Below are 72,089 nucleotides of genomic sequence, written 5' to 3'. Positions count from 1 at the left end.
TTTGATTCACTGAAAACTACCAGAGAACCTAAAGGTTAGTGGTATCCTCCTGATCTTTACTCTTCCAGCTCTTCCAATAATTTTTAAGTTGCTTTCACACTGTACTAAGGACCTTCTTCCTTTCAACATTTAAAGTACTTTCAATTTTCCTGTCGAATCCTGAGAGAGATTAGCTGCCCTTTGAATGATGATACAGCTAATCAAACTCTTATTCCATAAAACAGACATATAACCACCAAGCAAAATACCAAATAATATACCCAGTTTCAGTAACATGCTTGGAGTGAAAAAGACTGTTTTATCAGAAAAGAGGGCAAAAGGAGGCAGAAGCAAAAATTGCTACGCTTTCTGGACACAGTGGCACAAATCTATAACCTCACCAACTCAGGAGCTGAGGTAGGAGGATCACAAGTTCAAAGCCAGCCTCAGCAAATTAGCTAGACCTTAAGCAATTTAGGAAGATCCTGTCTCAAAATAAAAAAAATAAAAAAATAAAAAGGGCTGGAATGTGGCTCAGAGGTAGAGCACCCCTGGGTCAAATCCCTGATGCCAAGAGGGTAGGGAACTCTGCTACCCTCTCCCTAAAAGGGGGCTGAAAGTCAAAGCCTGGGAACAAGCAAGGAGACAATGAGTTAGTTAGTTCTCAGGAAATATTGGAAAATGCAGAGAGTTACATCAAAAATGAGTAAAAAAAATTGAATAATAATTTGCTAAAAGAATTTTGTTTTCTGAGAGTCTTGGTCTGAGGTTCACATATGGGTCATTTGTTCCCATCAAAATTGAATCACTTTCTCTATAAAATTCCATGGTTGTTCACCCCACTGGTGTCTTTTCCATGCTCTTTGGAAAGCAGAGTGGGTAGTCAAGAGACAATGTATGAATTATATCGCTGGCTATTTAGTTGAGTTTTCTAGTGTGATTAATGTAGCTACAGATTTAGAAGAAAATGGTAAAGTATGTGTGTCAGTTTTGTATCACTGTGACAGAAATACCTGAGGAGAACAACTTAGAGGAAAGAAAGTTGATTTTGTCCCATGGTTTTAGAGGTTTAGTCCATGATTGGCAAAGTTCATTGCTTTGGGCCCAAGTTGGGGAAGAACATCATGGCAGAAGGGCATGGTGAAGGAATGCTAATAAACTCATGTTGGCCAGAAAGCAGGGAGAGAGAAGGGGCAGAGGGATCAAAGAGAAGATGAACTCTTGCAAGTCACATACCCAGTGACCCCCTCCTCTAGCCACACCCCAATGTGTACAGTTTCACACGAGAATAGACTGATTGGGTTACAGCCTTCACAATCCAATCATTTCATGTTTGAACATTCCTGCATTAATATAGCAGCATTTATAGACATCTCATAGCAGTCTTATGGTAGTTTCCTTGTTTTTTTTTTTTTCCATTGGCTTGTTTTTCTTTAAGGAAAATTAGAGATCACATTGATGTAATTGAAGTTCAGTGATAGTTTTTTCCCTAGAAATGCATCTGTCAAGAAGAATGTGTCATATTTCTAATATTATTTTGCATAACTAAGTAAGTTGAAGGAATTGAATAAATTAGATCCTTATTCTTCTAAATCAGGACTCTCAAGTAATTGAAGCTGTAAGAGATGAGTCTTCATTTCCGTATCTGATAATTAGCCTTGGAGGGAAGGAGCAATTTACAAAAGTTTTGTGTCTCATACACAGGTGTTGGAAATTGGGAAACCCAAGGGAAAGGGGAAATGCTATTAGCTGTAGGAATTCCTGTTAAAGAACAGGTGGCTACCATGAACATTTAGAAGATGCTTTGAGAGCCAACTTCAGCCATGCTCAATTTATCCAAAGAACAAAAACAAAGTACAGCACAGGGACCCTATTCAACCAAGTCATATCACAGTTATTGGCAGTGTATGTATCCTAGGAAGAAAGGTAGAAAGCCTGTATAGTGAAAGTCAACTCCCTTTAACCCAAGAGCAGAAGAATCAGGGATGGAGTAATAATATTCTTATTTTTCCTTTTTTTTTTTTTTTTTTTTTTTGGTCATTCAAGTAAAAAGGCCTCCTAACATTTCTGGTGTGTGGTTTTAAGATTGTTTAATTCAGTGAAAATATGATGGAAAATTAGAGAGTACAAAATTAGCTGTTAAAAGTAGACCAGCCCAGGAGTTATTCTGCTCCAGTGCACATGTAGATTTCCCTCCTTTGGAGGTCTCTCTCTTCTACAGTTACCCTATTCTATCAAGATTTTAAAACAGTGTATAAGGAACAGTAAATTCCCAGTAATTCCATTTCACAAGGAAGTGATTAAACCACTCTTTCTGGCAATGTAATGAGAAAGCTGGTTCTGGAGTTAGCAGAAACAGAGACCACAGATTGCTTTTACTCTAGCAAAGTCTCTGCAGGCTGAACTATTTGTTGTGGCATATTCAGAGAAGACTGAGGGACTGACACTTTTCTTGCAGAGATAATTTTTGTATGCCCTATGTTGCAAGACGGTTTTGCAGAAGCCAACACTGAGAAGGAGCTGGGCATGCAGTATAACTACTAGACTGTGTGGAAGGAGAGGGAAACAGCACTAGATTAAGTAAGCAGTTGAACAGCAATGCAGTCCCAATTAATTTGTTTTGGCCCAAAATCATAAATGATACTAGAATATATATACTAGAATATATAGACAGTTTAAGTTTTTGGTGTTATCCTCTTTCCAAATTGGGTATATAAAATAGTTACTGTACTATTAATTTCCAAAAAAAAGTGGGGTTTATAAGCCTTCCTATGACATTTGAAAACCAGTTTGATTTTACTACATAATTTCTCTGAACCAACTGTTGGCTTTGGATGGTTTGTACTGAATCTACTCTTGGCTTTGAAACATGTATTTGATTTATCAGGTCTGTCAAGTCCAAAATAGATCTCTCTTTTAAAAAATGGTGCCATGTTTAGTGATATGTGAAGCATGATTTACTGAGCAATGCCATTAGCCACTGCCACTGCTGATGTGAAGTCTGCAAAATCCTGCACACTGAATGTTCAGTGAATGGAGCTTATACAGTTCAAAATGCTGGCAGAACACAAAGAGCCTGTGCTCATTTATGCAGCCAACGGTGCACTGTAAGGTCACCACTGAAAAGAGCCCAAGGGCTTGAACAGCATTCTTTTAGTGGCCTTTTTATTAACTTTATATTGTCTAGTGCTTTCAACATGAAATAACATAAAATGTGTTTGTGTGAGAGTTTAAAACTATGACTAGGTCTCCTCCCTTATTAAGGTTATATACTCGGAAAATTTACATTGTGTTGATTATTGTCTCCTTTTGATAAAAATTCAAAACAGTTCACTTTGAAACTTTCACATTGGAAGGGAAGTTATTTCAGACTTTTCCAAATATCTTGCCAGTGCTCAGCAATGTTCTGCTGGTTATGATTTCATGAGTTGATTTTTTTCTTTTTCCTTTTTTTGACCATTCCATTATAATTATCCCTTCATGTTTAGATCTTTAAAAAGATTAACACTTGGGCTGGGGAGGTAGCTCAGTTAGTAGAGTGCTTGCCTTGCAGGCACATAGCAAAGGGTTCGATCCCTAGCACCACCACCAAAAAAATTATATATATATATATATATATATACACACACACACACACATATATATATATATATATATATATATATATATATAATGTAATGAGAAAGTTGGTTCTAGGGTTAGCAGAAAAAGAGACCACTAATTGCTATCTTTTACTCTAACAAAGTCTCTGCAGGCTGAACTGAAATATATATATATATATATATATATATATATATATATATATATATATATATACTTTTATAACCCAGGGTCTAATTTCTATCCTATTGTTTATATTATACCTGTTCTGTTCTTGAAATTTTCTCAATTAATTCATAATATCTGTATAAAAATGGGACATTTCATTTCAGAAATGAAGACTCTTTATATCATTTGCTCCTCTTACAAATGGATGGAAGCAGATTTCTAAAATATCTGGCCCAATTCAATCATTGTATTTTGGACATAGAATGCCTGAGACCAGTAAAGGACTGGTAGACAATACCATTTTTTATCAGATCTAAGATGCCATCGACTAAAACACGAAAACTAATTTCAGAGATATGAAATTCTGTAACACACTGATGAAATATAGCAAAGTATTTTGATACACTTATTGCCCCAGAGTATTATTTTTCCTCAATAGTTATAATTAAAGGAAGTTTTTATGATAAGTTTTATATGCATAATCTCTTACTTATTGTTGCAGATATCAAACTCTATGAAGGGTAGAGTGAATTATTAGTGGCTTTGCAGTTGTATGGGTATGAGCAGATAATACATTGTCAGTGACAAAACCAATAAAAATTTCAATAGAATCCAGAATCAGCACACTTACAATAATAATGTTTATTAAAACATCTTTTTCAACTTCATAATATTGGGGAACGCTAAGTAGAATTCGGAGTCATTAGTCAAATATGAAGCAACTCTAATGATTGTAATGACTGTAACAGAGCCAAGTTACACTGTGGGTCTGAACACTCAAGTATTAAAAAGATGTAGGAAAGGTGGACGTACTTGTAAAAGGGTCCTTTTTGTGCTTGGAGTGTGAACCTCACTACTCAATTGCTGATAGCTTATTTTAAAAACTGACAGGTGCTCCCCCCACACACACACCTCTATCTCTTCTTCTCCTTCTTCCCCTCCCTAACTGCAGGAGAAGTAAGATTAACCTTCTGCCTATTCCAGACTGGGTTATCATGCCCTTCAACTCGCTGACTGAAAGAATGAGGGAATCTACCTGTCAAAGTGGCGCACACCTATAATCCGGGTAGCTTGGGAGGCTGAGGCAGGAGGATCACAAGTCCAAAGACAGCCTTAGCCACGTCCCAGAGCAATTCACCAAGACTCGGTCTCTAAATAAAATATATTTTAAAAGACTGTGGATGTGGTTCACTGGTTAAGCACCACTGGGTTCAGTCCCTGGTACTAAAAACAACAACAAACAAAAAGAAAAAAAAAAGGAATCTATGTCAGCAAGACATGCAGATCTGGAAACTGGTGCCAACAGGTCTGAGCAATGACTGCTCAAGGCCACCATCTAGACAGGAACCAGTCTCCTGACCAGCACATCAGGAGCCTAGTCCCTGAATTTCCCCAGTAAAATTTATTTGTTCCCCCTTGTGAGATAATAGCTTTTTCAGCACTACTCTGTCCATCTCATTTGCTGGCAAATGAATAAAACTTCTTTTTCCTTTTTCTCAGTACCTTAATCTTATTACTTAGATGAGCACCAGATATGAGGACAGAGCTTTTGGTGACATACTGACTCTTAGTACTAAGGAGAGCTCCAAAGAAGTTACTGCTTTTGTTAAAACATCAACTCGCTTTCTCATAAACAGAGAGAGAAATTAAAAAGAGAGAGGGAGATTTTATGTGGAGTATTTAATGCATCCGTGGTGGAATCTTGATGTTCTGAATAGAGTATATCCTTTCAATAAAATGTCAGTTTTCTAAGGAATAGAAATGTCTCTTCTTTTTCCACATAGGAATATTTGGAACATATGCCTAGAGAAAATCCACTTTGTCTATTCAGCAATTCTTTCATAAAAGTGAAGGAGTCTCAGAGATGCAATTGGATTGGACTCAGGTAAAAAAAAAATGGGTTTTGGCTTCTCAGAATGAATCCTTGTCTCCTCGGTATCAGACAGACTCACGGGTCATTATCATAGGAACCCTCAGAGTCATTTTGCTGGAGTATGCATGTCCCAAGACCTGCCACTGTTCAGGGGTTATTACTGAGTCAGTCCATAGTTTAAAATTGTGGACAAAGGTAAAGAAAATTAAATATTGTCATCATATATACCTTGAATAACACCGAGTCACAGAAACATCTATGTATCCAATTAGTAAAGACCGTCTATGCAAAAATAATTTGGCCTTATGACAATTAAAGGGAAGCATAAAATTTTGTAATGATAAACCATATTCCAATACCTCTCACAATCAATTATATTCATATATCACTATCCAAGAAAAAGGAGATACTTAGGGTTAATTGCACAAAGTGTGTCATTATTCTTAAAATAAGACTGGAGGTGAAAAAGATGAAAAGATAACATAACAAGAAAGATAGAAGAGGTTACAATGTAAGACAGGTAGGAAAATTCTATGTCATGGATAACTGAAACACTGTGAAAAGAATTCATGCCTCAAAATCATTCTGGAGAGCAGTGAAAAGAATAAATTAGGGAGCAAAATCAATGAAGTAATGTGTGTATTAAATAAATGAGAAACAAAGACTTTAGAAAATCACTTTCTGCCACATCTACAGCACTAATTCTGATTTAATACTACCTTCTAGAAGTGCTACGCCATGGAGATAGGTTAACCAACTCTAAGAAAATATGGTATTTAAAATAAAATTTAAGTGGCACAAGATTTATTTGTTCTTTTTAGATATACATGACAATAGAGTGTCTTTTGTCATGTTATATATACATGGAGTATAACTTATTCTAATTAGGCTCCAATTCTTGCAGTTTTACATAATGTGGACTATCACTGGTTGTGTATTCATATATGAACATAGGAAAGTTATATCTGATTCATTCTACTGTCTTTCCTACTTCTATCCTCCTCCCTTCCCTTTGTCTGATCCAGTGAATTTCTATTCTCCCCCAACCACTTTATTGTACGCTAGCATCCACATATTAGAGAGAACATTCAGTCTGTGGTTTGGGGAGACTGGCTAATTTCACTTAGCATTATAATATACAGTTCCATCCATTTACCAGTAAATGCCTTAGTTTCATTATTATTTATGGTTGAGTAATATTCCACAGTGTATATACACCACATTTTCTTAATACATTCATCTGCTGAAGGGCATCTACATTGGTTTCATAGCTTAGCCATTGTGAACTGAGCTGCTATAAACATTGATGTGGCGGCATCTCTATAGTATGTAATTTAAATTCTCTTAGGTATATACCAAGGAGTGGGACAACTGTGTCAAATAGTGGTTCTATTCCAAGCTTCCTGAGGAATCTCCAAGAAAAGGTAGTCATGAAATTCATTTGGAAAAACAAGAAGCCCAGAATAGACAAAGCAATTCTTAGAAAAATGAAGTTGGAGACATCATAGTACCAAACATTAAATTTTCCTACAGGACTATAGTAATAAAAATGGCTTGGTATTGGCACCAAAATAGACATGTAGACCAATGGTACAAAATAGAAGTCACAGAGACAAATACAGTTAACTCATCCTAGACAAAGGCACCATAAACATACATTGGAGAAAAGATAGCCTCGTCAACAAATGGTACTGGGAAAACTGGACATCCATATGTAATAGAATGAAATTTAATTATGATCTCTCACCCTACACAAAAGTCAACTCAAACTGGATCAAGAACCCAGGCATTAGAGCAGAGACTCTGAGCCTCCATCATGTTGGCTTAGAACCCACTTCCTCAACAAGACTCCTAAGTGCAGGAAGTAAAATCAAGAATCAATAAATGGGATGGTATCAAACTAAAAAGATTCTTCATAGCAAAGGAAACAACCAAGAATGTGAAGAAAGCCTGCAGAATGAGAGAAAATCTTTGCCACGTGCATCTCAGATAGAGCATTAATCTCCAGAATATATAAAGAACTAAAGAAATGTAACACCAAAAAAATCACTCAAACAAACAAATGACCCAATTCATAAATGGGCAAAGGAACTGAACAGGCACCTCACAGAAGAAGAAATATGAATGGGCAATAAAAACAAAAAATAACATCTCCAGCAGTTAGAAAAATGCAAATTAAAACTACATTAAGATTCAATCACACTCCAGCCAGAATGGCAATTATCAAGAATACAAATAACAATAAATGTTGGTGAGGATGTGGAGAAAAAACTTCAGTCATACATCAGTTGGCACTTTCTAAATTTCTCATCTCACAAAATTCCCCCTTCTGTTTGGTTTTCCAATATTCCTATGTATATAGGAAAAGTGAATAGTATTTTCCATCACAGTACTCTTTCCATCAATATATTTTCTGTAGCATTTACCACTGCGATATTGTTACTTTATCCCTGAGTATATGAAGGAACAAATAAAATATGGCAACACATTGTTTTAAAGGCAACATTTAAAGGGCTATAATTGGAACATATCTCTTGTGGTAAAGAGGAAAAGTTGCCATAAAACTGCTTACATTTACTTTGTTGCATTTTTCTTTTAAGTATGTCTGAAAAAAATATTTGTAAAAGTTAAAATGGTTTCTTGTAGGATTTTCATAATAAACCATCTTCATTATTTAATATTTGCTCTGGGTGCTAAATTGATGCCAGTTATGACAAGTTGATGCATTTTCCAAAGTTACTAAAAGATAATTAGATACACTAGGCTGTAAATCTTCCTATAACAGAGTTTCTATTTAATTTAAATTTTATAAACTTTGCATTCACTAGATAAGGATAAATTCTAGCCAAAAGAAGAAGATATTGTTCAAACATAATGATAGTTACCCTAGTGTCATTATTCAAAACTAGTACAGCACCTTATATTTAGCTATTTTCTAAATAAGTCTATTATATTTAAAATACAGCACATGATTTAATGTGCGTTCTTCCCCTTTCTATTCCAGAACTTATTCACCTTAAGTTTAAAGAAATCTGCTGCTATCTAATCACCTTCTGTAAACATGATCAAATAATTAAATATCATTAGAAGTTTGACAACCTCTTTATGGTGAAAAATAAATACCAATCTGAGCTAACACCATACAGAGCTCAAACTATAAGAGATGATTTTGAAGGATAAGTCAATATCAAATATTTTTGAGAGAATTACCTCAAACCTTGACTTCTTTTTATGATCACTAGGATTCTTTGTCTTGACCAGTCTGATTACTCTTCAAGCTTGAAGTCATTTCCCGACATTCATTTACACCTCAGTCAGCAGGAGGCCCAGACAGCAAACTGATGGCCAGGAGTTCAGGGAACACAACATCAAGGCGAGAAACAGGACTACTGCTGTGTAGAGGGGTAACTTTGCCACCATCCTCAATGAGAGAAGTGACAAGGAAGTATATGTCTTCGTCTTATTTATTTATTTATTTATTTATTTATTTATTTTCTGAATGCTAATGGTTGAACCAGGGACACAAGCATGCTCTGCAAGGACTCTGCCACTGAGCTACATGCACAGCCCCAAGGAAGCATGTCCTCAAAGCAATGTTTGAAGAAGTCTTGAACCCACATTTTCAGTGAAGTTTGTATTGAGACTTAACACTGGCTTTTCCCAAGCAGCACATCACTATGGAGAAGATGCTACCAAGAACAAATTACCTCTTTTCTTTCTTATAAAATGTCACACCCATAGAACTTCAGTCTTCACAATAATAAAGAGTCAATAATGATCTATCGAGTAAGCCTCTTCACTGTCACCAGCAATCATGTTGGAATTTCTCCATACATGTGCCTGTATAATTTTACTTTGTATCTCTGAAATTAAAAGTTTTTGTAAGAAAAAGATTCAATTAACAAACTCAGCACTACTGAAACCATAGAATTAGTAGAGGCCATAATAAAGAAAAAAAAACAGAAGAAAAAATACATTTTAACACTAAGAATGTGATAACCATAACTTAAAATTCTCTAGAAGAAAAATTAATTACTTAGAGATGATGATAAAATTATTTTTCCCAAGCTAGAGCTGAGGAAATCGGTCAGAACATACAAATTAGAGTATATTTAATGAAGACTTTTGCCTGATTTCTGTTATATTTACAGAGCCTAGAGTGCAATATTTACTTAGGATATAGTAAAAAATATATTTTATATATTTATAAATTAATGAAAAATTGTAAAGCAAAAAGATAAAATACGTGTCAATTAAGAAGACAGATTTGATGTAAGAGTGATAGACAGTATCTAAGAGGAATTCTAGAAATTAAGAATGGGGGAAAGAAAACATTTTTAATAATATACATTTCTTGTGAGGATTGGAAGTGCAATTTCCAGACTAAAAGACTCCTAATTTGTGCCAAAGCACAAATAAAAATGACTTCATTAGATGACTATCCTAGTGGAATTACAATACCAAACTAACAGAAATATGCTTACAATCTGTAGGAAATAAATCCAGATTACCAAGGAAAAGCATCTAACTGGTACCAAACTTCTCATTAACCAAATAGAGGGCTAAAAGTTAGTGGACAGATGCCTTTGGGATTTCTGAGATAAAATTACTTTAAACCTGGCATTATATACCCAGTAAAAAACACCAATCAAATTTGAGGAAAAATTAGAAGTATTTTCAGATGAAGAATTATCTTCTTGCAGACATTCTTAGAAGAAGAAGGAGGAGGAGTAAGAGGAGAAAGAGGAGGAGGAGGAGGAGGAGGAGGAGGAGGAGGAGGAGAAGTGGTCACTTGAATTTTTATTTCTGAAAGAGAAAAAGAAAGAAAAGCATATTTGGATTCTTTGGAAGCATGCAATGGTGTCTCTGTGCAATCAATGAAATTAAAAATAAGAACTCTGGGATATCTATAGAGATGCCTAAAGGGGAAAATGGATTCTACTCAACAATTGGTATGATTAATACTTTGAATATCTTACTAATATGAGTAAGTCCATGTGGTGTCAGTATAGAAATGAATAGAATTATAAACTCTTTGAAGACCAAAAAGCTGAATAAGAAACCCACAGGCCACATATCAAGCACTCTAAAATACAGTATGATTTTGAATATTAAGAACTTGGAATGTTTTCTTTTGTTTCCAACAGTTTTAATTATGAAGGATTCTATACCCTTTTCAGTGGATCCCCTTACAATGCTTTGACTGAAATGATGCTTACATGTTTTAATATTGTTTGTACATAATATTCCTCAGATTTACATAATGCCTCAAGTTTTATGAAGTTGATTTGTTTTTAATTTTTAAAGTCAACCTCTAATGAAAACACAGAAGACAGCATTAAGCTTGGAGAAGTGAAACAGAACATAAGTTGACAACATCAAACAATTGGCATGGTTGATAGAATTGAGGACAGGACAAGAGCATGAATAGTAAAGAAATATGTAATGTTTTTCTTGCTTTGTATAAGGTGAGTGCAGTGGGCTCTCTGAATGTCATGGATCAAGAAACATTTGTAGAGGAATATTATGTAAAGTCAAATATGATATTAAATGAATGTTAAAGGTATAAAATTTGACCACTAGAAATGGAGAAATTAAAGTTACTGTGATGAGTTAACTCAACTTTCGTAACAAACTAGTAGATTTGTCAAAAGTTGATCAATCCAGAAATAGAAATAAAAAATATAGAAAGCCAGTGATAAACACACATTAACTAAAAACATAAACTAAAAACTTAAGGTGTTTACAACTTCACATTGCAGCTGGAGTGACAACAGAGCAAGAAAGAAAATTTCATTTTTAAAAATTTTCCTATTAAACTATCTGAAGATATAGATATGTAAATACACACATAATTTTCTCATTATTTTCTTTCTCCAATAAGATGTAATAATTTCTTTTAACATTATCTTAGCACCCACTTGACTATCAATTCTTCTCTATTGACCTAATAAATTACAACAGCAATTCCTTTTAGTTATTACTATAATTGTAGTTACTGTCTTATATTTTATAGCATTCTGCAAACTCTTATGCACATTCTCTCAGTTAATCTAATAAGGAACTTCTTATCCCCATTCTCTAAGTGGCAAAACTGTGTTTCAGATCAGTTAAATAATTTTCTTGAATCATTCAAAGTTTCAAAAATATGTGTACTAGAAGCTGTGATAGGCCTTGGGGAACCAACAGTCAAGGACACAAATTTGTGCTCTCAGGGAGTTAACAAAGAGGTCCAGTGGCCAAGGTTAATCATGCAAATGAACATTTAATTAAAAAACAGAGACAAGTTACCCAAAGGAAAACATGGCTTCACAAAACTTAGGTAAATTACTCTGTTCTCAGTGGGAGTCGTAGAAGTTTAAAAAGCAAGGAAAGGAGAGGTGTTTGGGGAGAAAAATAGCAAGTGCAGGGGTCCTGAGGAATGGAGCACTGTCCAGCATATCCAGATACGTAGGCTGGAGCAAAGTGCACCAGGAATCCACACTGACAGATGGATCTGGGCCCTGCAGGATTGTGGCCATGTCAAAGATTTTTCTCTGAAAGGGTGCAGTGGTGCTCCCTGGAATCCCGGCAGCTCCAGAGGCTGAGGAAGGGGGATTATGAGTTCAAAGCCAACCTCAGAAACTTAATGAGGTACTGAGCAATTTAGTGAGACCCTGTCTCTAAATAAAATGTTTAAAAAGGCTGGGGGTGTGGCTCAGTGATTAAGTGCCCCTGGGTTCAATTCCCCAGTACCAAAACAAAAGACTCTTCTCTTAGGCCTATGAACAATCAGAAACCACTAAAGAAGAAGGAGATGTAATATGATCAGATTTTCATTTTAAAAAATGATTGTGACTATAGTATGGAGGAGCCTGTAGTTGGAGGGCTGGGGTTTCAAAGCAGATACTAGGGCTCCAGGTCCAGTACTCTATACTACAACTATCTTTGTGGGTGAGCACCTTCTATTAGACAATTTATTAACTTTCAGATTTTCTTCTGTTAGCAAAATTTCCAGTAAGATGTGAAGAGCTGAACACTATCATCCTTGTTAAATATTGACCAGAACAGAACCTTGCTCAGAGAAGAAGACAAATTCCAGATGAAGAAATGAATCTGTTGGGTTTTTGTAACTTTCAAAATAACTATGCCAAAGATGGCATCCATATGTCTCTTTTCTTTCCAGGGAGTATCATTATTTCTCTTTGCTCTTCTATTCTCCCAGGTAAAACAAAATGTGTGTTGGATATTGTGAACTCACAATAGTAAAAAAGTACAGAAGAACAAGTTAAAATGAAGGGAAGCAGGAAACAAAAAGAACTCTGAATTATGAAATTGTTATCTAAGATAGGCTTACATCATTGAAAATGGTGAACCTGTATTTGGGAGCTGAAATGAAAAGAAAGAGAAACAAAACAAGAAATAGAATCATGTAGAAGTAGCAATTAGCAGGCATGGAGTGCCATGTAAGATACACAAATGCAAACACATGCAAGGCCCATACAAATCCTCAAAACATGCAATGCATGGACATGTGTGTTTATACAAACCTGCACACATACAAGTCTTATCATCAAACAAAGCTGGTATTGCCTACAAAAGTTCATTTGTGTACCTACGTGTACAGAGATATTTAAAGTGACTATCCATACCTACAACAAAACTCAGAATGCAAACACATGGTAAAAGGCAGCAGTTTTTTCTGCTTATAATATACTGAGACTCCATCTCCAAATGAAATTTGGTCCAGTCTTTTATCTTATTAAGCCTGATTCATCTTGTGACATGTAATGCATTTTCATGAACTATCCCACAAAAGTAATCATTTCAACAAAAGACTGACACATTAATTTGGTGGAAAAATGTTTAGGAAGCACCTTGTATGAATATTCTTACATTTGCTTCTCAGCTGATGGTGTCTTGAACACCCACACATGCACTTTCAGTTAACAATGTGCCAGAAACTATTATCCTTGCTTTTACCTGCCCACGCATAATTGTATCCCTTCTTCCCCTAAGCTTGTTTTTCAAGTTGCAAAAGATTAGAACACAATGTCTATTTCTATTAGCATTGAAGACAAAAAAAAAACTAATAACATATACTTCCAGCTGAGAAAGTACATTTTAGAAGTTGGTGTTCATGGTTTATAACAATGAAATCAGGAACACTAAATCATTTGAAATGGATTTAAATTAAAGAAACTTTTTTTTGCAAAAGAAGTTTTTGTATACACTATGTAAGAATCTTTCAGTATATGTCACAGTGAGATATTTATCAAAGACCTGGATTTCTGAGGATATTTATTAGAATGTTGACAGTTCATAATACTGCATAAGATTTCGAGACATATTTTTGGCCTTCACATTTAAAGAACTAAATTATGATTTTAGTACATTAAACAAATTGACAAATCTTCTATGATTCAGTCTAGTTGTAATTGGTCCAGATTTGTAACAGGGGTATTTTTTTTTTGAGTACTAAATGTATAATAGCAGAAGGGGTATTTTTTTTTAAGTACTAAATGTATAATAGCAGAAACTAATAAAAAAAAAAAAAAGGAGAACTTGGCTCTAAGGAAGGCCTCCAACATTTATCTGAAGGATCTCCTCACTCCCTGAGGTCAGTGATCCAACTTCCTGAAAAATTAAAAATAAATAAAATTAAATAAAAAATAAACAGGCTTCCGATTCATTTGTTTATTTAATACATGTTGTGTATTTCATCCATACATTTACCTAAGAAACAGAGAAGATCAGAAAGAACTGACCAACAACACCGTAAAACAACACTTGGAAGAAACAGAAATTTATACATGAGCCTTGTAAGATACTGAGACTCCATCTTCTAGTAAAATTTGGTCTAGTCCTTTATCTTATTAACCGTGGGTCATCTTGTGATATATAATACATTTACACGGACAATCACACACAACTAACAAGCATCCTTTCAACAAAAGACTGATTCAGGGTTAACAATGGAAACTTATAGAGACAGCGACAGAAATTTATAGATGATCCAATGGAACTAATGAGATCATACAAATACATTTTTTTAAATCTGTATACATATTTTCATGTGAGAGTAAAATTCCCGATCCCTGGTTTAGTCACCTTCTGTGTTAGTCAACTTTTATTGCTGTGACCAAAATACCTGGTATAAATAACTTAAAGAAGGAACAGTGTGTCTGGGGTCATGATTTAAGAGGGAGGTTCAACAGGAGTATTGCTCATCAGTGAGATAAGTGACAAGGCAATTCAATGAAATTCAATATTACAGAGTAAAATAATCATAGAGACACAAATTCAACATCTCTGTACACAGAACAAGAAATAGTACTTTAGAAAAGGGCTAGTTTTGCTGGTGGTGGCATCAGTACCTCAGTTCACCCAGAGGGGTGAGGTAACACAGGCAGAAAGAGAGAAAAGCACTGTGAATACATTTGGCACAGGAGAACCTGTGGAATGCAGCGGGAGAGTGATCTTAAGTGACCTGAGATGCTGGGGCAAGCTGATGAAGGAAAAGTGCTCCAAATCTCTTAGTGAAAAGTGGAGAGTTGAGGTAGGAAGTGCCCACATGGCAACTTCAGCAGCAGGAGCTTGGGAGTTTGTGGAAATCACTGCCAGCCTGCCCCAGAAAATGTCTGAAGTGGGATCCAGAGGGTTCTTGGTTCAGCACAACTGGAACAGGCACAGAAAAGATTGTAGCCTGGGGGATCCAAGCTGGGGATACAAAAGGGAGGGAGGCTTGCCTTCCTTGTTTCTGTTGGGTCATGCTATCATTTGGAGGAGAGGCCAGAAACTGAACAGGAAGACCATCATTACAGCTCTGATCTTGGAAAACCCACATTCATGGTGGTAGAATATCTGAGACCTGTGGAGGGCTAGTTCTCCCAATCTAAGGGGAATTTTCAGAATGAATTTTCAGGAGGTCCTTAAGCCTCAGGTGCCCAGTAGAGATGATTATCTGCCCAGCAAGAGGGGCCATGGATCCACCTCTCTGGAGGAAATGCCTCTAGACAAAGTTCCAAAGGATGGTCAGAACTAAACATCAGCTGGTGGAACTTCCCATTCAGAACTCTGCATCAGTCCCACACTGGCAGGTCATCAACCAGCTCTGTCACAGCAAAACTCCGGTTGTCAGCACTCCCTGTCCGTCCTACCTTATACTGTGAGATGAGAAGCTGAGAGCTACTACAAACAGCTTTGCTTCCAGGCCATACCAGCTGGAAGTTTGGTGAGAATCACAAAGTGTTTGGATTTACCAACCCCAGCCTTTGATGCAAGGGATGGCTTAAAAAGAAATACAAAGAAGGGCTCAATAGCCCAGGCAGAGAATTCATCCTTGCCAACCATTTTGACCACCTCAGCAGAGTGGATCCTCTGTTATTCATTAAGAGGTTTTTTTTTCCCCCATTTTTCCTTTTTTCCATTGTGTGTGTATTTATGTGTGTGTTCTCACTACACTGATTATCTTGAGAATCTATAATTTGTCTTTCATTTTTATCATTTTCTGACATGTCTTATATTTAACTTTTTTTTCACTTTGAAGGGATAGAATTTTTTGTGAGTTTGTTTTGGTTTAATATTTTGGTTGTTCTTACCATTGGTTTTGCTTCTCTTATTACTCCTTCTTCAATATTCTCCCCCTTTAGTGGTTAAATTATCCTTTTCCCTATTCCTTTCTCTTTTTATTGTTTTATTACTTTTAGTTAGCTTTTACTTCTCCTTCTTTATAGCCATCACCAGCTGCCTATCTCCTGCTTTCATTCTCTTCATTTTTTAAACATTTCAAACTTTCTCTTATCTTTTTAATTTATTTTTTAATACATGACAGCAAAATGCATTACAATTCATATTACATATAAAGAGCACAATTTTTCATATCTCTGGTTGTATACAAAGCCTATTCACACCAATTTATATCTTCATATATGTAGTTCGGATAATGATGTCCATCACATTCCACCATCATTGCTAATCCCCTACCCCCTCTCTTCCCCTCCCACCCCTCTGCCCTGTCTAGAGTTCACCTATTCCTCCCATGCTCCCCCTCCCTACCCCACTATGAGTCAGCCTGCTTATATCAGAGAAAAAATTCGGCATTTGTTTTTTTTGAGACTGGCTAACTTCACTTAGCATTATCTTCTCTAACTCCATCCATTTACCTGCAAATGCCATGATTTTATTCTCTTTTATTGCTTTTATTCCATTGTGTATATATGCCACATTTTTTTTATCCATTCATCTACTGAAGGGCATCAAAGTTGGTTCCACAGTTTAGCTATTGTGAATTGTGCTGCTATAAACATTGATGTGGCTGTGTCCATTTAACATGCTGTTTTTAAGTCCTGTGGGTATAGACCAAGGAGTGGGATAGCTGGGTCAAATGGTGGTTCCATTCCCAGTTTTCCAAGGAATCTCTATATTGCTTTCCTTATTGCCCTCACCAATTTGCAGTCCCACCAGCAATGTATGTGTGTGTCTTTTCCCCCACATCCTCACCAACACTTATTCTTTTTTGTCTTTATAATAGCTGCCATTCTGACAGGTGTGAGATGAAATCTTAGAGTAGTTTTTATTTGCATTTCTCTAATTGCTAGTAAAGATGAACATTTTTATATATTTGTTAATTGATTATATATCCTCTTCTGAGAAGTGTCTATTCAGGTCCTTGGCCAATTTATTAATTGGCTATTTGGGTTTTTTTAGTATTTAGCTTTTTGAGTTCTTTATATACCCTAGAGTTTAGTGCTGTATCTGATGTGTGAGGGGTAAAGATTTGCTCCCAAGATGTAGGCTCTCTCTTAACCTCATTGATTATTTCTTTTGCTGAGAAAAAAATTTTTAGTTTGAATTCATCCCATTTATTGATTCTTCATTTTAATTCTTGAGCTATATTATTAAGGATGTTGGGATCTAATCTGACATGATGAAGATTAGGGCCTACTTTTTCTTCTATTAGACTCAGGGTCTCTGGTTTAATTCCTAGGTTCTTGACCTACTTTGAGTTGAGTCGAACTTTCTCTTATCTTCCTGGCTCATTTTCTCTTCATTTAAGGAAATATAATTTTACCATATTTAAACTATTTAGTTTATATAATTCTATTATATAAACTATTTAGTTTATATAATAGAATTATTCCTGTTGTGGTGGTTATTAATATGGTGAACATAGCTGACATTTGCTATTTAGTGCTAGATCTAGTTTGTGTCTATTGTTGTTGCTAATTTTAAATATTGACCCCACCATTCCTCTTTGTGAAGAAATTTGTGTTACAGATGTCATAGTAGGTATAAAGATGTATTTTAAAGCTATCTACTGGTCTCCACCATTCTTGCTACTGCTTGATTTCCCTTTTCCTAAGAAGAGCTGAAAAATGATTGGGATACTACAAGTTCACAAGGCAGAGATACTGTTCCTAAGCTATACTCGCAACGCATTTAAGTAACAGTGAACTCACTCTACCCATAGGCTGTCTCCACTTGAGCTCTAACCATATTTCTATACATAGAATAAAGGAGAGAAAAAACCTCAAAACAATGACCAGGCCTCAACTAGAAACAGCTACAGGGAGACTTCAAGACCAACTCCTAGACATATACAAGTACAGCAAAAGCAGAAAGATGTCACAAGACAATAACTCAAAGGAATTCATACTATAGCAGAGATATCAAAGAATTTATGCAATTCTACAGCTGCAAACTAAGCATAATTGAAAGTTGAAATTATTGAGTTCACTGAGCCTCGGTGGTGAAACTAAAAGATACCAACTACACAGTATTAACTATAAAAAAGATAACATATGAATGAAAGGCCAAACACACAACAGAGAAAGAGGAATTCATCAACAGATGGGCAAGTCCACAAACTCTGAAAAACATCAGAAGAAAAGCAAAAAGTCTTCTCTAAAATTTACAGTCCCCCAACAAAGCAACCCAAAAATATGGAAATAGATAAAAGTTCAGAGAAGTCTTTAAAAATTTGATTGAAATTGTTGAATGAGTTGAATGGTATAAGAAATGAATTAATAGAGCACACACAGAAAGTGAAAGAACATTTCAGTAAAAACAGGGACACTGAAAAGAAACCAAATAGAATTCCTGGAAATGAAAAATGATGGATCAAATTCAAAAATTCACTTGAAAGTATCACCAACAGACTAGATTATGTAGAAAATGGAGTTTCAGGCTTTGAAGACAGAACTTCAGGCCTTGAAAACAGGGTGTGTGAATGTGAATAATGAATATGTAATAAAGGAAAAGAAATAAACAACCATAATCAGAAAATACAATAATAATGGGACAACATCAAAAAAAACACAAATTTAAAGTCTTTGAAATAGAATAGAACATAGAGATACAGGGTAATGACATTAATTAATGTACTTTTTAGTAAAATAATAACAGAAAATTTTGTGACCCTAAAAATGAAATGGATATTCGCATACAGGATACATGTGGAACCCCAAATAGATAAGATCAAAAGAGGACCTCTGTGAGACACATTATATTCAGAATGCTGTAGTTGATATCTTTTAGTTTCACCACCTAGTTTGAATCCATCCCATTTATTGATTCTTGATTTTAATTCTTGCGCTATAGGAGCCTTATTAAGGAAGTTAGGATCTAATCTGACATGATGAAGATTAAGGCCTAATGTTTAGTTGATATCTTTTAGTTTCACCACATAAAAAATAAGGAAAGAATATTAAAAGTCGAAAGAGAAAAGCATCAGGTCATATTTTAAAAGAAACCAATATATCTCACTTTCAACTTCTCAATTCAGATCCTAAAATCAAGGAGGGCTTGGAATGATATATTTCAAATTCTGAAAGAAAACAATTGCTAGAAAAGCTATTATTCACAATTGAAGAAGAACTTGAAAGTTTCCAAGAAAAGAATAAACTAAAAAGAACCCACAACCACTAAGCCAGCACTACAAAAAATACTTAAGGACATGTCACACACAGAAGAACTGAAAAAGAAACCCTTGAGCTCTCTAATAAATGAAAGTCTCTAGAAGAGCAATTTAACATAATGAAAGACTGAATTAAATATAGAAAATAAACCGAAATTTCAGGAAATATCAAAGATCTGTTCATGATAACACTTAATATAAATGGTCTGGACTCTCCAGTTAAGACATACATTGGCAGAATGGATTTAAAAACAAGATCTAACTATATGCTGTTTGCAAGAGTCTCATCTCAGAGGAAAAAAAAACATAGGCTGAAAGTAAAATGATGAAATTGATTCATAGAAATGAAGTCTGAAAACAAGTAAGAGTAACTATTCTGATATTTGACAAAGCAGACTTCAAGCAAAAATGAATGATAGTCAAAAAAGGTGACTACTTTCTGATAAAGGGAACAAGCCAACATAAAGGCATAAAGATAGCAAATATTTGTGTCCCAAATTTTGGTGCACCTAATTACAAAAAAAAAAAAAGGCAGACAACTTCTTGATATTCTAAACATAGTAATATTGAATTATTTTAATATACCACTATCACCGATGGAACGGTCATCCAGACACAAAATTAATAAAGATACTTCTGAACCAAGTAATACTATAAGTCAAAAGAATGTTAACAGACATCTACAGAATATTTCACCCCAAAACAGCTGAATTCATTTTCTTCTTGACAACTTATGGAATCTTTTCCAAAATAGACAGCAAAAAGGTAACATTTATGAACCAGAATATGGGCCCTCACTAAATATTTGAATTTGCTGGAGTCTTGATCTTGGCTAGCCTCTAGAAGTGTGAAAAAATAAATTTTGTTGTTTATAAGCAACATTGTGGGATTTTGTTAAAACCCTATAGAAAACCACATGTGGGGAAGAAAAAACATTTATTGTGAATCCCTTTAATCATTAGTATGAAATTGCTAGCCTTAGAAATATTTCATCCAGGGCCAGTGAAGCCTTCAGATAATTCCACCTCAGCACACATCTGACTGCAATTTCATAAGAGGCATGTTTTAGTCATCTTCCGATTGCCATGATTGAAATACTTGCCAAGAACGACTTAGAGGAGGAAAAGCTTATTTTGGCTCATGGTTTCAGAGGTTTAATCCATGGTTGGCCAACTCCATAACTCTGGGAACAAGGTAAAGCAGAACATCACAGAAGAAGCGCATTGCAGAGGGAAGCAGCTCAGGACATGACAACCAGGAAGCAGAGAGACAGCTCCACTCACCAGGAACAAAATATTAAACCCGAAGTCACAACCCTATTGACCTACTACTTCCCACAGCCACTCCCTACCTGTCTATAGTTAGTGCCCAATTAATCCATATTAGTGGATTAATTCACTGATTATGCTTTAACTCTCATATTCTAATCACTTCACCTTTGAGAATTCTTGCATTATCTCACACATGAGCTTTGTGGGGGACACCTCATCTAAACCATAAAGGGCCTGAGCCAGAAACTGCCCAGTTAGGCTATTTCAATTGCCTGACTCATAGAACTGGTGAAAATCCTAAACAGTTATTGTTGTTTTAAATAATAATTAATCCACTGGGATTTAAGCTAATTAGTTAAATAGTAATAGATAATTCATACACTGACTTATAGCCACCAATGGAAAACAAAAATATGAGAGGTTTATGAATAAGTCAGATAAGCAGGAATTAGGGAGTAGACATATTTAACCAACAAGTACCTATTAAATAGTGAGTTGGTATCATACATTAATTACAAAAATGGTTTTCCTAGATAGACCATCTGAGTTAGTTACTCTATCAGGCTAAATTCAGCCAATTACTTGTCTCTTTAAAGGATTTTTTTCTCTAATTTTGAGTGTAATACATATAATGCATGTTCTATGTAACATATGAGTGCATGCACGCACATGTACAGGCACTGACATACATCTGTATACTCATTTAATCCTTAAAACCACCAAATGAAATATGTACTAATATACTTTCCATTTTACATATGAAGAAACTAAAGCACAGCTTATAAGATATACAGCCAGGCTTCAAATCCAGTTGTTTTTAGTGTTAGCACTTTCAAAGATTATAACACAGTGTCTACTAATTAATTATGACTTGTTTCATAAATACTTGAAACTATTGAGGAGTCATGGTGGCTGAGGTTATTTTAATCTAATCTTGACTAATCTTAGTCTAATCATTGATCACAATTTTGGAGACTGAGAAATCCAAGATCAATAAATAGACAGATTCAATGTTTTATGTTTTGAATATTAAGTATACCTCAAAAAAGTCATGTTAGGCAATGAAACAATGTTCAGAGGTGAAATGATTAGATGATGAGAGTTGTAACATCGTCATTCCTAATTTGAATGGATTACTGAGTGGTAACTGTAAGCCGATGGGGAATGGCTTGAGGAAGTAGGTCTCTAGGGTTATGCCACTGGGAATATAATTATATTATGTCCCAGGCTTTTCTCTCTCTCTCTCTTTCTCACACACACACACACAGTAACTTTCCTTACCATGATGATTATGATGATTTCCTTCACCTTGGGCCCAAAGAAATAGAATCAGCTGACTATGACTAAGCCTCTGAAACTATGTGCCCAAAATAAACTTTTTCCCCAAGTTCTTATTAGGTGTTCTTCTGGTCACAGCAATGAAAACACACAAGGTTGAGTAAGACCTCACTCTCCGCTTCCAAGATGGTGCCTTCTTGCAATGTCCTCAAAAGGCAGAAGGGTTGTCAGACTGTTCTTCATATTGAAAAGGAACTAGAGGTTCCCGCAACCTTTTATAAGGGCAAGACTCTCATTTATAAGGACTTTTTGAGACACTTCCCAAAAGACCCTACCTCTAGACACCACCACATTTGGGGTTTAGATTTCAACACATAAATTTTGGAGAGACACAAATATTTGGATCACAGTAATGTGTATCATTTTTTTTTCTCAAGGAAATTACATTTTAAGTGAAATATTAAATTTGATTCTAAGAAAACCAAATTTTATTAGGAATATTTTGCTTTATATGAAAGAAATGTATGTTCATTGTAGAGAATTTTTAAAATACAGATAAGCAAATGGCACAAAAGTTATTCATGAATTCATTATCCAGAGTTAACTACTGCCAAAATTTCATTGTATTCACCTGGTTTGTGTCTGTCATGTGTTGTGTGTATGTGTATGTATATATGTGTATCTTCTATTTTTATTAATTCAATCACAAACAAAATTTTGTGAAATGTATTTCTCAATTTTAGATATAATTTATCTAAAACATTCTCAAAATATTGGATATATAAATCGAGCCAGTTTTCTACTATTTTATACAATGCTTTTCTACTATTTTATACAAGTAATATAACTTGCTCACCAATTGGAAAAGTTGACTTTGTACAATGTTGATAATCAGAGTTGACCCTAACTTTTTTTATTATTGCTGTATGGTTCCACCTGTATTTTTTGGTATTTTTCAGCCTTATATTTTGATATGAAATAATGTCTATATTTGGCTTTTTCAAACTTCTCCTGTCTTTATTAAGCAACCTCATACTCCAAGTCAATGTTTGCTGCCATATTAACAGTGAAATATCATTATGAGCCCAGGACAGTTCATGAGGAAAAGGCTCCATTAAAGTGAACAAATTTAAGGAAAAACTTCCCGAGAGGATACGAGTTGAAGAGGCAGTGTACTTTAGGTGAACTGGCATGAGAAGTAACATGGATTACCAGAACAAAGAATATAGATTTTATGTTAGATATAATGGGGTGACATCAAAGACATTTGATTATGACCGAATATGCTCAAACTAGAGATTCAGAAAGGTTAATCTGTCAATGTTGTGTAAAAACTTTCATTAAAGACTGAAGGCTTTAATAATGAAGGGCTAATTGGGAAGATATATAATTGGGAAGATTGAAATACAGTCCATATATCCTCTAGTTCATAGCACACTTAGGTGACTAAGTGCATTGCAACTTAATAGTGGCAGACAAAAGGATTTCTTGGTCATCAGATTTCAGTTATCACAGTGTCCTTGCAAAGTGATTCCTTTTCAAAGTTTTCCATGTATTCTATATAGGGGAAGTCAAGGAGGTTGCTCTTTGGATCAGGAAAAAGGTTGTTTGATTAATGGACTCCTAACCTAATCCTGATGCCCTAAAGATAGAGGAGAAATTTATGGAGTATATTTGTAATCTATTCAAAGCTGACTGAAAGCCTCTACATGACAAGAGCAAACTACCTCAGACTCTTGTAGCTTAAATTCTATCAGTAGCCTCTAAGTTCCTTTTTCCTTTCCTCTATGTTGACTGTCTATATTTTTATAATTTAATTTACCTCTGTAATCATGTACAAAGTATTCCATTACCTATAAAATTATTTTTTGTTTTATATTAACACATTTGCATTCTCTTCAATGCTATTTTTACTCTTTTATTATATCTCATTGTGTATGTGTTTTTTAAACCTTAACCAGAGACAATTTCTGGAAATTTTAACAGATATCTGGACCTTGAAATTATCCACAAAATCTAATACAGTATGCTCCCTCCAGCTCTAGTCAATATTTCTTTGAACAATGCTATAGGTTTTTTTATGTATAAATTAGTTGAACCGACTAGAATGGACTAGCTAAATGATATTTCAAATCATACTGCTAAAAATGAAGATGTCAACTTTATAGAAATTGTATTTAAAGAATCATTAAAATGCAGGAGGATATTTCTTTCTCAAAATGTAGGTTAAATGCACCTACATTTAAATATAGGCTAAAGCAGCCTTTCTAGGGAAAGCCTTCAGAAAGTTTTAAAGATATTTCAGGAGCCCAGGAACTTCGGGGTGATTATTCTGGGCTCAAGTTGGAAGCAAGAAGCTGCAATGGTTAAGTTATCAGGGAAAGCATGGGAGGTCTGAAAACCAAGGATCCCTGCCTTGCCTGGTAATAACATAAGCAGTCACTGCCGTCTCCTAAATCTTAAGAGAAAACAAGTGTGTGATTCCACCTGAAAATCTCATTACTTGAACCAAATACAGGTGTTAATCCAAGGTCAGAGCCACAGCAGAGAAAATAGATTGGTCCCTGTTGGAGTCCCCAAGCATCGTGCATCACACATGAGTCAGAAGACCATGGCACCACTCTATTGAATTGTGTTTACAGGTGACTGCAGATTAGGTAATAAATGTGCTCTTGGTAAATGAAGAGAAAAGGACACTTAACAATTAAAATATTTGGAACAAACTGTACTCTACATCTTATTCTTCATTGCTTGTTATCTGACATTTATAAAAGGGAGGAGCAGAGGAACAAGGAGGTCATGACTATAGAATTTAGACATAATTTGATTTTTTTTCTATAAAAATAACTAAAGTTTTTTGATTCCTGAAAATTCTTCAGTTGGCCTGTGATGAGTCACAGAACCACAGTGCAGCATTACAAGAGATTATTAAATTTATTCCCTTGCCTTTGAATAAAGAAAATTTGAGAAAGATGTCTATTTTTTTCAGTTATATAACATAAGCAAAGTGCTAGGAGTATCTCATAAGCCCTCACTAAAAATTTGTTACTTCTACAGTCAATATAGAAACTTTCCCCTTTCTTTTTCCTCCTTCTTCCTTATTTACTGTAACTATTGGGAAGAAATTGTTTTGACAGTTCTAGAGTTTCACAATCTATGCATTAAAAAATAATTCCTATGTTCTTGTCCATTTCCCTTTGTCCTGGGCTTGGTGATACTAGTTCTAATAACTAGGTAGAACACATCATATTAAGGCATTATTTCCTCAATTCTTCTTTCCATAGAACATGAAGACACATCCTTTAGGATTTCTTTATGTCCTTATGTTATTATTTTTCTTGTTCTCTGTTATGGACTAAAGGTCTCTGTCCTACCAAAATTCTAGATGTTGAGATCCCTTCCTATAAGTTGAGGGCTTTTGGAGATGGGGCATTTTGGGAAGGAGATTAAAGTCATGAAGGCACAGTCTTCCTGGGGTTGGTGACCTTATCAAAGAGACCCCAGAAATCTGCCATACCCTTCAGCCACATGAGGACACATTGAGAAGTCACCATCTATAAGCCAAGAAGCAGGCATTCACCAGACCCCAAACATGCCTACACCTTGATCTTGGGACTTCCCATCTTCTGCAGTGGAGAAAAATAAATTTCTGTTTTCTGTAAACAGTCCATTCTGTCATACCTTGTTATAGCAAATTCAATGAGTAAAGACATTTTCATTAGAGACTCCATGAATTAAAAGAAAAAAAAAAACCTACATTATGGCAGCATGTCAGACATGAGAGCTGACCAAATGAGCTCCTAACGGCCAGAGATGGAACAGATTTGAACAATAAAATTTATAAATCAGTGTAGTATGACAACACAAGGAAAAAGATAAATATCCATGAGTTCATACTGCTGTAAGTAAATAATTGAATAAATACATAGGAAAGAAGAAACAAAACTCCCCTGCATAAATATTTCAAATTATGTATGTAGATACTGTGATCTCAAAGAGATGGGCCATAATTCCCACTCTTCAAGTATGCTCATAGTGATTTCCTTCTAAACAACACAATGTGGAAAAGGGAGTGGGCACTAACTTTACAATGGAGAAAACGGAAAACACTATCCAGCCAGGTGAACAAGGTTAACATCAACAATGAGAAGTTATGCTCATAGAATGTGCCCTTGATATGATATGGTGAGATTGATATCTTACCTCTGTAGTCTTCCCTCACATATTTATAACCCCAGTCCAAACATGAGAAAAAAAAATTAGTGAAGCTCAAATTGAGACACTCCCCATAAAATAGCTGACCAGTACTCCACAATAGTGTCAAAATCATCCAAAGCAAGAAAAGGATGAAAAAATGTCACAGCCTAGAGTAGCCTCAAGAGACAAGACATGTAAATGTAGCATGGTATATTGGATGGAATCTAGGAAGACAGAAAAAACATGAATATTAGCTAAAAACAAAGAAAAGCTGAACATGGACTGTACTTAATGATAATGTATATATGTACATATATTAACTTAGTAATAGACATATGTGCCTATTATTAATTTTTAGAAACATATTAATATGATATTAATACTAGAAATTAATTTAAAGTATGTAGGGAAAAAAGAAAATTTTCCTGAAATAATTGGATAAAATTATCTTAAAAATGTACCCTACTTTATGTCATATATATCCAAACTAAGTGTAAATGTATATAAACGTAAAAGACAAGCCTATTTATTTTCAAAATATAATATAAGACAATATCTTCAAGATCTTAGGAAAGGTCTTGAAATAGGAAAAATATTTTTTTAAACAGAGCATAAAAAAGGAATAAATTTAAAGATTTTAAGACAAAGAAAACTTTTTTCTTTTTTTTCTATTTTCTTTTTTGTCGTGCTGAGGATTGAAAAATTTAAAGATTCAAAAACTAGACTATGTAAAAATTAAAAATTTATATCTTTCAAAATATATCACCAAGGGAGAAAAAGGCAAATCTCATACAGAAGAAAATTGCCCACACATCTGAAAATATGAAGAACTCCTATAAGAATAAAACCTGGTTAATCCAAAAGCAAAATAAGCAAAATAAGCTTCATAAATAGAATTCTATTGGCCAATAAATATATAAAATTATTTTCAATCTGAGAAGTGATCAGGGAAATGCAAATTAAAAGTCAAAAGAGATGCCATGAAAACCCCAGGAATATCTAAAACTAAGACTTACAACCAAGTGTTAGCAAAGATGGAAAGCAGAACTAGCATACAATGCTGGTAAAATTTTAAACTGGGACAACCGTTTTGGGAACAGTTTGGAACATGCTATAAGAATTGAGCATATGCACCCACTATAACAGGAATTCCACTCCTACATATATATCCAAAAAAAAATTGTGCACATGTGCATCAAAAGACGTATAAAATTATGTGTATTATTTATAAACACCTCAAATTGGAAAATGTCCAAATACCTACCAACATTAAAAGGGAAAATGCAAACAACCAAGTAGCACACATCAAGAAAGGTGAGCAAACTATAGCATCATGCAATAACGCAGATAAGTCACACAAACATAACTTTGAGCAAAAGAAACCAGATAAAATGAATTCTTTATTATATTATTTGATCTATATAGAATTCAACAACAGAAAAACTATAGTATAATGATTAGAAATTTGTGCTTCAATAAAAAAATTCAAGGAAAAGAGAGTATTATAAAGTTTAAAAGCGGGCTTACTGGGTAATGATGCAGTGTTAAATGATTTGTATTAGACAAGCCAGAGAATCTGTGGTGTTGGTGATTTTCCGGTCCTTAACCCCCATGGGGATTTCATGGTTGTTCATTTTGTATTTCATAATTCATTGAGTTGCAATTTTTTGTGCATGCTTAAATAGAATATTTTTTAAATTTGAAAATACAAACTATTTTGCATTTACAAATGTCTTTTCACATATTAAAAGTTTTATAATAAGTTACTATGCAATGTTATTTTCTTATTCATTTTGTTTCAGGCCATAGAACAAGATTCCAGAATCCCTTCCCCAGATATACCTAACTTGCAAAATGTTTAATCAAAATGGAAGTGAAATAGAATTTTATGCTAGAAGGAAGATATATTTACCAAGGATGATTGGAACATCTTCTTTAATTACAAACTGCTCATGGTTTCCAATAAAGTATCTTTCTGCAGAAGGCAAGACTATAATCACTCTCAGTACCATGCAGTGTCCCCATTGTGCTCTTAGACAGGATGGTAATTAAGATGGTCACAACTATAACTGTCAAACACAAAAGCAATGCTGAGTGTATTTCTGACCCAGCTGCTGTCAGCTTGAAGTACAAGGATTGAAAATATTGCCAAGAAATCAATCTCCTCCATCAAAACTGAACTGACTCTGAGCAGTAGTTCAGTAGCTTCATTGTAATAAACACAAGTACAACTGATTGCCACCTAGAAATTAATAAAGAAGCCTCAATTCTCTATTTCGCCTATGGTTTATATAAAGGCATTGTACATGCCTGCCAAGAAAGTCATTCTCTAGAAGAAAGAAAGATGTAAATGGCATCTTTCTGAATACACAAAGGAAAACATCAATTGGCAAAATAAATTACAATCAGGGTCATTGCTTTATTTTCAATACTATTTTGTTAGATAAAGTTTCTCTTTTTCTAGAAATTAATAATGAATGTTATCACCAAAACCAATTTGGCAATGATGGATTATTGGTATGGGAGAAAGAATAAGATGCCAGCAATCCCCAGATGAATTGCATGTAGAGTAAGAAGACTCTGCTGCTCTCAGTAAATGAGTCCCAAGACCTTTTATAAAATTTATTTTTGGCAAGTTTTCTTTCTATAAAGACAGTTTGATTAAAAATGCATCACTAAAATGCATGGGTCTGTGAAATATGTTATAAGAAGAAAGACTGGATCAGGAAGAATTTTAAATGCAATGCAGGCCTGACAAAATCTTGGCCAATCTGATGGAAAATTCAAAAAAGAGCATTGGTTTCCAGAGTGCTCTGTGTCAGGCCAAAGTGGCCAGGTTTCGGGTGCCCCATCTTCAGTCATCAGTTGTAGGCTTTCCTGGAAAAGTGTGAACTGCTATAGAATACGATTGGGCAACTGAGGAAAGTCTAGAAGGAAATGGAAGCTGGAGGTTATCACTGACTCCAGGCCTATAGCCAACCAGCAAGCTGTCCTGAAGGAGAATCTGCAGGCTTCATCTCCATGACAACAATCGCCTGCTCTTGGTGCTCCTTATACTTACTTCTTTATAAACATTCAGAAGGTGTCCTCTTCTGAACTACTGCAGGCTTCTTTTCTTGAAGAAAAATTAAGAGAGGAGTGCAAAGTTTAGTCCTAGGATTGCAACTGATACTTATTGTCTTTCTCCTCTGCTGTTCCCTCTAATTCCCTCCTCCACAGCTTCCAAATCCACTTGGAAACTTCCCTTAAAAGAAACACTTATCTGAAGTCCCCAAATTATTGTCACTATGCTCTTCAAATAACTGTTCGATTATAGTCACAAAAAAGAAACAAGAGTCACTGTGTTAGTCTGGGCTGCTATTAAAAAAATAACTGAAGCCACACAGCTAAAACAACACATATTTATTTGTCATAGTACTGGATGCCTGTAAATCTGACATCTAATGAGAACCTGCTTCCTGGATTTCAGACAGCTCTCTTCATGTTACGTATTCACCCTGCTTAGATTAGACAGAGAGAGGGAACAAGCTCAATGCTGTTTCTTATATCCCATTATAAGGACCTCCATTCCCATGACATTATTGCCTTCTGAAGGTCACATGTCCAAATACACCATTTTGGGAACAGGGTTTCAATGTATAAATTTCTGGGTGATACAAAACATCATACCAGGCACTCATGATATCATTATATTTTACATCTGTTTTTCTCTGTCCCTATTGCAAGTTAAAATTTCTTAAAGATTGCCCAATAGATCCCATTATTTCCTGCTAGTTCCTGGAGGGACAGAGCTCAAAGTGTCCAGACAGCACTGGTAGTTTATAATTCAATCTTGCTGTTACTGTGCCTCTGATGGAAAAGTTCTTCCTTTTGAAAACCAGTACTTCTAACTCTAAAGAACTAGAGATGTGAAAACAAATTCCTTCAGTCAGTCATTGAAAGTGGTGGTGTAAGATACTATTCTTTCTGCTCCATGTTTCCTGGATTCGTGCATTCCTTCCACAGAATATAGCACAATTTTTACTTAACAGAGATAAATAAATACATTTTATTTTAATGTGCAATGAATCTTAGAGCATGATACTTCATCTTCATAGGATATATCCTTCAAACTAGCACATCTACAACATTTTCAATAGGCTGTTTCAATTCTCTCTCAACCAGGCAACTTCTAAGTGATGAGGTGTGTGATATACCAATAGGTCTTATAGACACAGACTCCTTCTCATTCTTCCCTTGCTGAAGAGTGGGTCACCTAGTCTGACACAATTTATGTGGGGCCACATGCCAGTGAATAAAGCATTTTCTAAATCTTTGGATAAGGCACTAATTAAAATTGTGTTGGCAAGGAAAGGAAAATCAATAAGCAGAATGTATGTCTATAAGAACAAACCATTGCCTACCTATTCCAGGATAGAGGGACCCAATATATCAACTTCTCACCAAGCAGCAGATTGGTCTTCTCAAGGAATGGTTTCTACTAGGGTCTCCATTGTCTAGCAGGTAGGGAGGGTATTCAAGGGCTGCAGTAGTCAGATCAGCCACTGTAAGTTAAGTTCAAGATTTGAGGTTAGGCATAGTTCTTAAATCTACTGCAATAGCTTCTTTATCCATGAACCTACTTTCCAGCACTTGGGAGGTTAAGGAGAAAACTTGGCTGACAACAAGTGCCTAGGTTATTTGGTCTACTGGTTTTTTAGTGTCTCTTCAATGGTGGGTATTCACTGATGGGCACTATGTGCAATACAAAGATCTTCACACTTCATTCATTGTTATGTCTATCCATATACCTTTACCTTCTTCCATGTGTATATGCATGTGTGGGTGGGGATATGTATCTGTGTGGAGCAGGGGTGGATGGGTGGGTGTATATGTGTATGCACAAAAGCAGAACTTGTAGTACAGCTGTTATCCATATTTGGCCAACATCTACATACCAAACCAACACATCTGTAAGACAAACTCAGGAATTGCCTTATCCCTTCTTCTGATCAAACAGAGCCTTCCTTATACCCATAGAAATGAGCTGAAGGAGGAGGGTTGGTATTCCTATTGGTGGATTCCACTGGGACCTGAACTGTATTCATGAGGACTTCTTGTGTTCTCTGAAAATGTATGTGTTAATCTTAGATGTTACTCTGTCATCTTATAATAAATTATTGCCAATATTACCTGATTGTAAGTCTTAGTAGGACTTTTTCCATATTTCTAGGAACAATCTTAGTAGTAAGTTCTTACCATAACCAAGGACCTACACTAATTAAAACAATAAACTCTTTCAATTCAATTTTTTTAAGGACTACCTTGATCAAATACATGCGGAAGCTGGTTCCATGCACACTTCCCCAGTTCCTGCCAATAGATACCCCCGACATTTTAATTTTTTTTTCTTGGATGTAGTTCCTTTCTTCCTTTGTCAGACCCAGTGTATACCTTCAGTTATATGCTAGCTACATGTATCCTAGTCATCATCCTGAAAGGAATGGCTAAATTCTAAGGTATACATTGTCTTGTGCATCATCTTAAGAAGACAGAATCCTAATAGGAAGAGGCAGAACCCATCTGCAGTTTCACTATATTCAGAGGAATCAAGGAGAAAATACATTATGAAAATTCACCCAGATCTCTCTGACATATTTTTCAGGGCTCCAGGTTTTCTTAATTAAAGTCCTAATCTTAACATTACAGGTTTGCTTTGGTTAGGTTTTTAATCATCTTCAAAGTTTACCCTCTTAGTCTGCTGCTTTCTTCACTCCCTGGGTAGAAATGATGAGAGCTTCTTTGGATGCAACCAGAGAGCTCCTTGGTTTCATACCTAGCTTTCTGTTGCCTGTTATTTTTCCTCCTGTCTTTATTATATTTCTGAGAATTATCATTGTAATTTAGAAATAACCATTCTAACCCATGATCCTTATAGCTACTATTTTCTCCATACATCTTAAACTTCTGATGCATTTTATTCCCTTGGGAAGCACTCCCAATTCACCACCAGGAAATGTTTTAAAACTTAAGCTCAACTTATCTGCTGCTTTCCCACAATACTCCTGATCCCAACTGTAAGAAGTTAAGTGATGTGGAAATAGACTACTTCTGGGATAGAATTTGGAGATTTAGAATGTTTACTTTTAGGGACCAACTCCTCTGAGAAAAATATATAGGAAAAATGACTGTACAGAAAACAAAGTAAAATACATGATGCAGTTCTCATACAACCTTGGCCAACAGAGAAAATTCTCTAGAGCAAAAATTGCCTGTCATTATTTCTCCCAATGGTCCAGAATTTCTGAAACCTTTTTTTATATACATCTGCTTTGTTCCACAGCCAGATTCAAATGAGCAAGGGAATGCACTGCCTTAGAGAAACTTAAACACTATGGCTGAGCCTGACTCTGAAGGAACTGAGCATAAGGAGTTCTCAGTTGACTGTGTTCCTCAAAATTGGACAATGATCACTTCCTTAATGGAAGACTCACTTGGGTCATGCAAATCCTTTGTTTATGATAATAGACTAAAATTCAGATATCGCTATAAACAGATTCCTGATGTTAAGAGGAAAATAATGTATTACAGAATGATAGGCTGCCGGAAACCAGGAAGATGTGGTTTCAAAAGGAAAGAAACATGTTGTCAAAGGCCCAGCAGGACCAAAATAATCAAAGATGAGAAATTTCTAGCACCATTGTATGAATTAACCAAAAACAACACTCTGCCCCTCACACCTCTCCTTCCCCAAAATGTTGTGTATTTGAAATAGATATCAACTTCATAGCAATCTACAATGCTTTTTCCCAGACTGAATGCTGCTTTTTCACCTCTTTTACGAAAATATTTTAAAGTCAAAATGTTTTGTCAACCATAGTTAAGAATTTATATTTTATTTTAATATTATAAAATTCTATTTAAGAGTTTTAGTCAGGGGAGAAATATTATTTAATTTATAGTTTTACAAACTCACTTAGATTTCTCTGTAAAGAGTAGATTGTGAGGAGAAATAAGTGGTAAGAAAAAAATTCCAGTTAAGAGAATACCACTCAAGAGTTCAGTAATTGAAAAATAAGTCTACTCTTAACACAAATGCAGAACACTGGCAAAAATTGTCGTCATCAACGTTTTCAGAACTCAGAATATTTCTTAGCCAAAGGGTTGCAACACTCTAAAGAGCATTTTTTGAAGAAAAATAGCTGAATTTTGATAATGGTAGCTATATCTTTGATGTTTTAATTTTCCCTATTTCCTCCCTCTTCCCTTTCACAGCTCCTGCATATTATATGTGAAGACTGAATTTTTGCAACCACAGTGATGGTAAGAATCAATAGTCTAGCCACTACTGGAAACCTCCCAAAAATAATACACAAAGAATTGTCATTGTTTGACTTGTGTAGCATCTCCTTAGAGAACCTCCATCCATAGAGTTTGTCTTTGTTTTATGTGAGTCAGCATTCACTCAGTGACATAAGAGCTATTCCCAGGGTATTTTTCAAAAACAATCAGTGATAACTGTATATCACATCTGCCTGAGCAATAATACTAGCTGAAGCAAACAGTCAAATAACAACCTTTCAAAAGTTTTAAAACTTTAAGGAAGATGGGGAATGAAAAATTCTTACGAAGCTATTTAACTAAGGATCTAGAAGCCTGTGCACATGTCCAGAACAACTCATGACTAGAAACAATCCTAAAAGACTGTAATCTCTTACCTCTCTGGCTGAACACAAGTCTCTACAAAGCAGGAAGTGAAGACTAGGGCTGAGTTTTCAACTTATAAAACAATGAATCCAAACAATGCACATGTATACACACACACACATACAGACACAAAAAGAGAGAGAGAGAGAGAGAGAGAGAGAGAGAGAGAGAGAGAGAGAGAGAGAAACTTGCTGCAAAGACTAGAGGACATACAGATTCAAAACCTTTAGTGAAATCTGAGTAAAACCATTAAATGACCACTGAGCTAATGAAACAGAGATTTCCATGGCTGCTGTACACAGCAAAAAATATGGATTTTACAGATTTATTCCAAGAAAGTCAATAAAAAAACTAACTGAATACAGCAACAACAACAAATATGGGAGTGAGGAATCATGATGTCCAAATTTTCAATATCACATTATTTAAATTATCCTATTTCCCACAAAAATTAGAAGACACACAAAGAAATGGAAAAGGATAGCCTATATTCAGGAAAAAAAATGTAGTCAATAAAACTATGGTGAAGAAGTTTAGGTGTTGCATTTTTATGCACATTTTTACGTATGTGTGTGTGCTCCAACTACTAAAAAACACTATGTCTGAAGACTTAAAGTATGAGAACAATATCTTATCAAGTAGGAAATACAAATGCAGTGATAGAAATCATTTAGGAAGAAAACGTAAGTTCTTGAATTAAAAACTAAAATAATAGGAATCGAATTTAACTATGGGAGCACAACAGAAGATTTGAGCTGGTAGAATAAGCCAGCTGAAAAAAGGTCAATTGCTATCCAGTCTAAGAAACAAGAAGAAAATGAATAGAAAGGTAAATAGAGTTGAAGAGCAATAAGGTATATGAACAAGCGTACAACACATACGTATTATGGAAGTCTCAAGAAGAGAAGAGAAAAAAAGAAAAAGACATAAAGAATATCTGAAGGAATAATGTTCAAAAACAACTCAAATTTCATGAAAATATTTAATGTAAACATTCTTGAATTTCAATAAGCTATAAGTAGAAGATATTCAGAGAGACCTACACATAGACATATCATAATCAAAATGTCAAAAATGAAAATGAATAATCATATACAGAGATACTTAGTATCACTACCCTAATTTATCAGAGACTATGCAGGTCAGAAAGCAGTGAGAGTACTTATTCAAAGTACTGAAGGAAAAAGAATGTGAACCAAGATTTCTATGCTAGGCAAGACTATTTTCAAAAGTCATAAATTCAAGATATTCCAGAAAAATAAAATCTGAGAAAATTTTTTCCCATATAATAAACTACAAGAAATATACAAGGAAAGAGTTTAGACAAAATGAAGAGAACACTAAACAGTGATTTGAATATACACAAAGACACAAAAAGCATACTTACATACATAGGTAAAAATAAAAAGAGTAAATGTATTTCCACTTGAGACTTTTTTCTACTATTAGATTTCAAAGACAATTTCATACAGCAATAACTATAAAATACTGTTGATTGGCCTGTAATGCATGAGAATAAAATTTGCAAAAAAACAAAAAAGGAGAAAATGAAATTATATCAATAAATATCAATACATAAATATGTTGACATGTATCAACATATATTTAAACATATAAGTAAATATATATATATGATTATATATTTTATTAAAATTAAGCTTTTATTGGTTTGAATATTATGGTTTTATGGCATTAATTTTAATTTCCAAGTCCATTTATAAAGAAGTAAATCCTCAAATATAACTAAATAAACAATGAAAAAAATTTAAAAAATCAATTTTAAAAATTTTACTTAATGTAAAAGAAGGCAGTAAGGGAGGATTATAGAAACAACAACTGAAACAAATTAATATTGAAAAGAATAATTACATTAAATATAAATGAACTAGACATTCCAATCAAAAGACAGAGATTAGCAGGAAGAATGGAAAAAATTATGATTCAACTCTATGTAGTTCACAAGAAATACACTGTAGTTGAAAGACAAAAATAGAGTGAAAGTTAAAAATTCACAAAAGGTAGGTTATCCAAATAATAACCAAAAAAGAACTGTAATAGCTATAATAAAAAATATCAGACAAAATAAACTCTCAAACAAAAAAAATGTTTAAAAAAGAGACTGGAAAAGACATTTTTTCAATTAATAAATGAAACGTTGAACATAATATGATTATAAATATATTTATTCTTTAAGACAGAGTCCCAAAATACATGAATTAAAAAACTGATATAATTGAAGGTAATTATGAACCCAACAACAGTTGTAGACACTTCAATATCCCACATTCCATACTGGATAAAACAGCTAGTCAGAAGGCCTTCAAGGAACATTCTCTAGGAACAAGACTCAACAAATTTTAAATATTTGAAAATACATAAATTACATTCCCCAACCATAAAAGAACAAAATTATAAATGAATAATAGAGGATAATTTGGAAAATTCATAAATATGTGAAATTAAATGGTATAATCTGAAACAACCAATAGATTGAGGAAAAAATACAAATAAAGAAAAATATCTTTTTTTATAAAAATCATCTTTATTAAGATATTTCTCTTATATTAAAATGTTAGAAACTCTCAGTGATTTTTTTTTAATTCCTTGTCTAGGTTTAGCGATTTCTCTCTCTCCCTCTTTCTCCCTCTCTTTCCTTCTCTTTCTCTCTTAAATTTAATTTCCATGGTTGATGTTTAGAAATGTTCTGGATCTTTATAGCCTAATAATATTTGCATTATTTGCTCTGTATAAAACTCACTTTTTTCTTGTATGAAATTACATTTTGGGTAAGATTTAATTTTATATATATTGAAAAATAAATATCTCATTAACCTTTTTATAAAATAAATTTTATTTGCTTTCTTATATTCTTTTTGAAAAAAAAAATATTTTTAGTATGTCCTGCAGTCATTGTCTTTCAGAAAACAGGAAAATTCAAAATGCAGAACTATTCTATACCAATAGTAGTACTGTAACTTGGATTTTTAGGGTTTGCTTGGATGGTTAAATGACAACAATGAATAATTTACTAATTTGAATTTGTTTTTGAAGACAATAATCCCATTTCTTGCTGCAAAAGCAACAACTTTCTATAGTGCAGCTACAATCAGCTATCATTGTTTTCCACATGTTATGAAAGGATTTTAAGATCCTAAACTCTAACCAAGTAATTTGGAGATCATAATAACTTAAGTATTTCCTCATTTAAAAACACATTTAGATAGTACTGAAATTTCTGTATTTCTAATTTTTTGTTTTTTTAATCATTTGAAAACACCATAAGCAAACTTAAAAAGTAAACAAAGTAGCTAAAAATGCAAATAAGAGAAATCACAATTGCTATCTTTCTGAACAATGTGCAGAGTTCAGGCAATTCATAAGAGGAGATTGAAAAGAGATCAATAACCAAATAGGAAAATGATCCTCTTATAACCAAATGTACATTAAAACAGCAAGATACTATTTTTTACCTAAAATTTTGACAAAGATCATAGAAATGTCAATATTTATTGCACAATCCTAAGTGATAAATTACCTGGAGGAAATTTAAATTGTAATAAGCTCTGTAAATTAGTTCAGAAACACATATCAAGAGGCTTAGAATAATTCACACCCTTTGATACAGCAGTTCCACCTCTAGTAATTTATCCATCTAATCATTTACATTGGATTCATTTAGTCCTAATTTGACAGCAATTTTCTTTTAGGGATTTCCATTATCATATCTTTCCAAAGTTTTCAAGTTAGCCTTTCACAAATACAATAACTCTGCTTCTTTATGCAGTAAAAAAATAAATTTAACTTTAATTTCTCCATAACAACAATTTAAATTAAAGCATTAGCATTGACTGACTAACCAGGTCAGACAGAGAGAAAAATGACATAAGAGAAAGTGATAATTGCGGTTCATGTAAAGCAGTGCTAACCAGGAGACAGTAAGAATAACAATACTACATGTAGCTCCCAGTTCCTGAATCAACATAAAAAGCTATGATGAAGCTAAAGTTAAATCCAAAATTAATTTTGATAAATTATGATTATGAACTATATAACACTGAGATTCATAATAAGAAACCTACAAAGATATTCTTTAGTAATAGTCTTTAAGATACAAATAATAAAGTATCTTTCCTAAGGTCAGTGAAAAGAATATGACATATTATTCAGAAAAATCTCTAGGACATGTTATATGTGTTTTTTGTATGTCATTTTTAACAATCTCATAAATTATATCAATATCACAAAAACACCATGGTCCCCTCAATTGTTATCCCTTCAACTGCTCCTATAGGACCTTTACTCTGTATATTTATATGTAATGATAAAACAAGTGGAGTGGATTGGAGGTGAATAGAAAAGAGAGAATGGAATCCTCATAAGCAAAGTTGGCTGAGTTTGTGATAGGTTTAAAAGATAGTATCTTCTACAAAAGTCACATTAAAACTTAATCCCCAAAAGGAGAGTATTAAAAGCTGAGGCAACTGGAGAAGTGATCAAGGAATGAGAATCTGCTCTCATGAATGAATAAAGGACTTTATTAAAGAAACATCATAGAAAGTTTGCTTCTCTTGCTCTCCCACTTCTCTGCCCTCTAAGGACACATGGTTCCTTCCTTCCTGAGGGTGCAGCAACAATGAACCATCTTGGAAACAGAATCCAGAGCCTCACTAGAAACTGAGCCTGCTGGTACCTTGATCCTGGACTCCCAGCCTCCACAGCTGTGAGAAATAATTTCTATTCTTTATAAATTTCCTGGGGTCAGGGATTTTGTTATAGCAGCACGATTGAACTAAGTCAGCTGGTTTCAACACATTAAACACCTAAAAAAGAACCCTTGTCTGTTCTCAGTTGAATAATCTGGGAGATCCCAACATAGGCAAAATGTAAACATATAAAATAGATTGTGAACACAATTAAATGGGATATAATTATGCCACAAGGCATTATAAAGATCCTAATCTGACAGGAATTTTCTTTTAAGGATTTCCATTATCATGTCTTTCTAAAGCTTCAAGTTGCCAATGATTGATTTCTTATAATGATGACAAATTTACCACAGTAAAATTATATTTGAATACATTTATGTAGCCTTTTTAAATCTTTCTTTTTATTTCTTTCTTCTTTCCTTTTTTTCTTTCTTTCAATCTTTATTTATTTATTTATTTTTATGTGGTACTTATTTATTTTTATGGAACCCAGTGCCTCACCCATGCGAGGCAAGCGCTCTATCAGTGAGCTCCAGCCCCAGCCCATAGCTTTCTTTATAAATAAGCTTGGACAGAATTCTCAATGGGTCTCTCTTGTTTCTCTGTGACTTGTGAATAATATTCCTGGCAGATATTTTTCAGGATTATATTTTAAGAACGACTAACAAACAACCATTAAAAGGTAGAGATACTGTTTTCCTCTGAGGCAAGGGCTGGTTTGGTTCCTGTCAGTGTGAAAATAATGTCTTTCTTCAGAGCAAAGATTGGGCAGGTTTACTTGCAGTCATTTTATGAGAGACTGGGGTTTCCTAAGCATGAAGTCTCTCACCTGTGATACGAACAAATTATGTACACAGAACTCATCTTGGTCCACTGCTACACTGCTCCTGTGGAACTCAGTAGGGAATAAGGCAAGGAGATCAGAAAGAATATGAAATTCATGCTTCTTGCTGTATGAAGGGTACTTTGGCGAATATTACCTCATCTGCTTTTCAAGACTGCTCTGCATTGGCAATACCTCTTAATAATATCATGTGGTCAATATGAATATATGGATTCCATGGTTTTCCTTATTCTAGGATAGTCAATTCCCTGGAATGGAGGACTATGGTTTCAATAACTATGGTTTCTTTTTTACTGATATGATTTTCCAGCAAGACTTAGACTTCAAAGGAATCATCTATTCCCTTTCATAGTTTTGTGGACTTTTATATCTCCAGGCTTCTGAGAATAGAATTGGCAAAAAGAATAGTTTGGCCATTCTTATCTGTGTCAACTGCAGAGGGACTGTTACCTGGCTTATGCTGCTGAAAATGCATCTTTCTGATTCCAGTCAGTTCCCTGGCAAGCTGTGTGTGATTTGTTTTAAAATGTGCATTGCCCTTGTCAAAGCACGTCTACTCTTAAGATATGAAAGATCTCTTGGATGATCTTTTAATTTTCATTTTCCACAGTTATTGAGGGGAATTAGCTGAACCTGGGGATATGAACACTAGGATTAAGGATTAATCTAATGAGTTCTCTCTCTTTTACAAGTCCTTGAGAGGATTCACCTTGAGCCATAAACATCTCACCTATGTCCTTGCGATAGCATCCTAATCTACATCTCTATAGAATAAAGTTCTTCATAGAGAACTTTACCAATCAAGGATGTATATACACAGAAAAAAAAAAGTTTATTTGAGGGATTATTTCACACAGTCAATGGAGGCTAAAATGTCCCATAATCTAATGTCTGCAAGTTGGAGACCTAAGAAAGCCAGTACTCTAGTCCCAGTCTATGGCTCAAGGACTGAGAAGCAGGAGCATGGATGTCCATGGACAGAAGGAGGATGGTCCATCTCAAGCAAAGAGAGTAAATTTATCTATCATGTCTTTTTGTATTTGGGCCCTAAGTGGGGGAAGATGGTTACCACATTTGTGAGAATAATATTCTTAATCAGTATATAGATTTAAGTGCTAATATCTTCTGGAAACTCCCTCCAAGATACATTTAGAATGTTTCACCAGTTATCTGGATATCCCTAAGCCCAGTCAAGTTGGCAAAAAAATAATAATCATCATCACACACTAAGTTCAACATTATCTTCCAAAATCTACTCTATAGAGAGCCACCAGGGTATTTCTAAACAAACTGCACCATAAAATATTCTATAACTATATTGATTATTTTGTATATATATTCTCTAACTTCCAAGTGACTCTTAAATAAATAAACCTACACAATATGTTAAATCTAGTTACTTTGGCATACATTGGAGCACAAACAAGAAAGGAATATTGCTCAAGGACAACTATTCCATGAATATTTCACTGAGATTTTAATTATGGCTGAGGTGAGCATTTATTTACATCTTCTTTGAAAACTAAAATTTCTGCACCTCTGCTCTTTTGATTTAGAGTTTGGAAGTTTGAATGTGAAACTGAACCAAACACCACATTATATTTTATTTTATAATATGATATTCTTTTTAGAAAGAATATTAATATTTCCCATAGGTAATCTCAACCCATCTTCATGCAGAGATAAAGGGTTCATATTATATATATATATGGGTTTATTAAGCTTCTCACCTTGAAATCTATTTTTACCACCTCAACATCAACCATGAGTTTTACTCTTTACTAATAACTCAAAAATAGCTGTATTCCCAAGTACCTGATGGAGAATTTAACTACAAAGTCACTACTGAGCAATACTTATCACAGACTGATGAAAAAGACTACTTTATGGATAACCATGTGAAATAAAGATTGAGATTCATTCATTTACTCTAAAGTATCTTCCTGGGGTAAGTCTAATTGTCATAGAACACTGAAATCTTTGGCTTGCCCAAAAACTTACTGTAAGAATAAAATAATTTGGCATTAGCTTACCATTTTTGGACATAAGTTTTTAAATAAATGTCAGTAATAATAATAGTCTATTATTTTGTTTACTCTATGACCGGTAATATTTTAATAATCACATGTATAAAATTTTATTTAATCCTCACAAAAAAATGCTAAAATTAGACACCATTATTTCCCATATTTTAACAATGAGGAAACTAAACCAAGAAAAATTTAGTGATTTCCTCAAAATCACTCAGATTATAAAGGGTGGTATGAAAATTTGAAACATGTATGAAGATTCCATTCTATTAATCACTTCACAAACCACTACTGCAGAAATTTTCAATATGTAGTTAAGCACACTTTGTAAACATTTATATAGTATCCTCTCCATGAGGACACACAGAAGGGAAATCTTCATTTCAGTTAAAAAGAAATGCTGTTGTTTCTTGAAGCCAAAAATTTCTCCTAACTTCCTTTACATTGTAAATGATGTAAATAAAAATTTAGTTATCTTCATTCATACTGCATAGTTTGCACCCATAGTTGCTCATTTTTTAAAAATTACCAATTTTATAAATACATGCTATGCATTATTTAGAATATATATAAAACATAAGATATAAATGCAAATCAGTCACTTAACTACCTGGTGGTAGTCAAAAGATCTAACTTACTGGTCTCTAAATATTATTTTTATGCTGATATTGCAACATATCTCATAATGCAGAAGGAAAACTAAATCAGTCCCCAAAGATATTACTAAACATCAGAGATCACAATAGTGGTTCTTGATATGGTTAATTCTGAAAACTAGGATTGTTATCTACAACTTTATAGATTGTGTGTGTTGGGGAGTACATGCATAAAAAAGAAGGAAGGATAGTTGAGTTAAATGGTGGTACCATTCCAAGTTTTCTAAGGAATATCTCCATACTGCTTTCCAGAATGGTTGCGCCAATTTGCAATCCCACCAGCAATGTATGAATGTGCCTTTTCCCCCTACATTGTCGCCAACATTTATTGTTGACTATACTATTGATAACTGCTATTCTGACTGCTGTGAGATAAAATCCTGGAGTAGTTTTAATTTGCATTTCTCTAATTACTAGAAATGTTTAACAGTTTTTCATATATTTGTTGATCAAATGTATATCTTCTGAGAAATGTCTGTTCAGCTCTTTAGCCCATTTATTGATTGGGTTGTTTGTGTGGTTTTTTTTTTTTTTTTTTTGGTGTTAAGTTTTTTGATTTCTTTATATATCCTGGAGATTAGCACTCTATCTGACATGTGTGGCAAAAATTTGCTCCCAAAATGTAGGCTTTTTGTTCACCTCATTGATTGTTTCTTTTGCTAAGAAGAAGCTTTTAGTTTGATTCCATTCCATTTATTAATTTTGATTTTATTTCTTGTGCTTTAGGAATCTTGTTAAGGTAGTTGGGGCCTAATCTGACATGATAAAGATCTATACCCAAAGGACTTAAATTCAGCATACCATAGTAATGCAGCTGCATCAATGTTTATAGCACTGAATTCACAATCACTGAACTGTGGAAGCAACCTAGATGCCCCTCAATAGATGAATGGATAAAGAAAAAATACACACACACACACACACACACACACACATATATATATATACACACACACATACATATGCAATGGAATATTTCACAGCATTAAAAGTATGGCATTTGTAGGTAAATGGATGGAGTTGGAAATATCATGCTAAGCAAAGCCAGTCAATTTCAAAAAACCAAAGGCCAAATGTTCTCTCTGATAAGTGGATGCTGGTCCATAATGGGGAGGGGAGACACATGAGAAAAATGGAGGAACTGTGATTGGGCAAAGGGGAGGGAGGGGTAGAGAGGGTGCATGGGGGCAGGAAAGATGGTAGAATGAGATGGACATCATTACCCTAGGTATATGTATGACTGCATGTATGATGCAACACTACATCATGTACAATCACTGAAATGAAATGTTGTGCTGCAATTGTGTACAATGAATCAAAATGCATTCTGCTATCATATATACCTAATTAAAATTAATTAATTAATTAATTTTAAAAAAGAAAGAAGGAAAAAAGAAAGGAAGGAATTTGTCACTTATAATTCCAAGCTGCTATAGTCAGGGGATTTTTTTCTGTTTGTTTATTTTTTACTTTTACTGTGGTACCTAGGAACCACCATAAAGTCCAATTAGAGTTGCATTGTTTAATTCTGACCAAATATTGGAAAGCTTCTTTTTAGTTTTGTAGGTAATCTCCTCTTAACTTCCAAATGGGCTACATCCAGTCAGGTAACCAAAATCAGAGAAACACAAGAGACACAAAGAAAAGAGGCAACAAGTCCAGAGATAGAATAATAATAGGGATGAAATTCAGAAAATAGGAAATGGCCTTTCCATGCTAAATCAAATCTTCACATTTTGCTCAGTAATTCCTCTTAAGTAATCTGAAAAAATAATGAACATTATAACAAAGTAATAGAAAATTATAATATTTTTATGAAAAATTCTGATTTCTCAGATTTGAGAAAGTTTCTGAGATTTCTCAGATAATATTTTTCCAAGAGAAAAGGATTAGTAGAATTAATAGATTATTAGTGCAGATTTAACCAGGAGCAAAGTTCACTTCTGGGAAACAGTGTATTTCTGAGATGAGATTCTATAACAGATCACAGTACAGTAAGAAAAATGCACTTTTTTCTTGTATATTCAAAGTGTATTATTTAACCAAGAGGCTTCAAGGGTAGAGATGATGAAACAACACAAGATTTAAACAGCAAAAAAGACATGGAACAATGAACTCCACTGCTATGAAATTGTTTTTCCATTGCCCATATTTGTTTGTATCTCTCTATAGATCTTACTCTTTTGTGACCTCTACACAAACAAGCTTCATTTCCTTCAGTCTGCATAATAAAACACACAATCAATAACCCATGTGTCTTGCATAATACAGTCTTAGAAACAGGGATAAATTGCTTCCAATTTTCACCTATAAATGGACTCAATAACCCAAATATTTCAAGGTGTCATTTCTGGCCCTGCCGAGTGTGGCCAAGGATAAAAGTACATAGCAATAATGATAACTCTCACAGTAACTATGTGAACGAATGGGGCATGGTTCCTTCAGAAAAAAAAAAAAATCCAGCAAATAACACAATCACAAAGTTATTACAAAATCTGAAGCAAATAGCAAATATAATTGTAGTCAGCATATACCTTCCTGGTTCTCTTTATATCCAGTGCAATTCAGGCAGCCTTTTTTTCTCTATCTGTGTTCACCATGATAGATTCTATGGGATGCATTTAAATATCTTGTAACATAGGGAAGTGGCTAATAATATTTGGAAGACTTGATTGTTCTTATTTTATATTGGTAGTGGTATCAATGAGAAGCTCTTTTAGAAAAAAAATTGACACTTTTTATTAGAAAACAGGAATAAATTTTATCTTAATTTCTAAAGAAGTAATACAAAAAGAAAAACAGCTAAACCATGATGAGCATATCAGTATTATTGACCCCTTCTCCCAGTTCTTTCTTCTCCTTCCTTCCTTCCTTTCTTTCTGGCATCATCAATAGTTTCTCCCCTCTGTCTCTTTCATGTAATTCTGCCATCTTCTCAGATGCCTTATTCTTAGATAAAGCCTCAATGCCTCACCTGCACCTTAGGTATTTGCAACGTATTTTTTATAAAGATAATTCTTCCCTAAAAAGGACTTTAGACATGCTCTTAGAACTATTTATGATTACAAAAAAAAATTGATTAAACATAATAATTCAACACTAAGAAACAGGAAGTTATAGACATTTTTTACATTATATAAAAACTGTCAGGAAGAGGAGATAATTCTCATAAAAACTGGGGTGGAAAGACTCTAACTACAAAATTGCATTTATGAAGTGATTCTGACTATTTTAAAATGGCATGGATGACTGGAACAAACACCTTAACAGAATGAGGAAAAATAACACACCAACTTAGCAATGACTAAAGAGGTGGGGTTTGGAGTGAACATGTTTCTTTTAGAAGCATTGCTATTATTATAATTGTGTTTGCATAACAAATGCATGTATATGAAAATATGATTGAAGAGTGGTTACAAATGAAATGATATTACCCCAGCCTTGAGTCACCATGGATGGTTTCTGTTGGGATATTCCCAGTGGAACCTCGGATCTCCTTCCCTGGCCCACTCTTTCCACATACTCTTACATTTGCTCCAGTGCTGAAAGGAATAATTGTTAATAATTTTAAACTATCTTCTGAAGAAACAGAATAATTACTACTCACTGCCCACACATTTCTCCTTCTGATTCCAGTTCTTCAGAGAAATAATTCATTCGTTTTGTCATTAGGTTTCTTGTCTGTAGGAAACAGGAAGTCATGTACACACAACTATTGCTCAAAATCCCATGAACAATGAGAAACCACCTTTTTCTAAAATCCTTAACAATGGCTGGTTGTAAAGCCAGATTTAAAATTAGGTAGTCAGTGGAGTTAGGTAAATCAAATTGGGTCTAATATCAAGTAAAATCTAAAATGGGGGCCATGTTGAGAATGAATTTCCTGAAAAGCAGGACAACTCATGGAATGTTAATGAAGAGAAAAGCCCTAGGCCCAAAGTCCATCCCAAAGAAATGTTAATAAACAGGTCCCCAACAGATTTGGAGATAGCCCAACCCAAAGAAGTGTTAATGAAGTCCTTCCAGCCCAGATTACTTCTTTGGCCCACCTGTGTCCCATCCATCCGGCCTTCCAACCTACTTTCCATCACTGAAAGAACTATAAAAAGGGGAGACAACCGCACTTCCACGGATTCCACCTCTTGGGTCCCCTTCTTCCTCAGAGAGAAGTCTTTTCTGCTGTCCTTTAATAAACTTCTAATTTCTACTCTGACCTTGCCTCAGCGTGCTTCTTTGGTGTTATTCTTCAACATTGGGGAAGCAAGGACTCGTCACCGGTCAACAGCGGTAACAGTTGCATGTTTCCTCAATGCTTTTTCTTGGTTTTATTTCCAGTCACTCCTCTTCTGTTTATTTTGGTAAAAGTTTCAACCATTTATCTCCCCTTGAATTTAATTTTTTTCTAATTCACCAAAGCACTAGTTAGAAAAGTTCCTGACAATTTTCATCAGCTTTTTTCTCCATGATTAGGCCATTTTTGTGCTGACGACAGTGGTCAAATGCTTTGAAATCTTAAGATTTCTAACAACCAGATTCCTGTTTCGTATCTGATCTAATATAACTTCCTTTCCATAAATTCATAGAAAGCAATTTTATCTCCTAAACTCCACTTCATAATTCTCCTTGGATTTGAAATCTTTCACTTTAAAAAAGCTAATCTAGAATGAATTTTGTGTACACTGTAGTATGAAAAATTCCAAACCAGAACTATTTCTTTAAAATTACTGTCTTTGACCCAAGTATTTATCTCCATATTATTTTGTTGTTGTTGTTGTTGTTATTTTACTTTACTTGTGGCTGTTTCTTTTTTGACCAGCAGATAATGAAGTAGTAGAAGGCAGAAGAAAGGATGCAAGCCTGAACTTACTGAGCAAGAAAAAACTGGACCAAAATAATTTCAGCTACTTTGTTCTTTCCTACCTCCAGCAAAGGTGATATGGTTTCAGATTGGGGGAAACTGTTTCACTTTGGGTGACTCCTTTGCTTTAACAAGGGGGCTGGAAAGGAGGGAGCACTCTCTGTTTCAAATGTTCTGGATTATAGAGTATTATAATATATAATTATAGAACATAGATTAAATGAATTTAGGAATACACACAGCATGATTCTGCATTTAGTATATAAAACAAAGGGAAACAAAACACAGTGATTTTATATATATAGTTTCACATGTATCTCCTCTTTGTCAATGGTTTTAGCAGTAGCTCTAGAGCTATTTTTTAACAAAAACATCCCAAAGCGCTGACACCTTTTCTGAGGACAGGTGAGGCTTTAATCCTTCATAACATGCAGGGAATTTAGCTGGGACATAGTTTTTGTAAAGGTTGGTTATGCTTTGTGATACTAGGTTTTAAATATACCCTTAGAACTGTTAACTTTCCATTTTATGGAGACTAGAATCTCACAGTCATCAGGATAGTTCTATGCCCCTTCTGTTGACATTAAGAGTAACCCCCTAATGTATTGTCCTAGTCTTGGGCAACTACCCATCTCTGGAGCAATCTCTGGAGCAAGAGGTACTAAATTAATGTTACAGACTAAAATCCTGCATGGCTACCACAGAATCCTTGGGAAATTAACTAGGAGAATATCCATAATATATAATAAAATTTTAATACAGAATGGAATAACCCAACATGCATCACTAAATAAGCTATTGTATTCATTTGGAAACTATCTAAAATTTACTTTTACAGATACTTTACTATTTAAAACTTCTGAACAAACTTCTGAAGTAAAATATACAAAACATAAAATTTATCAGTTTCACCATTTTAAGAGTATCATTTCATGGTTTTATGTAAATTCACACTGTTATGCTACCATCACCAGTATTCATTTCCAGAATATTGCACTATGTACCCACTTAACAATAACTTTGCATTCTTTTTTAAGGCCAAATAACATCCTATTTTATGTATATATCACATTGTGTTTACTCCTTTTTGATAAACATTTGAGTTGTTCCCATTTGGGGGCTATTGTAAATAATCTTGCTATGAACAATGGTACACAAGTATCTGTTAGGGTCCCTATTTTCAATTTTTTTGAATAAATAACTAGAAGGGAATTTCTAGACAATACAGTGATTCTATATCTAACCATTTGAGGAGTTTTTATTTAATATTAATAAAAACCATCTTGTTTCTATTAGAGGCCACACCATTTTAAATTCCCATTTTAAATTTTAAGTTTTAAGTGTGTGTATACCAAGCACTTATTGAACATTTATTATTGACAAGATGCCAGAGTGAGACAAGGACAAATAAAGTATTTATACTATATGAAATTTATATATCAAATTTATACTATATGAACCAAAAATAATTACTGATTAAACTGAATACAGGTTAGGCAATCCAAAATTAAAATTTTATGTGAATTGATTTATTTTTTAGATCCTAGAAATATCAAAATTTTCAGTATATTAGTTAATATTAATGTTTTCCATATTCCACAGAATGCAATCTAATCTGTTCTAATTACAATTAGATTGTAATCTAATCTGTTCATTATGGAACAATATTATAAAACAAACCAATGGAATTATTATAGCCACAATTATTTTTAAACGCTTACTGTGTGACAAAAATGGCTTAGTTGTTAACATAATTATAAATCAGAGACTATTATAGGAATAAAGAAACTGAGACTCAAAGATGTTGGGGAAATTGGGCCAAGATCACATGGTATGAGACAGAACGAAGATTTTAAGATGCTATCATTTACTTCTAAAAAATCATATTCTTCCCCAATATATATATTTAATGCAGAAAAGTTTAATTCTTTCCACTTTTGTATGTTAATTTACATTAACTAGAACTGGCAATAGAATTCTTTGAGTAATTTCAGAAAATTTAGCAAAAAAACTCTCTAAAAGATTCTTTTGCATATTGTAAATCTTCACTTCCCATTTTACTTAGCGTAAAATCTCAAACCCATTGCCAAAACTCCGTGACATATCTCAGACCTGATGGCTTCCAGTACCCTCTCAGTCACTGCTTTCCAGATTTATAGCATGTCATAGATGCTATTTTAACACACAAAGCAAATTCCTATGTCAGGACTCTCATGATCTTCTGCTTGAAATCTTCTTCCTGGTGTTTTCATGGCTCATTCCTTAGTTATCTTTAGGTATTGATCAAATATCACCTTCCCAAAAAAACCTCTATAAAATATAATTCCCTCAAAACCATTACACACAATCTCTATAGTCTTTACCTGGCTTTATTCAACTTTATAATACATACCATGGTGATATATTAACTTTTATATATAGTATCCATATTCCTACATTTAAAATAGAAAATTTTATTCTCTTCTATATGCTCAAGCCTTCAAAAGTGACTGATTTTCAACAAAGAGTTGTTGTTTGAAGGAAGAAGGAAGGAGGAAGAGAGGGACATCCAAACTATTTCATTGATATACCAAGTAAAGGAAAAAAATACCCTTAAATCCAGGTAATTAATGGTGCCAACAGAGATCTTGCTGAAGTATTAGGTGTTTAAAAATCTCACTGTTGTCAATCCTTTAGATTTCTAAAGCACTGCTTAATATTTTCCAGCAAAACCAATTTGTGTCTTGTGTCTTGCTCCCCCCACCCAGGCTCAGTATGATAGTGGGAGTATTGAAGAATTTTTTTCAAAGTTTTCTTCAGACAATTTTAACTGAAGGATGGCAGGTCCACACCCCAGTTGTGCCAGAGCAATGAAAAAGGCTGCTGAGAGAACAAATAAAATACTTGGAGACAGCATATGAGTCATAGGGCTTATAGAGAAATGTTTACAGTGGAGACAGGTTGAACAGAGAGCATCTCCACCCCTCACTGTGCTTCACAGGAAGTACCTTTTCTCCCTTACAGTATTCTGTCCAGTGGTGGCCCGCTGGACATCTGTCCTCTCCACAAGACCCTCAGTTCCATGTCTGTCACCACCTAGAGAGGGGTTTTCTATGTTAGGTTGCAGAAGTAGTGATATCATCCCCCCTAGCTTACTTAGTTTTAGTTTGCTTGTATGACCAGCATCCAAGGGGAGCAACAATCCTGGTGTATATGCAAAAGAAACTTTCTATAGATAATATTATTGCACCTGAATTCCCAGGTGAAATAAAGGATGTGAGATAAGGTCAATGTCCTTCCAAATAACATATATCTAGCTATTCTGGACTAGACACCCTTCTGTTCTCTTGGCTTGGCTAGGTTCTTAGGAATTGACAGAACAACAATTCTGTTTTACTGTCCCTTTTTTCTTAAAGGATGACACAAAGGGCCTCTCCAGAGAGAGACAGGAAATGAGAATTTCTTATTCAAAAATTCACAATGGATACAGTTTACTGGGCATAATTTAAGGCACAGGGATAGCTTTTTGATATAAAACATTGCCTTCCTTCCCCCAGCCCTTTATATCACAATGATGTTAGGTTCCAAGTGAGGTAAGGAAAATGTGTTAAGTAAGAGCCATAAATGTTAATAGAAGTTCACAAGTCACATATATCACATATCATTGCACTTCCTACAACAATCTAAAAAATCTCTAGTTTCTGTTTAATATAAAAAATAATTTCTCAAAAGAAAAGCTATAAGCATTAATTTTTAAATGGCCACATTCAAGATTCTAAACCCTCCCCTATTTAAAAAAAAATTATTAACATGTAGTAATTGTACATGGGATATGGCTCAGTTGGTAGAGTGCTTGCCTAGCATGTATGAATTCCTAGGTTCAATCCCCAGCACCACCAAAAAAAAAAGTAATTGTACATATCAAAGGGGTATCATGCAGTATTTTAACACATGCAAATAAGGTACATGAATTAAATCTGTGTAATTAATATTTCCCAGTCATCATTTCTTCATTATTGGAGGGTTAAATAATAGCTACCAAAACTCAGAAAGAAGAATAAGTTTTTGTGTTCTACAGAACAATGAATGACTATGGTTCATAATAATTTATTAAATATTTCATTAAGATCTAACTATTTCAATTCAATTAAACTGTTGCTTCTGGGTCAAAAGCAAGACTCTTGCAGATGGACCTACAGCTCAGCAGCAGCTCATGTTAAAAGCAGAAGCACTTATAGGAAAGAAAAATTAGAAGATTTCAGGTATAAAAACTATATTTAATAGAAGGGGAAAAAAGTGTTTCTGGGTAAGAAAGTATTTGTGTGATAGAAATAAATAAGATAGTGTAAGTAAGTGATACAGAATGTCTGTGTAAGTAAAGTACAAATTTAACTATATATATACAACTTAGTTACATATATATGGTATGGAGATATAGATAGATAGATAGATAGATAGATAGATAGATAGATAGATAGATAGATAGATAGATATAGACATAGATATACCCAGCCTAATTTCCTCTTAAAATTAGGAGCCATCTTACCACAAAGGCATGAAAAGTTAATTTTGGCTTTACTATAAATTACTGCAACTTCTAAACTTGCTTGAAATGCCTGCCCATGCCTTGAACTCACCCATTCCTGGCTTTCCCTGACCAGATAGCAACCCTCTCTGAAAGTTTAGTGGCACCTCATAAATTCTGGCTTTCCCTAGCCAGATAACAACTCTCTCTGAAGCTCTAATGGAGCCTCATAAATTCCAATGTTGGGATCTAATTTACCCCCTAAGTGCTGAACCAGTTAGACCATTAACCAGCATTTGTGTTATACTTGTCAAAATTCTGTTATCTGTAAGTTCTCAAGAGACCCCCCTTTTTTGTTACTTTCTGGACTGTAAAGCTGTGCTCCTAGAGAGCTGCTGGGCTGTCTTCTGTTCCCATGGTTTTCGGGAGAGATAGCCTCAGCTGGTTGGAATTACAAGCTTGCTTCAATTTGATTTCAATTGGAGTCAGTGGTCTTTTCTTTGCATCGTGGTTTAAGAATATATAACAAAAATCAAAGTTATTTAAGGTTTTTTCCTAAGATCAAATGTTAAACCAAAGTTTAACTTATATGTTAAAATGGCAAGGATTTCTTAAACATTAATTTACTAACATGGTATCTATTAAGTTGTTTTTAGAGCAAGTAATCTTGAAGGAATTAAGGTTTATACAATTGTGGTTAAAAACATCTGTTATTTTGGTATTATACTATGTTATTTTGTTAAGAGTTGAACTAGGTTAATATAAAAATATTAATGTAACTATGCTGCTATTACTCTTCTTTGTATATTAAATCTGTTTATGTCTTCCATGTAGACAAGTTTTTAAGGTAGAAGGTTTAAAAGAGCATTATATCAAGCTGGTATTCTCCAAATTAAAGTTGTTTGGTAATTTTAGACTTATAAGGATAAAAAATTTTATTATTAAAGATTTATTTATATCACTTAATGTTCTGTAACTGTATCTTTTATCAATAAGATATAAAGTTTTATGTTACTTTTTACACTTGGTAAAATTTAAATATATTTTTAAGTTAATGAGAGCCTAATCTGTTTAAAGGTTAACATTATAAAACAAAAAGCATTTTGCTACCTTTCCACAAAAAAGGTTAAAAGCTTTCTCAGCCTTTCTTTAATTCATGTTTTAAGTGTAATGTCATATTGTCAGCTAACAGTCATATAGTCTCAAGACACAGTATGTGTAAACTTTGTAAAATGATATTTACGAAGATCAGCTTCAAAATTAGAAAGTTTTACTTAAGATTCATGAAGATTTATGAAGAGCCCCACCTTACCTGAAGGCTCTGCCTCCTACCTTACTACACTCAGAATGACTTCAAAGTAGTTTAAAGTTGCATTCCAAAGATTGATTTTTGTTGTAAAGACTACTCTGATCTCAAACAGGAGATATAATGTATAACTCATTCCAAAATTCAAGATAGCTATTCCACAAACTAAACATCTTTTTACTCTTGTTAATTTCAATTTTTTTTTCCTTGTAAACTCCACAACTGTTGCCTGTTAATATTTTGCAGAGGTATTGTTTCAAAAACACACAACCTGGGTTTTTTTAAGATAATAAGCCATTACCTACAGGACAGATAGGATAATACAGACCCCAATCAATAAAAGGGATATGTGACTGTAAGGTTAAAGACATTAAAGTTAAAGCTCAGTACTATTAATTTAAGACTGGTGAGACTGACTCGCGCTGGTTATTTAAGATGAAGACTTAAAAACTGAAGTTAAATTAAAAGGGCCAAGAAAACCAATATTTGGCTCTTGTCCTCTGAGTCAGCCTGAATCTAGGGAACAGGGAACCTCTCTAAAGAACTTTGCAACTCTGAGCCACATAACCTTCCAATCAGGGAGATTAGTGAGACCACTGGAGAATGGAAAGCCAATCAGTGCACATGCTATGAAGAGGAGGGTCACTGGAGAAGGGAGACAACCCTAATGTTTCCAATGGAAGCCACATGGTCAGCATGACCTTGACCCATCCTAGTGCAAATGGCACTAGCAGATAGCAGAGCTAAGAAGATGCTCTCAAGTTCCCCCACTAGTGACCCCTGTGGGAATTCAGACGACTCTTAAAAATAGAAACAAAAGTTAGTTTGACCTGCTTCATTTTAAACACCTAGCAAAAACAGTTAAACACAAAACATCGCCATTTCTGGGCATTTAAAAAGGAAAAAATAGTTAAATGTAACTTAAGATATACACTTATGTTAACCCCCAAGAATAAGTAAGATTGGCGGCTACAAAATAGAGATTCATAGGCAGGAATGCCTGGTAACTGTGAACAGAAACTGCCACAGCCAGAAGTTTTTAATTAGTTTAAGGCCTACAGATCTTCCTAACCTACACAGGTAGGCTTAATGTTTGCTAGTATGATTATGTAGTCCTAAGTAACAGAATAAAGGAATCTTTACTAGACACTGAGGCCATGCCAATAAAAAGATATTTTACAAAATCAGATGATATTAAATAGTTTAACTGCATCTTGTGAAAATGGATATCTATGGCGTTAAAAGTTAAATATTGTGTTTATATTACTGATAACTCTGACAATGTAAAAAATTTACATTCCCAAACACATGCCTTGTCCTCTCCAGCCTTGTTATGGGGACAGCTTCTCAGCCCTCACATGTCCTGGTGAAAGATTATTGAGATCTATCACATTCATGATATTCATCGACATGTTCCAGATGCTGCAAGATTTATTTTTATATTAATCTCTTTTCAGTACTCATGTCTTTTTATTTCTCTCTCATAAAAGCACCCATCTCCAGATGACTTTACAGCCTGTTCTTCCTCAACCAGACATTTACTGTGGACCTCTGGATTTGGCCCAATTTTTTTAAAAAGGGAACTCTAAACTGTTTGCCCCACATAGCCCCCTTCTAGCTTCAAGCAGCCAGAGCAGTCATCCTCTGGTTTCCTTACAGTAGTAAGGAGTCCCTAAAAATAGAGAAGGGAATGAAGCTAGAATTAAAGACCTGGTGGTCAGTATAGATAGATAAATCAGGCCAGATTGAAGAAAACAGACCAAACCAGTTTGGGCCCAAAGGTTGGAAACTGTGCCTAAGAGAGATTGAAATGTTAATGTTCCCAGATTAAGTCAGGATGGTATAAACAACCTAAACAGACCAATATCAAGTGAGGAAATAGAAGAAGCCATCAAAAGACTACCAACCAAGAAAAGCCCAGGACTGGATGGATATACATCAGAGTTTTACAAAAACTTTAAAGAAGAACTAATACCAATACTCTACAATCTATTTCAGGAGATAGAAAAAGAGGCAGTACTTCCAAATTCATTCTATGAGGTCAGTATCACCCTGATTCCCAAACCAGATAAAGACACCTCAAAGAAAGAAAACTACAGACCAATATCCCTAATAAATTTAGATGCAAAAATCCTCAATAAAATTCTGGCAAATTGGATACAAAAACATATCAAAAAGATCATGCACCATGACCAAGTGGGATTCATCCCTGGGATGCAAGGCTGGTTCAATATACGGAAATCAATAAATGTAATTCACCACATCAATAGACTTAAAGATAAGAACCATATGATCATCTCGATAGATGCTGCAAAAGCATTCTACAAAATACAGCATCGCTTTTTGTTCAAAACTCTAGAAAAATTAGGGATAACAGGAAATTACCTCAAAATGGTAAAAGCTATATACACTAAGCCTCAGGCCAGCATCATTCTAAATGGAGAAAAATTGAAGGCATTCCCTTTAAAATCTGGAACAAGACAGGGATGCCCTCTCTCACCACTTATATTCAACATTGTTCTTGAAACACTAGCCAGAGCAATTAGACAGACAAAAGAAATTAAAGGCATAAATATAGGAAAACAAGAATTTAAATTAGCACTATTTGCCGATGACATGATCCTATACCTAGAAGACCCAAAAAATTCAACCAAGAAACTTCTAGAGCTAGTAAATGAATTCAGCAAAGTGGCAAGATATAAAATCAATACCAATAAATCAAAGGCATTCCTATATATCAGTGACAAATTCTCTGAAATGGAAATGTGGACAACTATTCCATTCACAATATCCTCAAAAAAAATAAAATACCTGGGAATCAACTTAACAAAAGAGGTGAAAGAGCTATAAAATGAAAACTACAGAACCATGAAGAAAGAAATAGAAGAAGACCTTAGAAGATGGAATGATTTACCTTGCTAATGGATTGGTAGAATTAATATTATTAAGATGGCCATACTACCAAAAGCACTTTACAGATTCAATGCAATTCCCATCAAAATCCCAATGACACTCCTTGCAAAAATAGAAAAAGCAATCATGAAATTCATCTGGAAAAAAAGAGACCCAGAATAGCTAAAGTAATTCTAAGCAGGAAGGGTAAAATTGGTGGTATTGCAATTCCAGATTTTAAACTATACTATAAAGCAATAGTAACAAAAACAGCATGGTACTGGCACCAAAACAGGCTGGTAGACCAATGGTACAAAATAGAGTACACAGAGACAAATCCACAAACTTGTAACTACCTTATATTAGACAAAGGTGCTAAAACTATGCAATGGAGAAAGGATAGCATCTTCAACAAATGGTGCTGGGAGAACTGGAAATCCATATGCAACAAAATGAAATTGAATCCCTTTCTCTCATCATGCACAAAAGTCAACTCAAAATGGATCAAGGAGCAAGGAATCAGACCAGAAACTCTGCGTCTAATAGAAGATAAAGTTGGTCCTAATCTTCATCACGTGGGGGCAGGCCCCAAATTTCTTAATAAGACACCTATAGCACAATAGTTAAAACCAAGAATCAACAAATGGGACGAATTCAAACTAAAAAGTTTTTTCTCAGCAAGAGAAATAATACGCGAGGTGAATAGGGAACCTACATCCTGGGAACAAATTTTTACCCCTCAAAAATCAGATACAGCTCTAATCTCTAGAGTATACAAAGAACTCAAAAAGTTAAACAACAAAAAAGCAAATAACCCAATCAACAAATGGGCCAAGGACTTGAATGGAAACTTCTCAGAAGAGGATATACAATCAATCAACAAATACATGAAAAAATGCTCACCATCTCTAGCAATCAGAGAAATGCAAATTAAAACTACTCTAAGATACCACCTCACTCCAATAAGAATGGCAGCCATTATGAAGTCAAACAACAATAAGTGCTGGCGAGGATGTGGAGGGGGGGAGGGCAGGAACACTCATACATTGCTGGTGGGACTGCAAATTGGTGCAGCCAATTTGGAAAGCAGTATGGAGATTCCTTGGAAAGCTGGGAGTGAAACCACCATTTGACCCAGCTATTCCCCTTCTCAGACTATACCCAAAAGACCTAAGAAGAGCATACTACAGGGACACAGCCACATCAATGTTTATAGCAGCACAATTCACAATAGCTAGACTGTGGAACCAACCTAGATGCCCTTCAATAAATGAATGGATTTTAAAAATGTGGCATTTATACACAATGGAATATTACTCAGCACTAAAAAAATAATAAAATCATGGCATTTGCAGGGAAAAGGATGGCATTAGAGCAGATTATGCTAAGTGAACTTAGCCAATCCCTAAAAAACAAATGCCGAATGTCTTCTCTGATATAAGGGGGGCGACTCAAAATGGGGGAGGGAGGAAGAGCATGAGAAGAAGACTACCACTAAATAGAGAAGAGAGGTGGGAGGGAAAAAGAGGGAGAAGGGGAGTTGCACAGAAGATGGAAGGACAACCTCATTGTTATACAGAATACATATATGATGTTGTAATGAGAAAAAGAAAAAAAAAGTGTGTCACATTAGATTGGATAAAGAGAAAGGATGGGAGAGGAGGGGAGGAGTAGGGAGGATAGGACTAGGCAGAATAGAATTGACAATGTGATTGATGTATGTACATTCCATGTATTTATTATATGTCAAAATACATTCTCCTGTCATGTATGACTAAAAATAAATAAATAAATAAAATTTTTAAAAAAAGAAATGTTAATGTTCCCAAAGCCCAGCCATTATAAAGAATTGTAAATGAAGCAACTCTTGAACAGAGGAGGAATTGCTAATTAATTCACCCTGGGCTCCTTCCTGCTCAGATCACTCCTCCCAGGCCCCTCCAGCCCACCTGTTTCCCAACTTTTAAACTTCTCATCTTTTGGCCATTCCACCTAGCATCTCCTGGCCCTAGTCATGTTCACTAGAAGGAGAGAGATAAGGAGGAAGGAAGCAGGAGAGCCAAGGAAAACTAGGACTTATAAAAAGGCAGAATACCTTCACTTCCTCGGATATCAGGACACCAGGTATGGGCCCCTTTTCCCCTGGGAGAAGTCTATGTTACCCTTCTGTCAGTAACCCCTACTTTATATTCGAAGAAGAAGAAGAAGAGGAGGAGGAGAAGGAGGAGGAGGAGGAGGAGGAAGAGGAGGAGGAGGAGGAGGAGGAGGAGGAGGAGGAAGAGGAAGAAGTAGTTGTTGTTTCACACAACCACTGGGGTATTGGGAGGTATCTCCTACCATTTGGGGAGAAGGGAGTTATGGCTTGGATCTGGAATGTCCCTCGAAGTCTCATGTGTTGAAGGCCTGGTTTCCAATGCAACAAGGCTCAGAGGTGGGGCTTAGATTAAGTGATTGGATCATGAGGGCTCTGACCTCATCTGTAAATTAATCCACTGATAGCTAAATGGACTACAGGGAGATGGTGAAAAGGGCAGGCAGATGAGGAATAGTTGGAAGAAATAGCTCACTGCAGTATGCCCTTGGGAACTGTAGCTTATCCCTGGTCCCTTCTCTTTATCTTTCTCTCTCTCTGCATCCTGGTTGCCATGAGCTGAGAAACTTTCCTCTGACATGTCCATCCACCATAATGTTCTGCTCCACCTCAGATCCAAAGAAATGGAGCCAGCTGACCCTGTACTGCTACCTCCTAAACTATGAGCCAAAATGGATCTTTCCTCCTTTACCTTGTTTTTCTCAGGTATTTGTCAGAGATGAAAAGGTGACTAAGACGGGGGAGTACTATTTAGCATTGAAGAGTCAGATATATTTTTAAGAAATTAAGAAAAATGTTATCTTTTTCAATAGCCTCCTTTACCATTTTTGGAGCTCTTTATTGTCTGCAAATCCAGGTATACATGTGGCATCAGTTTCTTGTCTGAAGAACTTCTTCTTGCATTTCTTGTGCTACAGGACTTCTAGAATTGAAATATTTCAACTATTATTTATCTATAGTAAATGCCTATTTCACCTTTATTTATTTTTAATAGAGAAGACTAGACATAAAATGCTGGATTATCCTTTTCTCCTTTGAATATTTCAGAGTTATTTCATTCCCTCTGCCCCCCCCCCATTATTTGGCATGAGAAATCCATTATAACTTGTACTGTTTTTCTTTTTATGAAATTTCTCTACTTCCACTACTTCCAAGATTTATGGTTTTTTTTTTTTCCTGTTGGTTTTCAGTAACCTTAATATAATGTGCCTTATTTGGTGTAGATGTGTTCTTTGTGTTTTTTGAGTCTACTTAGCTTTGGTTCTGTAGATTGATATTCTCACCAAAGTGGCTAAATTTAGCCATTATTCTTCAGTTTTCCTTTCCATTTCTTTCTTTCCTATTTGAATATCCCTTTAACATAGATTAATAGTTTAATATTGTCAAACAATACAGTAAGTATCTATTCATATTATAAAATTGTGTTTCACTCTACTCTTTAGAACATATAATGTCTATTGATTGGGCTTCAAATTTACTGACCAACCTTTTCTTTTGCAATCTTCTATCTGCTATTAAACCTGTTCATGAATTTGTACTTAAAATATTATATTTTTATGTAGAATCTCTATTTTTTTCCTATTTATGACAGTCATTTGTCTGCTGAGATTCTCCATCTGTTTAGCATCATTTTCTTTACCTCTTTAAACACATGTATAAGAGCCAATTTAAAGTCTTGTCTTTAATTCTAACATGTGAGACATCTCAACAAATGTTTCTATCGTTTAATTTACTTTTTACTATAGATTAGATTTTCCCACTTTTTTTTACACATATATAGTAACTTTTGGTTACATATTATGCATTGTGGATTGTTCAAAATAAAATTCTGGATTCTGGAATCTTTCCCTAAGGACTGCTGATTCTGTTTTAGCAAATATGTTACTTACTACAGATCTTGAACTTGCGTGGGTTTGATTTTATAATTTGTTAGGGAGGGTTTCAACTTATCCTTAGTCCTAAAATGAATGTTTAGTGCAAATTGAATAATTATTATTCCCATGTCATAGTTCTGAGATTTCAATTAAATGACCTTCTTATTTGGAAAGATTTCCTGTCACCCCTGAAGTGGGCAGCAATTCAAATCAGTTTAGTATTTTTAGCCAACACTGTATTTTTTCCCCTTCCATTCCTTGGATGTCCCCTGTGCCTGCACAGTTTATGTGAATCCAAAGATATGAGAGCAATTTCATGCAGATTTTGAGCTTTTCCCATTTTTAAGTATTTTCCTCCTAATTTCCAGTTAGCTGGCAGTATTGAATTGTGACCCATTTAAACTATTAAAACCCTTGCTTTCTGCTGGAGTTTTACTTCCCTGCACTATTTACAACACTAGCTGTTTTTATCATTGGCAGATCTGAGGCATAAGGTCAAGATCACCTGGCTTAGGACTATAGCGCTAGAGACCAAACCACCCCCAAACATGGAGGCTAACATATTCATCTGAGAGTAAATCTTACTCTGCTAAAGGCTGAACAAATAAGAGAATCCAGTGGTTTAGGGGTAGGAATCATCTTTACTCTATGAATCAATCAGTGCCAATTAAGTAAATTTCGGAGGGACCTCAGTATGCAAGAACTTTCTAGGCAAAACTGGTGAAAAGCACATAAACCTAGCCTAAAACATCAGAAAAACTTCCCAGAATGTTGGTCTCCGCTTGTGACTGATTCACTACAAAAGAAGAGCTTCTAGCAAGTATCACTTTGTTCTGCAATCATCAAATGTCAGATGCAACCAAAAGAGAGGACTTTTGTTTTTGTCATCTTGATAATTCTCTATCATGGAATGGAAAATTTAAAAATGGTTTTACTTCCTTTCATATGAAAACTTTAAAATCTGATGGATATTGACAGGAACTCTTAGAAATATAGGATAAGAAGGGACTGTTGAAATTATGGAGGCTGCTGCCCTCTTCATTTTACACAGGAGAAGCGAGTCCCAGCTGGTGGGAGATGGAGCTAGAGCCGAACCCAGGCCTCCCTACTGAGTCCTCAGCCATGCCTCATCCATTTCACTGAATTCTTTCTCCTCCATTGGTCTCTGCAGCCTAGGAGAGCATCCAGCCGATAAACTGCCTCCAAGTGGCAAAGCTTTTTTAACCCTCCTGAAATACATGCATGGTTATTTTGAACATAGTCACTATTTTATTATCCCTGAAGAAAACCTGTAGAAAAATCATTGGTTCTGTGGAATCACTTGACTCATCAAGGATGGTATTTAAATCTCTAGGAACCTCTGTCTATGGTTAAGACTTTTCTGAAGTGATGTTTCTTTAACCCAGAAGCCAAACATTACAAGTTACCCACCTGCATCACTTTTTAAGCAACTGTTTTTAAAAATATAGAACAATAGTGACCCCCAGTGGCAAAACTTGTTAGTACCCGAAGGTTGTAAAGAATTAAAATGACAATGTTTTTACTAATTTCAGGACAATGTTTCGATTAATAGTAAAATATTAGGGTCCAGTAAATAGTCCATTGCAAATATGAAAAAGAAAAAATGTAATGATGTTCTAGGGCATTTTCATGAGATATCTCTAAATAAGATATCACAAATGTCTCCTGTTGATATCTATGAAATACAGTAAAAAGCAAATTCTGACTTTGATAATCATTTGTTTACTCTAGATAGTTCACAAGGTCTCTTCAGCTGTTCCAGGCAGTTTCCTGCATGTGTGATGGGACAGATCATTAACACGAAATAGCCTATTTAAAAATTGATATCATTTGATTTTGGAAAACCTTGTTAATCTGCTAATTGGGTTTTTTGTTTGTTTGTTTGTTTCCGGACTTCTGTATTGAATTAAATGATTTATTTAGTGAGCAAATAATCTTTAAAGCTGCTTAGTTTTCCTGGAATGTTAGCATAGCAAAGTGTGGATGAAATGTACTAACAGTAGATTTAATTCTAAGAATATATTCAGAATAAGTTATACCATTTTGATGTTTTCACTTTCTTCACAAAAAAATCACTCAATAAGCAAGTCATAGGATTATAAAACTGTCAAATAGAACAACACTCATTTGTTACTCTTTCATTTAATCTGAAACTATAACTGCTATGAAGTATCATATGTATATTAATTGATATAAAGTATCAATCTGCACATTAAATGATGATTTTGGTAACATATTAACTATAATCTTTATTCATGTCTATGGATAGCAATAACTCAAATTCATATTGGTAATCTGGTATCCTGAAACCTTTCTCTATGTCATTAATGAAAGATTAATTACAAAGTTTTTGCAGTTTTCTGTTATCTAACTTAACAAAAGTAGCAGTAACCACAGTAGGAGTAACAATTATGACATTAGCAGCTTAAATTATCCTGCACTGTGTATTTCTCATTGTGTTTGTTTTCATTCATTGTATTGGCTATTGCAATCTTTTAAAATTATATGAGATAGAGTTGAAAGACTCTGCTATCTGTGGCCAAGGTCATATAGGTGTTAAATGATAAGAGATTATTAAACCAAGGTTATAATAAATGGTAAATGGTAGAGAGTATGTGTTCAAGATCCCACTGGTGCTAAATGATAGAGGCCCTGAGTGTAAGGTCACATAGCTAATCAGTATTATAAGGCAAGGTATTCAAGGTAACACAGGTAATAAGTGGTAAAAATTTTGGTGTTCAAGGTCAGATAGATGGTAAGTGATAGCAGATACATGTCCAAGGTCACAATGGTATTGAGTAGAGGATTTTTGCTCACAGTCACACAGATGGTAAGTAGTTGGTTATTCAAGAGAAAATATGGTTATTTCTTCTACTATTGTAGCAATGCAAAGTGTAGAGATTATATGTTCAAGAAATTTGACTGGTATGTGGCAGAACTTATCCAAGGCTACATATCCAGGGCTAGCAATAGTCTCTTCTGTATCCATTTTTTTTCACTAGTAGTCTTAGAGCTTTGATATAGAGTAAATGTGAGGAAATTGTTAGCTGCCCATGATCTTTTTCTTCAGTAGTGAGAGATACACCTGACACAACTGCCTAGCCAGGGCTTTATCTCCTAGGGGGTCCTTGTGGACAGGTGAAAGTTGGTGATGGAGTCCTTAATCAAGGGCATGCCAGCAGAAGTTACACTCACATGATTTCCAGGCCTCACCTGTAAAACCTTAGATTGAGCCCTTGTATTCAGCTTCCATTTTCACAGGTGAGAAGAAAGAAGCATTTAAACTCAGTTTCACTCAAGAAAATGAGGATGACTCTCCAGGGTATCAACCAGAAGAAAACCAGTTCCCTGCAGGACTTCCTGAAGCATAGCTGTCTGCCAACCTAGAATGCTCATCGGCCTAGAACATGAGTAAAAATGCTTTTTAATTTCTTCTAAGTTATTACCCTATTATTTCTTATAGTATCCAAGCTTTCCCTAAACGGATATAATGAACATGTAGGTGAATTAAATTGTGAAAATGCTAGAGTTTTAAATAAATACAAACCGGATAGTATTTTGCTTCTAAATATAAAAGGATACACAATAATAAACATAGCATTGATTCTTTTCCACAAGATATCTTACAGTATGTATCACTTCTGGTTTTAATTCTCTGGATTCTAATCACTTTGTCCTTCTTTATGTCATGCCATTACTAAATGTCACTTTACCATGTCTATCATATTTCCTTAGACTTTTAATCCATACCATAATTCTAGATGAAAACTATAATAAAGAAATCACAGTATTTTGTTATGGATAAGAAATTGTGCTAGATCAATATTCTAACATTTGAATAACTTTCTGTTCAGAATCCATGACTAAACTAAAAGGGACTTTCTGTAATTCCAATCACCTTGAGTTTTAAGAATATAAAAGATGGATAAATCAATTCATTCTTTATGAAGATAACAGAAATTATATCAATAATTTGTATTGTGAAAATGTTTTTATTTTGTTGTTGTTGAAAACAAATCTAAGGAAATTGTTCTAATTTTGGTTTAAAAGGGGGTGGGTGGCAAGGACACTGTACATTATGATAGTAGCAGCTCCATCTTATATATTTTTTTCTTTTTTTCTTAGCAGATCTGGAAATAAAGTCCAGGCCCCATTCACGACAGGCAAACACTCTGCCACTGAGCTACACTCCACCCCTTAGTTCCATGTTTAAAACTGCAAGGGCCTGCAAGTATCCAGTGAGTGCCTTATGATCAGCGCCGGAAGCAGAAAGACTATTTTGAAGGCAAGAAGAAACAGAAATGAACAAAGTAATGCAAACTAATGAGATAGTGGGACATTTCTAGACCAAGAAAAGTGAGGAAGTAGAAATCTTAGCCTGTTTAAAACAAACATTAATGTTGAAAAGGTCAAGTGTTGCTAAGTTATTCAGGACATTGAAATGTGGGTCCAGGATTTGTGTATGTTACCATTGGTAATAAGAAGAAATTATGTTTCCAAAGAGCTGCCTGCTTAAAACTTTTAGAAATATCAGTATGATAGTGTCATGGCAAACATATTGAATTGATGAGAAATTGAAGACAGAGATTAATTTCATGGAAGTATGAAATGTACATGTTCATAAATTTATTGAGATATTGTTAGAGAGGATGTGGAGAAATCAGAACCCTTATGCACTACTAGTGGGAATATAAAATAATTAATCAGCTTTGAAAACAGTTTGGTAATTCTTCCCTAATTTAAGGAACCATAAACCTCCTTATGACTCAGAAATTCCAAACTTAGGAATACACCAGGAAATGAATGCATATTCAAGTACACAAAATGTACATGAATGTTCATAGTAGCACTAATCATAACAGCTTAAAAGTGAAAACAGTCTAAATATTCATCAGTTGATAAATAGATAAGTAAAATGTGGTATTTCCATACAATGGCACATTACTTCGCAATAAAAAGCTATGAAGTATGTGTACATGCTATCATATCAAAAAACCCAGAAGATATTATGCTAAGAAATACAGGCCAGACACAAAGAAGCAAATGTTGTATGATTCGATTTATATGAATTTTCCAGAATGTAGGGGCACACCATTGATTAGTGGTTACCTAGGGTTGGGATGGGTGAAGGGCTGTGGGGTGATTGCTAATAGGTTAAAAATTCCCACTGGGGATGATAAATACATGCTCTAAAGTTGTCTAAAGTTGTGCTAACGGTTGCACAACTCTGTGACTATAGCAGAAACCACTGAACTATACATTTTAAATAGGTGAATATTATGTAAGTTATATCTCAATAAAATTATATCTTAAAATATTTATTCAAATAAAGATAATACAGAGCTGGGACTGAAGTCACAGATTTTCAAATATAACTACCTATCCTTGATACTTGGATAAATGTTGTAAATTTAAATATTTAGAACAACAAAAAATATATTTTTAATTTTTTTCTGTATTTCTTGTTTATTTCTTGTAAATTTTCACAAGGCCCACCCAAACAGAAGGGAAGATGAAATAGATCTACTTCTTATGAGAGACATGACAAAGTCTCATTGCAAAAGGTGTAGAGAGAAGGAGGAATAGATAATTGTCACCATGTTTTTGAGGGGGCCATCAATAATGATGGCTTCTTGTCTGAGAAATGTGGTGGTAATGGTGCTATTTCTAGGTGATGGTGCCAGTAGCCCCTTACACTAGTTTTTCCTAGAAAATGAATAGAAGTTCAATGCATGTTTCCAATAATCTGAAAGTAAATCCACATGAATGATGCAGCTAAAAAAAAAATTGCAAGATTTTTGTAGAATATTCAATATAAGTCTCAATTTTTTAAGAAAAAGTTATTACTGAAAACTATCTAGCATGTGGTACAACTGCACAATCTATTAAACTTTCATAACAAACATTGCCAGAATGTGTGGAAATAAGCCATGATTTCCTTGGAGGTATGAAGCCATATAAACTCCATTCTCACATCTGTCAAATCAACCTTCTTGTGGGAATTCTCCAAAATGAAACATTGCCAAGGATACTATATAAATAGGCTTTGTATTCACTGTGTTCTGCTATGTGTAAATCAAGTTATAGGTCCTCCTAGGAATAGGAAAATTCCATGTGTGCTATTTCAGAAACAGAACAGAGTGGTTTGTGACAGATGATATACCTTTGGGGTGAGGGGATGTGACTGAGGGCATGCCTTATCACCAAGTAAGACACACTACTGGGCGACAGAATGGAAGTCAGAGTTGTTGTCAGAATTCATCAGCATGAACTCTGCTTAGTGCAAAGGAGATTTTCAGACTACCAACTAATTTTATAAATGGGCTTCAACTATTCAAATTGAACTTGCTTCTTATTCTTGACTCCTATAATCAGCATTTAGTTTCACATGGCCGAAGTTAAGTTGGGTTTTCACCACTGTATTCAAGGCTTTCCCCTCCTTTTCCACTTCATCTCTTGACTCATATTTAATTGTCATAGCCTGTGCTTTTCCTCTTGTTTATGTTTGTCGTTGTTGTTGTTGTTTATTTGTTTGCTTGTTTTGTACCAAGGATTGAACAACCCCAAGCACTTTTCACTGAGCCACATCCCCAACCCTTTTTATTTTTTGAGACAAGGTCCCACTAAGTTGCTCAGGGCCTGGCTAAATTGCTGTGGCTAGGTTTAAATTTGTGATCCTCCTGCCTCAGCCTCCCCAGCCTCTAGCATTACAGGTGTGCGCCACTGAGTCAGATTTCCTCTTGGTTTTCACTCACCTCTTTGCTTTCTTCCTGTGCTATGCCTCAGGACCTCAATTCTTTAAAATCTTACTTGTCCTCCAAGCCAAGGTTCCAGAAGCAACCAGCTTCAGCAGATCATGATAACTTCTGTTTCTTGAGTTTCCTCTCTTCTTTGTACCTCAATTTTGTCACTTATTTCAATCTGCCTTCTCCTTCAGTTTTTATGTGTTTTATTTTCTACTTCTTTGGTGCATTTTGGGAAGACACATGAATTCACATTTTTTTCAGGGGGTAATTGGCAGGAATGAAAAGTGAGGCATAAGTCTTAGAGCTCTTCCTCTAACAACAACACAGTTCTCTCTCTCTCTCTCTCTCTCTCTCTCTCTCTCTCTCTCTCTCTCTCTCTCTCTCTCTTTGGTGGCAGATGGAGGTAAACTAGGGATTGAACTCAGGGGCACTTGGCCACTGAGCCACATCTCCAGTCCTATTTTGTATTTTGTTTAGAGACAAGGTCTCACTGAGTTGCTTAGCACCTCACTTTTGCTGAGGCTGGCTTTGAACACATGATCTTCCCATATCAGCCTCCAGAGCCACTGTGATTACAGGAATGTGCCACCATGCCCCAGCCAACAGTTCCATTTTAACCTATTCCAGATACAGGTTTTAGATACCAAAGAATATATCATTTGGAAAAAAAAAGTTCTATAGGATAAAAAGGGGGGGGGGGGACATTGCAAATTTCTGTTTACTTGTTTGTGCATCTTCTTCTAAACAAAGTCCTTTCCCCATGATTGTAGACAGCAATATTTGTGAGTTAAAATTAATATGATTAATAAAGTGTCCTTTTCCTGCCAGAAGAAATGAAAAATGAATATCAAGTATGAGAAATCTCATAGTCAGTAAGTAGGCATATATTATTGATAACTGTAAAATCATTTGCAAAATAAGCACTTGAAGCACTGTGTAAGAAAGGTAATTGCCAATTATGGGTCTGACCTGGATCAAGTAGTCATAAAAAAGCATGATCAGAACTAAAATAAGTAGGGAACTAAGATGTAAGCAAGTATCAAACTGTAGTACTGATACACCCACCCCACCCTCCTGACCTAAATATAAAATCATAATTAATATTCTATCTCAGGCCTCTGTCTTTGCTTTAGCCACTGTAGTTGGTAAAATTATGTCCCACTGAGATGTCCACATTCTAATCCTCTGGGACTGTAAGTATGTTTCATTACCTGGCAAAGGGGAGTTAAGATTGCTGATGAAATTAAGGTTGCTCATCAGCTAAAATCAAAACAAGGAAATTGTCCTGGATTATTCAGACAGCTCAATGCAAACACAGGGCCCTGGAAACATGGAAGAAGGAAGAAGGAGAGTAAAAACAAGAGAGATGGCATTGTGAGAAAGACCACTGGCTTTCAAGGTTTGGAAACTGCTCATGTACAAAGAACTCCAAGGAAACTCCAGGACTTGTACAAGGCAAGAAACTGGACCTTTCCCACAGTCTCCAGGAGGGAATGTGGTCCTGTCAACACATTCACTGCAGCCTACTGAGACTAGTATGGATTCCACACTCCTGGAACTATAAAAATAAAATAAACTTGTATTCTTTTAAGTCTCAAAATTTAAGAAATAAGCAAGAAGAAAACAATGCGTTCACAGAATTATTCTAACTTTCCCCAGCTGCCCAGAAACTCTGCCCTCTTTATCAGTCATCTTTTCTACTCCAATAACCTGTCACTAATTCCTAACTATATTGGTAAGATGATCATTATAATTTGATAAGAGTAATGATTTTTCTCTTTGTCAAAACAATTACTAGAGAAGACATTTAAAAAGACTCAATATTGAAGTCATGATTATAGAGCTATTTTAATTAATGTCATGTAAGACACCAATTTAGAAGCAAAAACCCTCAACTAGCACATAATAATTTTTACAAGATTTTTTTTAATTTCAAGGAGGCCAATTTTCTTTTTATGTTATGATTTGATCTTTGCTTTTAAAACAGACCATTTCAAAAAATTAGGCATAATTTGACCTTCCTACATAATAGGATCTAGATGAGGTATAAGAGAATGAGGAGAATTAAGATATACCTCACTTTTAACACAATTTCATCAAGATATTCAAAATGTATTTAAAAGATGATGAAAGTCAAACACAACCAGAATTGGAGAGGATCTCAAATTAATATTCATAGATATGCTGCTTTTAAAAAATACTTTTATTTCAGTAACTTTTAGAAAATGTGAGAATCTTTTTATCAGAATAAAAAAAAAAATCACTAGTAAGATTTGCCAATGTACTGACTGCAGTTTGAACAGTGAATCCTTCTAAAATTTGGTTTCTTCCTAATATATGTAATAGTGAGCTTACTCAGTCTACTCCTTACACAGATTGATTCTAAGAATTCAATGAGATAATATATTTAAAGTTTATACAGTTAGTTTTAGTCAGCTCTGTGTTGCTGTGACCAAAAGAACTGACAAGAAAAATTTGAAGGAAGAAAGGCTTATTTGGGTTCAGGTTTCAGAGTTGCAGTCCAAGGAAAGCCAACTGTATAGCACTGTGCCCGAGGTAAAGCAAAACATTAAGGTAGAAGGGTATGGCAGTGTAAAGCTGCTTAGTCATGACATCCAGGAAGCAGGGAAAGAGGTCTGCTCACCAGGAACAAAACAAATCCAAAAAGCATTCTCCCAGACACCTACTTCCTCCAGCCACACCCTATCTGCCTGCAATTACCACCCAGTTAATCTGTTATCAGTGGATAAATTCATTGATTAGGTTTCAGCTCTCTTAATCTAATCTTTCACCTCTGAACATTCCTGAGCTTTTAAGGAATGCTTCATATCTAAACCATGAAATATATGTACTGGGGGGGGGGAGAGAGTAAATAGTGATAAATTTATGCATATAGAAGAATGGTAGATAGTGATAAATACCTATAAAACAACTGACAGAAGGAAAATAGATGGCCAAATTTTTAAATAAGATAATCAATAAACTGCTCATATAGAACTCTTGACATTTTATTAGACATTCAAGTGCATTTGTCATTAGTCAGTGAATATATAAGAGAAAAGGACATTAGAGTAATTTTCTAAAGGTAATGATAGAATTTGACATGCAGATTTATAAGGGGGAAGCATCTAAAGGAGAATAATAGCAAGGCAAAAGGTCCCATGGTGGCAGATTGGTGTGACTGAATCTAAGTGGAGAAAGGAAAGATGAGCAGAAGATGGAATCGAGATTGCAACGGTTGAGCAGCCAGATCATATATGACCTTGTAAATCACAGTAAGTTTTTTGGCATCTGATCCTGATAAGAAAATGAGGTTTTGATCCTAGGAGGCCATGTTTTAATGGATCATTTCCGGCTTATTATGGTAACAAACAGAAGAGATAAAACAGAGAAACTAGTTAGAACACAGAGTCAGCAATTCAGACAACTTGTGTAGGTACAATAACAATTAAGACAAACTTACAGATTCTCAATGACTTTGAAAAAAGATCCAACAGTACTTGGAGATAGACTGAATGTGGGATATAATAGAAAGAGAGAAGTCAAAAAGGACAATAAGTTTCAAAGCCTGAGTGACCAGAAAAATAAGTTGCCATTAATTCTTCAGGGGAAGAAATTTGATGGCAAAATAGCAGGAACTTTGATTTGAACACAATAAGTTTGATCTTCTTATTGAATATCCAAGTATACTTGTGGAGTAGGAAGCTAGATACATCAAAAAGGAGTTTGAGGGAAGAGTCTGGGTTGGAGAAATAAATTTGAGAGTCATTAATATATAAATTCGGTTCTAGATCTCTTTGATTCCCAGGTCCTAACTTTTGTTTTTTGTTTGTTTGTTTGTTTTTTAATTAATTAATTTCTTTTTATTTATATATAACAGCAAAATGCATTACAATTCTTATTACATATATAGAGCTCAATTTTCATATCTCTGGTTGTATACATAGTATACTCACACCAATTCATGTCTTCATACATGTACTTTGGATAATAATGATCATAACATTCAACCATTATTAATTACCCCATGCCCCCTCCCTTCCCCTCTCACCCCTCTGCCCTATCTAGAGTTTATCTATTCCTACCATTTTGCCTCTCCCTATCCCTATGAATCAGCTTCCTTAAATAAAATATTCAGCATTAGTTTTTTGGGGGGATTGGCTAACTTCACTTAGCATTATCTTTTCCAACTCCATCCATTTACTTGAAAATGCCATGATTTTATTATCTTTTATTGCTGAGTAATATTCCATTGTGTATATATGCCACATTTTTTTATCCATTCATCTACTGAAGGGCATCTAAGTTCATTCCACAGTTTAGCTGTTGTGAATTATGCTACTATAAACTTTGATGTGGCTGTGTTCTTGTAGTATGCTGTTTTTAAGTCCTTTTGGTAGAGACCAAGGAGAAGGATAGCAGGGTCAAATGGTGGTTCCATTCCCAGTTTTCTAAGGAATCTCCATATTGCTTTCCATATTGGCTACACCAATTTGCAGTCCCACCAGCAGTGTATGAGTGTGCCTTTTCCCCCTCACTCTTGCCAACACTTATTGTTGTTTGTCTTCATAATAGCTGCCATTCTGACTGGAGTGAGATGAAATCTTAGAGTAGTTTTTATTTGAATTTCTGTAATTGCTAGCAATGATGAACTTTTTTCATATATTTGTTAATTGATTGTATAACCTCTTCTGATAAGTGACTATTCAGATCCTTGGCCCATTTATTGATTGGGTTATCTGATTTTCGGTGTTCAGTTTTTTTTGAGTTCTTTATATACCCTAGAGATTAGTGCTCTGATGTGTGAGGGGTAAAGATTTGCTCCCAAGATTTAGGCTCTCTATTCACCTCACTGATTGTTTCTTTTGCTGAGAGAAGAAGCTTTTTAGTTTGAGTCCATCCAGGTCCTAACTTTGGGAACCAATTCTCCATTGGATTTCTCCATGTCTCACATTATGATTTACTATTATGAGAACAATCAGGAGAAAGGAAACAGCAAGATGTTCAAACCTATCTCCAATAATCCAGACAACATAAGTTCATTTTATCTGGAAAATATCCTTGAAAACAAGAGAGAGAATCTCCCTCTGTGTCAGAGAACAGATATGTCCTCTGATCAACATAAGATAATGTTTCCCTCAGGTGCAAAATCAGATACATTGGCTTGCAGCTCTTTACAAGATTGGCTTCTACTATAGCTCAGATCTTCCCTGGCAAAGACCTAAATCAGATTGACACTTTTGGGAGATAGTAGAAGTTTTAAGAGGTGGGACCTAGTAAGCGATGTTAGGGCATGCCTAAAAAGGACTGTGAGATGCCAGTCTCTCTTTTAGCATGAAGACCATCATAAGTATAGCAGCTTGCTCTACCACATGCTCCCTTGCATGATGTACTGCCTTGCTACAAGCCCCAAAGCAAAGGGGCCAACTGCCTATGGACTAAAATCTCTAAAACTGTGAGCCACAATAAACCTTTCCTTTTAAAAAAGTTTAATTGTCTCAGGTATTTTATTATAGCAACAGAAACTCGAATAACACCATTTACTATGTTCAGTGTTCCTCAGCAGTGACACAACCCATTGTGTGTACAGTGTTCACCACCCCCCTCTTTA

Source organism: Ictidomys tridecemlineatus, chromosome 9, assembly GCF_052094955.1.
Source record: "Ictidomys tridecemlineatus isolate mIctTri1 chromosome 9, mIctTri1.hap1, whole genome shotgun sequence".
NCBI lineage: Eukaryota > Metazoa > Chordata > Mammalia > Rodentia > Sciuridae > Ictidomys > Ictidomys tridecemlineatus.
This window is presented reverse-complemented; position numbering follows the sequence as displayed.